The sequence below is a fragment of the Amblyraja radiata genome, chromosome 12, assembly GCF_010909765.2.
Source record: "Amblyraja radiata isolate CabotCenter1 chromosome 12, sAmbRad1.1.pri, whole genome shotgun sequence".
In the NCBI taxonomy this organism is placed as follows: domain Eukaryota; kingdom Metazoa; phylum Chordata; class Chondrichthyes; order Rajiformes; family Rajidae; genus Amblyraja; species Amblyraja radiata.
Genome location: NC_045967.1, coordinates 48044287 through 48116375, shown reverse-complemented (window position 1 = coordinate 48116375; position 72089 = coordinate 48044287). Strand labels below are relative to the sequence as shown.

Genomic DNA, 72089 nt, shown 5'->3' with positions numbered 1-72089 from the left:
GGTGACCAATTTTCCCGACGTTAGTCATAGCTAGTCGTAGCTAGTCGAAGGAGGTCTTCAACATAGTCGAAGGAGGTCTTCAACATGTCATTTTTTCAAACTCTTCTAAATTCGCCAATCAGGACACCCAAGTGGGACAGCCCCTTTACTAATCTTGATTGGGTAGAAACAGGCTGAGTATAGTCATAATAACCTGATGAATCAGCCATTTTAGCCATTTAAAATTTGTTTGTGGATGTAAGCATTTCTCACATCCTCTAGCTGCTTTCTCATGTGTTTCCCCGTCATTTATTGTGCCTTGCTTTGTTAAGAAAGGGAGTTTAGTCACATTTCAAAGTGTTCATCTCCGTGATGCTTATCCAATTCATATTTTCTCCCACCGCGTAACATTTCTAGAGCACCCGAGACCCAAAGCCCTGGGCATGACAGACGCCGAGTTGTCCATGTAATTAATTGAGAAGGTCCTGATGGATCCTTTTTGCCAAGGGTGGGTTCAGGACGATTATTGGCCACAAGCCTAGTTGTGTTGGGGTTGAGGGGAGGGCAGCAGTTAGCAGGAGTGTGAAAAGGAACAGAGAAAACCAGCAAAGGGCTTGCGGGTGATGCCAGGACTGGGCATAAAACGTCAAATTGTCCTGGTGGAAATGAAGAGATGTAGCTCCTCAGATTATATGGAGGTGGGTGATGTAGTTGGAGGAGGGCATTAGTTTAGTTCAGTTGAGTGGTTTAGTGGAACAGTTTAGTTAAGTCTAGTTTAGTTAAGTCTAGTTAAGACTAGTTCAACAAGAGGTTAGTTAAGTTGTCTAGTCTAGTTGAGTTTAGTTGAGTGGACTTGAATCTAGTTTAGTTGACAAAACATGTAGAAAGGAACTGCAGATGCTGGTTTTAATCGAAGATAGACACAAATAGCTGGAGTAACTCAGCGGGACAGGCAGCATCTCTGGAGAAAAGGAATGGGTGATGTTTCAGGTCAAGACCCTTCTTCAGACTGGTTAGGGATAAGGGAGATGTGAGATGTAGTACAGTGAGATGCCGAGGTACAGTGAAAAGCTGTTTTGTTGCGTGATATGCACTCCGCACAGAAAGACTATACATGATTACAATCCAGTCGGCCACAGTGTACAGATACAGGATAAAGGGCATAAGGTTTTGTGCAAGTCCAGTAGAGTCTGATTAAAGATAGTCTGAGGATCTCCAATGAGGTAGATGGTAGCTCAGGACCACTCTTTAGTTGGTAATAGGATGGTTCAGTTGCCTGATAACAGCTGGGAAGAAGCAATCCCTGAATCTGGAGGTCTGCGTTTTCACACTTCTGCACATCTTGCACCGATGGGAGAGGGGAGAAGAGCGAGTGAGACTCATCCTTGATTATGCTGGTTGCCTTGCCGAGGCAGCATGCAGTGTGGGTGGAGTGAAAGGAAGGGAGATTGGTTTGCGTGATGGTAATCTCCTATTGCGTGCTGGGGAAGATAAGCAACCAAAAGGATAGGTGGGAGCCGGGGGGGGGGGGGGGGGGATATTAAAATCAGGACCAACAGCAGAGATTATGGAATCATGCAGGGCATAAATTGCAGAGATGGAGTCTGGTCTTATTTGTGTTATCAGGTCATTTATCAGCCCACAGTTTGGAATCTCAGAAATGCAAGCAAATCATTTACTTACCTTGTATACCTTCCAGTTCACCACCTTGTTGCAACCTTCAAACCCACACGTCTTTGGGATGCGGGAGGAAATAGGAGCACTCGGAGACAACCAACACAGTCACAGGAAGAGTGTGCAAACTCCACACACAGACAGTACCTGAGGTCAGGATCTCCGGCACCGTGAGGCAGAAGCTCCACCAGTTGTGCCACTGGGCCAGCCTTAATGTTAGTTACTTCTCTGGGCGGCACGGTGGCGCAGCGATAGAGTTGCTGCCTTACAGCACCAGAGACCTGGGTTCGATCTTGACTATGGGTGCTGTCCGTATGATGTTTGTACGTTCTCCCCATGACATGCGTGAGTATTCGTCGAGATCTTCGGTTTCCTCCCACACTCCAAAGATGTATAGGTTTGTAAGTTAATTGGCTTGCTTTGGTATAAATGTATATTGTCCCCAGTGTGTGTAGGATAGTATTAGTGTATGGGGATCGTTGGCTGGCATGGACTCGGTGGGCCGAAAGGCCTGTTTCCGCTCTGCATCTCTGAACTCTAAAATCTCTAAACCACGTTGTCTTGGAAGCACCAAACACCAGGCTCTGGAGATCAAGTTCCAAGTGATCAGAACTTGGACCAATTTTTCTACATCCCAGAAATGGAAATCACATTGGTGGAAGCCTACAAGGTCAACAGATGCCTAAATATCCCCGGTCAAACATCTCAGGCATGCAAAACACCCAGTAATGTTTGTTTATCATATTACATTCCAGGTGAAGGGGAAAAGATTTAATAGGAATCTGAGGGGTAACTTTTTCACACAAAGAGCGGTAGGAACAAGCTGCCAGAGGAGGTAGTTGGGGCAGCGACTATTGCAATGTATATGATTGCACATGGATAGGACAGGTTTGGAGGGATATGGACCAAACGCTGGCAGGAGCGATAGTGTAGATGGGGCATGTTGGTCGGCGTGGGCAAGTTGGGCCGATGGGCCTGTTTCCACTGTATGACTCTACGACTCTAAAGGAATTATTCATTTTGTTTATTGCAATGCGCTGAGAAAACAATTGAATTTTCAGGCAAAGTGAAGTAACTTGCGGCATGCTAAGTACAAAGAAAGGAATCAATGCACCTGCACTGATTTCATATGCAGCTCAAGGGATGTGAATCCTGTCTATTGTTATCAAAAGTGCACAGTCCGAACAGTCAGCACTCTAAAAGAGTACATTTTAAATTAGTAGATTGAATGGCGATAGAGGTCTGGAAACCTTTAGTTTCAGGTGGCCTTTTCATAAGCAAATCAATATTGCCTCAACAGGAACAAACACTAAACGATGTAATGCATCAATTTCACACATTATTGTGTTTTAGTTTCAGTTTAGTTTAGTTTAGCGACACAGTGCAGGAACGGGCCCTTCGGCCCTGTGAGTCCGTAACGACCAGCGATCCCCGCACATTAACACTATCCTACACACACCAAGGACAATTTACATTTATACCAAGCCAATTAACCTACAAACCTGTGTGACTTTGGAGTGTGGGAGGAAACCAGAGCACCCGGAGAAAACCAACGCGATCACAGGGAGAATGTACAAACTCCGGACAGATAGCACCTGTAGCCAGGGTCGAACCTGGGTTTATGGCACTGTAAAGCAGCAACTATACCACTGTACCACTCAGCTGGTTATCACATTGTCTTTCTCCATCTCATTATCAAATTTTATTAGTCTTAAATTTCCATAGCATTTTACAAAGGGAGCCAAATATGAAATAAAGAATCCAATTCTAGATGAAAATTATGAAAATAAGCTACAGATATTGAAAGTCTGAAATAAAGATTGAACTTGCTGGAGAGGCTCAATGGGTCAGGCAGCATATGTGGAAAGAGAAATAACTAAGATTAAGGCTGGCACAGTGGCATAACTGGGTAGAGCCCAGAGACGTGGGTTCGATCCTGACCTCGGGTGCTATATATGCGGAGTTTGCACCCTCTCCTTGTGACCACGTGGGTTTTCTCCGGGTGCTCCTATTTCCTCCTACATCCTCAAGATATGCGGGTTTGTAGGTTAATTGCCCTCTGTAAAGTGCCGCTGGTGTGTAAGGAATGAATGAGAAAGTGGGAAAAGATCAAACTCGTGTGAACGGTGATTGATGTTCAATGTGGACTGGATTGGCAGAGGAGCCTGTTTGCATGCTGTATCTCTACATTGTTTTGTTAGTTAAATAGCAGGAAAAAAATCATTGTATACAGTTATTCAATGTACCATGAAACATTGTGCTGTATTAGTATAGTTCATAAGTTAAGAGCAGAATTAGGCCATTCGCCGCCTGAAGTTCCGTCATTCAATGATGGCTGATCTATCTTTCCCACTCAACTCCATTCTCCTGCCTTCTCCCCATAACCCCTGACACCCATACTAATCAATTTCTAATAAAGCATCTCCATCTAGAACCAATGTTTAATTTATTTTTACAAATATCATTAGGTCATGTCATAAGTGACAGGCCATTCGGCCAATCAAGTCTACTCTGCCATTCAATCATGGCTGATCTATCTCTCCCTCCTAACCCCCATTCTCCTGCCTTTTCCCTATAACCTCTGACACCCCGTACTAATCAAAAATCATGTGAAATATCAGTGGACGATGTCTGCATTTTTAATTGAATATTTGCGTTTGTTTCTATTTTCTATAATGTCCATTTCGTAAGTAAAAGGGATATCTAATTCAATATCAGCACCGTTTCAAAGCATTTCACATGATGAGTTGCTCTTTGATGTGCAGTGGTGATTGTAATCTAGCCAAACGTGAAAATATTCTGAAAACACAATGTGACATCGCAAACATGAGATGAATAGCAAAATTGATCTGACTTTGGGGAAAGCACTTATTCATAAAGAAATCAAAACAGATTGCACAGCGGGACCGTACAGGAGTTGGAAAAGAGATGTCAAATGATGGTCCGATGGAGTATTAAATTGTTTTGATTTAGTTGATGATCTAAGGCATTATAACATGTCATCTCCCTAGTAGCTGGAAAATTGTTTACTGATGAGAACTCTGTTCTACCAGCTGTCTTTCCCAGAAATAATAACACTCGAGACATGAGTCAGCTACTAATGCAAATAACTTTGAGGAGTAGAAATGAAAGTTTGATACATTCTGTTTTGCCACCCCATCTAAAAATGCGGGATTATTCTTGAATTGAATTGACCAGTCACAGTGAAATTCTTTGCTTGCGTATCAAAGGTATACAAATAGCCACTACACAAAGGGTGCTGACACATTTATGCTGAGTTGGAGGTAGCCATGATTTTTCATCTGCAACAGAAAGGCCATTAGGAAGATTATGGGCACTGCTATTATCAATCACCACAGTGTCACTACTTTCTTCACAAACTTAATGTTCATAACATGGACGATATCGTGGATTAAGATCTAGAACACAGGTTAGGACTGTACAGCACAGAACAAGCTCATCAGTACACAATGCCCGTAGCAAAAATAATGCTATGTTTGTAGAAACAAGCAACTGCAAATGCTGGTTTATACCAAAGATAGGCACAAAGTGCTGGAGTAATTCAGCAGGGCAGACAGCATCTCTGGCAAAAACGGATGGGTGATGTTTCTGGTCGGGACCCCTCTTCAGATCGATGCCAACCATTGATTACCTATTTACACTAGTTGTATGTTATGGAGTCATAGAGTCATAGAGTGATACAGTGTGCAAACAGGCCCTTCGGCCCAAATCACCCACACCGGCCAACATGTCCCAGCTACACTAGTTCCATTAGCCTACGCTTGTCCAATTCCCTCCAAACCTGCTCTATCCAAGTACCTGTCTAACTGTTTCTTATACAATGGGATAGTCCCAGCCTCAACTGGCAGCTCTGCTCCACATACCCACCACCCTTTGTGTGGAAAAAATTACCCCTCAGATTCCTATTAAATCTTTTCCCCTTCAACTTGAACCTATGTCCCCTGGTCCTCGATTTCCCCAATCTGGGCAAAAGACTGCACATCTACCCGATCTATTCCTCACATGATTTTGTATAACTCTATAAGATCTTCTCTCATCTTCCTGCGCTCCATGGAATAGAGACCCAGCCTACTCAACCTCTACCTATAGCTCGCACCCTCTAATCTTGGCAACATTCTCATAAATCTTTTCTGAACCCATTCAAGCTTGACAATATCTTTCCTATAACATGGTGCCCAGAACTGAACACAATTTTCTAAATGCAGTCTCACCAACATCTTATACAATTGCAACATGACCTCCCAAGTTCTCTACTCAATACTCTGACTGATGAAGGCCAAAGTGCCAAAAGTCTTTTTGACCACCTTATCTATCTGCGACTCGACCTTCAAGGAACCATGCACCTGTACTCCTAGATCCCTCTGCTCTACAACACTACCCAGAGGCCTGACATTTACTGTGTAGGTCCCACCCTTGTTCGAAGTCCCAAAATGCAACACCTCACACTTCTCTATATTAAATTTCATCAACTATTCCTCTGCCCACCTGGCCAATCGATCCAGATCCTGCTGCAATTGTTCACAACCATCTTCACTATCTGCAAAACCACTAACTTTTGTATCATCAGCAAACTTGCTAATCTTGCCCTGTATGTTCTCATCCAAATCATTGATGTAGATGACAAACTGTAACGGGCCCAGCACCGAACCCTGTGGCACACCACTAGTCACAGGTATCCAGTCTGAGAAGCAACCTTCCACCATTACATTCTGCTTCCTTCTATGGAGCCAATTTGCTATTCTTTCAGCTATCTCTCCAAGGATCCCATGCAATCTAACCTTCCAGAGCAGCCTACCATGCAGAACCTTGTCGAACACTTTACTGAAGTGCATGTACAAAACATCTACAGCTCTGCCCTCATCAACCTCTTTGGTGAGTTCTTCAAAAAAATTAATCAGATTTGTGAGATACTACCTCCCACAAAACCATGCTGACCATCCCTAATCAGCCATTGTCCATCCAAATGCCTGTATATCCTATCCCTCAGAATACTCTCCAGTAACTTACCAATGACAGATGTTAAGCTCACCGGCCTGTGGTACCTAGCATTTTCCCTGCAGCCCTTCTTGAAAAGAGGTGCAACATTTGCCACCTTCCGGTCTTTCCGGCACCTCTCCTGTTATCCCACTTTTGCATCCACTCCCTGCACACAAGGGGCAATTCACAGAGGCCAATTGACCTACAATCCCACACGTCTATCGGATGCAGGAGAAAGCCGGTGCACTCAGAGTAAACCCACACGGTCACAAGGAGAACGTGCAAACTCTGCACAGACAGCACCCGAGGTCAGGATCAATCCCGGGTCTCGAGGCAGCAACTGTACTAGCTACACCACCGTGTTACCCAATTTCCCCTCACGAAATTTTTAATTCAGTGCTTGGCATCTTATCTTTCTTAGATACCATTAGCGTCACCTCCCTTCAAAGTGGGAAAAACACTTCTTTCTTTTGCATTAATTCAAAGAAAAATAATGATGCAATCTGTCCAGCTGAGTGCTGCAGCGATGTGTTAGCATCTATATACTGATGACATGGGGGTTTCCTTTTGATCAACAACTATTGAGTTCTCTTCTAATTGTAAAGACACTGCCTTTGTACACAGGAGTAGTAGCGCCATGCAAAAACTACATGTGGTGCAATTTGTATTCTCACACAGTCAGAAAGAAAAATAACATTCAGAATAGCAACTCTTCCAGTGCCATGTTATTATTGTCAACGCAAAAGTAAATAGTTATTTATATCGTGAACAGTGATTTATCTCACTTCAGGGAGACCCGGCATTCCCTCTCTCTCGATCCCTCCCCCACCCAAGTCGCACTAGCTTCTCGATTTCACTCAACAAACAGGAGGAGCAGCACCTCATATTTCGCTTGGGTAGTTTACACCCCTGCAGTATGAACATTGACTTCTCCAATTTCAGATAGTCCTTGCTTTCTCCCTCCTTCCCCCCCCCCCTACCCAGCACTCCCACAAGCCCACTGTCTCCGCCTCTTCCTTTCTTTTTCCCGCCCCCGCACACCCCCCCACCCCCCCCCGACATCAGTCTGAAGAAGGGTCTTGACCCGAAACGTCGCCTATTCCTTTTCTCCATAGATGCTGCCTCACCCGCTGAGTTTCTCCAGCACTTTTGTCCACCCTGTTTCCTTTATGGTCGTTACTTGTTTGCATATCTTGTATTCATTGTTCTTTACCTCTCTACTTCATCTTCTATATCTCTCGTTTCCCTTATCCCCAGCCAGTCTGAAGAGGGTCTCGACCTGAAACGTCACCCACTCCTTCTCTCCAGAGATGCTGCTTGTCCCGCTGAGTTACTCCAGCTTTTTGTGTCTATCTTAGGTGATTTATATAGCTATTAGCAAAGTATATAATCAGTGGAGAGAAACAGATTCAGATTAGTTTATTGTCATGTTCACCAGGGTGCAATGAAGTTCCTAGTTCACATGAAGCTTTTAAACAATAAACACACTAAATACAACGGTTAATGGGTGGAAACAGCAGAATGGCGCTAACATTACAGTGGAATTGCCAAAATATTACCAATGTGCAATAACTAAATAAAGCCGAGTTATGGGACACTGGAGCACCTGTAGACAGGGAGTGTGAAAGAGGCCACAAAGTGCTGGAGTAACACAACAAGTCAGGATCGTCTCTGTGGAATATGGACAGGTAATATTTCGGTTTGCGATCCTTCTTCAGATGGGTCTTGATCCAATATGTCACCTCTCCATGTTCTCCAGAGGTGTTGCCCGACCTGCTGATTTGCTCCAGCACTTTGTGTCTTTTTGTGTATTGACCAGCATCTGCAATTCCTCATTTCAGCAGCGTGAAAGGGGTGACAGGATCGGAGGTCTGATAGACAAGGGGAAGAAGCTATTCTTAAATCTGGATATCCATTGGCTTCATCCAGGGGCGAATCTATAAGAGTGCAAGAAGATGAGTAATTGTAGAAGGATGTAGAGTCAGGGCTCAATCACTAACCTGCTATGGACCTAACCAAAGATCTAAGCTCATGTGCATCTTTGCATTGTTTACTGTAACCCCACTCAGGGTACCTGGTTCCATCTCAACCTTTATCTGCAGTGTAAATAAGGAGTAAAACCAGCTACTCACTCCCTGCTCACACATCAACTGAGTTTATTTCACGCTATGTTTAGCTGCAAATGAAACATCCAGGAATGAAGCGGCATAACTTAGCATTTCTTTGATGCTTCTGCAGTTACGTTCTCTCCTGTATAACGGGCATCTTCAGATTCTTAGACCCAAAGGCTTTGTGCCGAAATAAGTTGTTGAGTCATGGAGCGTGAAAACAGGCCCTTCCGCCCAACTTGCCCACACTGACCAACATGTTCCATCTACACTAGTCCCACCTGGCTGCATTTGGCCCATACCCCTCCAAACCTGTTCTGTTCATGTACCTAATTGCTTCTTAAAAGATGCAATAGTCCCTGCCTCAACTGCCTCCTCCAGCAGCTCATTCCATACACCCACCACCCTTTGTGCAAAAATGTTACCCCCTAAGATTCCTATTATATATTTTCCCCTTCACTTTAAACCTACTGGTATGTCCTCTGGTTCTCGATTCCCCAACTCTGGGCAAGAGACTTGGTGCTTCTATCCAATCTATTCCTCTCATGGTTTATACACCTCTATAAGATCATCCTCCTGCGCTCCAAGGAATAGAGTCCCAACCTGCCCTATAGCTCAGACCCTCGCGTTCGTGCAACATCCTCATAAATCTCCCCTGTACCCTTTCCAAATTGACAACATCTTCCCCATAACATGGTGCCTAGAACAGAACGCAATACTCTAAAATGCAGCCTCACCAACGTCTTATACAACTGCAAAATGACCTCCCAACTTCTATACTCAATCTGAACGTCTGAAGAAGGGTTTCGGCCCGAAACGTTGCCTATTTCCTTCGCTCCATAGATGCTGCTGCACCCGCTGAGTTTCTGCAGCTTTTTTGTGTACCTTCTATACTCAATACTCTGACTGATGAAGACGTTTTATTTCAAGTAGGGTTACAGTATTTTGCATTCGTTCCTGGATTTTACCATGAAGAACTATCAGTCCTGCTTTAAGAAAAACAAATATTTATCAGCACCTGTCACATTAATGCCACTTTGGCCACTAACGGAAACGCTGCCGGGAATTCAGGGTTCAACTCATCCATCTCCTATTGGAATCTTTAATAACTAGACTGCTACACCTTACAAAAGGAGTTGTCTCTTTTAATAACGCTTCACGAGTCAGTCAGATAAAGTATAACCTCGTCTTATTGAAGAGCTGACCCCCAGTATCCTCTAATCAATAAATACCTGGCTCTGCATAAAGTACGCTGTTCAGCTTAAAGGTTAAAAGGTAAGATCGCAATGGTTGTATCGCTGATAGGGTTTTTTTTATAATTCATTGATTGCATCAATATCAGAAGGACACCCTTTACAGACAACAACCTCTTGCAGATAATAAGAGCGTGCACCTTTGGGTTCATATCTGCCTCTATGGCAATGAAAACAAAAATACATTTCTGTTTTAGTTTAGTTTAGTTTATTGTCACGTGTAGTGAGATACAGTGGAAAGCTTTTTGCTGCGTGCTATCCAGTCAGCGGAAAGACAATACATGATTACAATCGAGCCATTTACAGTGAAGCGATTGATGACAAGGGAATAACGTTTAGAGTAAGGTAAAGCCAGCAAAGTCCGATCAAAGATAATCCGAGGGTCACCAAAGAGGTAGGTAGTAGTTCATGACTGCACTCTGATTGTGCTAGGGTGGTTCAATTGCAGATGAAATGATTGCTGCATGTCCAATATAATAGGACATTGAGGTGTGAACAAAAATGAAAAACTAAGCCAGTTTTGCTTCTCCAACTTCAGATATTTTGTACCATTTCCTCTAGTGGCCTCTTTTAGAGTTTAGAGATACAGCCCGTCAGCCCACCGAGTCCATGCCGACCATCGATCACCCGTACGCTGCTTCTATGTTAGACCGCTTTTACATCCTACACACTTGGGGAAATTTACAGAAGCCAATTAACCTACCAACTTGCACGTATTTGAAATGTGGGAGGAAACCAGAACACCTGGAGAAAACCCACGCAGTCACAGGGAGAATGTACAAGATCCATACAGGCAGCACCCATAGTCAGGATGGAACCTGGGTCTCAGGTGTTGTGAGATGGCAACTCTACCACTGCGCTACTGTGCTACCCTTGAGACCAGCTACCACAGAAGTGAATAAAGACAAGAATTTCTCTGGTCTGCATAGAGTTCTTTTACTTAAAGAAATATACTTAATTCAAAACTGTTGAATAAAGATCTCCTTTCAAGCTGAATATTAATAGAAGAAAAGTTATCACAGTTGCAGATAAGCAATGAGCCAGCACTGTGAGTTTAAAGTGATTGGTGAGCCAGTCACTATAATATAATGCTTGTATAATATAATCTGAATATTCAAGGTTATCCATCCTCCAGGAAGGACAGACAGGTGGGCAGAGGAGGTGGGATAGCTCTGTTGGTGTGGGATGAAAATCAGTCCCTTGCTGGGGTGACATAGGGACTGACAATGTAGAGTCACTGTGGATAGAATTGAGGAATTGTAAAGGTAAGAAGACATTAATGGGAGTTATCTACAGACCCCCAAACAGTAGCCTGGAGATAGGATGCAAGTTGCAGCAGGAGTTAAAATTGGCATGTAACAAAGGTAATGCCCCTGTTGTTATGGGAGATTTCAATACGCAGGTAGACTGGGAAAATCAGGTTGGTTCTGGACCCCAAGAAAGGGAGTTTGTAGAGTGCCTTCGAGATGGATTCTTAGAGCAACTTGTACTGGAACCTACCAGAGAAAAGGCAATTCTGGATTTACTGTTGGCTAATGAATCAGATTTAATAAGGGAACTCAAGGTAAAGGAAAAGGCTAGGAGGTAGTGACCATAATATGATAAGTTTTAATCTACAATTTGAGAGGGAGAATGTTAAATCAGAAGTGTCAGTGTTGCAGTTGAACAAAGGGGACTATAAAGGCATGAGAGGGGAGCTGGCCAAGGTCAACTGGAAACGGATCCTAGCAGGAATGATGGTGGAACAGCAATGGCAGGAATTTCTGGGCCTAATCTAGAAGATGCAGGATCATTTCATTCAAAACATATCAAAGGGTAGCAGGAAGCCAGAAGCTTAAAAATAGCGGAGTCAGGGGATATGGGGAGAAGGCAGGAACGGGGTACTGACTGGGGATGTGGGAGGAAACCCCTGCCATCACTTTAAAACTGTATTGTGTGCAGTTTTGGTCCCCTAATTTGAAGAAGGACATTCTTGCTATTGAGGGAGTGCAGCGTAGGTTCACAAGGTTAATTCCCGGGATGGCGGGAATGTCATATGCTGAGGGAATGGAGCGGCTGGGCTTGTATACTCAGGGGATTTGGGGGAGAAGGCAGGAACGGGGTACTGATTGGGGATGATCAGCCATAATTACATTGAATGGCGGTGCTGGCACGAAGGGCCGAATGGCCTACTCCTGCACCTATTGTTTATTGTCATGTGATATCCTCTTTATCCCTTTCACTGCTTCGATGTAAATATTCATGCTTTCATTAATGTTTCCAGGACAATTATCAGTTGCAAATTGTTTAAATGCCTTTCCCCAGGAGGTATTACTCCATTTAAAAATAAACAGGGTTTTAGAATGGCAGGAGGAATTTAACGGGGTTGCATTAACTATTCATAGAATAACATCTCTTACAGTAATTTGCAAACAATAATGATTAATTCATTTTATGTTCTTTTCAGACTTTCAGAAGAAAACCCCTTTGGCTCTTGCCTTACCTCCTGAGCTCAATCCACGTTCTGGTCTTGAAGTCAAACAACACTTTACATCTCATGTTGCTGTGAATTCCCACATGCATTACACTTCAATCTGGATTATGTAAATATCATATTAAAGAGTGCACCTATTAATTCTGATAAATGATTAAAAATTTGTGATAAACAAGCTACTCAATTATCACAAAATGACTGAATGGAAATTTATACATGATTAATTCTGCAATTAGGTGAACATTGGCAAATGTAACATGATAAAAATGTTAAATCCAAAAACACACTCTGCTTTTGAAAGCAACTTGAGATAAATGAAACTAGGAATTTTTAAGAACAAAAGAATACATGTTACTATAGGTAATGCCGGTAGCCCCGGCATTCCCTCTCTCTCTACCCCTCCCCCACCCAAGTCGCACCAGCTTCTTGGTTTCACCCAACAAACAGCTGACAATGGCCTGTTTCCTTTATCATCATTACTTTATTGCATATCTTTCATTCATTGTTCTTTATCCCTCCTCATCATCGTCCATATCTCTCATTTCCCTTATCCCTAACCAGTCTGAAGAAATGTCTTGGCCCGAAACGTCACCCATTCCTTCTCTCCAGAGATGCTACCTGTCCCGCTGAGTTACTCAGATTTTTGTGTCTATCTTTAATGTTACTATAACTAGCTTCCACTTTTTTGAAAGACAACCCACCTCTAACCTTTTCTAACTTTAATTTACCTACATCAGCTACTTTAATTGACTTTCCTTTTAGCTTATTCTTGAACCCCATTATCCAACAAGCGATCAGAAACCCCATTACATTCCTACCTTCTATTGAGTAAGTTTGATTTGCTTCCGGTGAGAGTGATGGTGATGTTAGACACGAAAATGCTGGAGTAACTCAGTGGGTCAGGCAGCATTTCTAGAGAAAGGGAATAGGTGACGTTTCAGGTCGAGACCCTTCTTCAGACTGAGAGTCAGGGGCGAGGGAAACTGATGTGTCTGACTCAACTACATATTCAATTCTGGAAGCTACATTTGGTTGAAAAGAACACATGGGACCCATTCTTCTATTTATCACGAGTTCTGCTTTGTACACCCAATGATAATGTAAGGAGTTGTTTTATCATTCAATGGGAAATTGTCCAAGCAAAATTTTAGACTGTTTTGACTGGACTGGTAACATTTTGTCTGCCGTTTCCCTGAAGTGATAAACCTATGTGTCTCACTTTAATTCATTTTGATGAACTATCAATTCGTACAAGGAAGATGGACACAAAAAGCTCGAGTAACTCAGCGGGTCAGGCAGCATCTCTGGAAAAAAATAATAGGTGACATTTCGGATCGAGACCCTTCTTCAGACTGAGAGTCAGGGGAGATGGAACTGAGAGATATGACAATGTACGTAGAACAAATTAGTGAAAGATAAGCAGAAAGACAGATTAAAGCCAGCAACAATGATCAAGGAAAGGTGGAGCCCACAATGATCCATTGTTGGCTGTGGGGGAAGGTGATAACGAGTTATACAGACAGTGAAACTCAGCAGGACGACAGTGAAACTAGTACGATGACTAGATGACTAGGGTGAGGGAGGGATGGAGAGAGAGAGGAAGCAAGGGTTACTTGGTTAGAAAAATTAATATTCATACTGCAGGGTTGTAAGCTGCCTGTACAAGGAAACAGGGGTACCCTTCAAAAACGAACGAGTAGGATATGACCATGTCTTCACAGGACATTTTGGCAAAGTTTCCTAGAATATTGGCAAATGTTCCTTGTGTTTACCTTTGATACCAAACTCCCTGTCTAGACAGGACAGTAAATATAAACCCTGCAACATTCCCAGGTTTCCATGTGCTTCAATAGTGATTTTATTGTCACATGTACAAATGAAATTATTTTCTTACAAACAGTCCAGTATAGTATTTCCTTATCTAAGCACAATCCCCCGATTAGCAAATGTACAGAAATAGTCTACTGAGCCCGCATGCAAGAGGCGCCATATTTGGGCACCATTTTCAAAGTGCAGTCCGTGTTCGAGTTGTTACGATGTTGTTATGTGCCTGTTCCAGGCAAGCCCCAGGCTGTTGCAGGGCCTCCAGCCATCACCTTCCTTGGACATGTGGATCGACTGCGAACAGACGTTCCTCTCCGAGCCCTTTTGTGCCCCGGGGGCTGCCAACCTTGAAGGCGCGGTAGGCCAGACCCCAGTCCCTCTCCTACCGACCTTGCTCCTCTCCCATTGCCTCCATCTGCATGAGGAAGTGCAGCGTCCCAGGTTAATTCCCGGGATGGCGGGACTGATATATGATGAAAGAATGGACCGGCTGGGCTTGTATTCACTGGAATTTAGAAGGATGAGAGGCTATCTTATAGAAACATATAATTCTTAAGGGATTGGACAGGCTACATGCAGGGAAAATGTTCCCGAAGTTAAGGGAGCACAGAACCAGGGGTCACAGTTTAAGAATAAGGGGTATGTTTAAGAAGGAACTGCAGATGCTGGAAAAATCGAAAGTAGACAGAAAATGCTGGAGAAACTCAGCAGGTGAGGCAGCATCTATGGAGAAAAGTAGGCAACGTTTGGGGTCGAGATCCTTGTTCAGACTGATGAGGGGTATGTCATTTAGGACTGAGATGAGGAAAAACCTTTTCAGCCAGAGAGTTGTGAATCTGAGGAATTCTCTGCCAGTGGAGGCCAATTCACTGAATGTATACAAGAGAGTTTGGTGTAGTTCTAAGGGCCAACAGAATCAAAGGATATGGAGAGAAAGCAGGAACGGGGTACTGATTCTGGATGATCAGCCATGGTCATATTGAATGGCGGTGCTGGCTCGAAGGGCCGAATGGCCTACTCCTGCAACAATTTTCTCTGTTTCTATGTTTCTATCATCTTTGCCGGCTACATCCTTCCCCATTCTCTGATCTTCAGGGAAGAGCAGAACCTGCTTGCTGGCTTGTCCACGACCGTCCCCGGTCGGTTGGGTCTTGCGTCCGGCCACGGGGGACACGAAGGGGCCGCCAACAGGTCATGTTCCCCGCCAGGAGCAACTTTCCCCAAAGTTGGCTTGCTCTTGCAGACGAAGGGTGCACTCTTTCTCAGACTTTCGGTATTGGCAAGGTCATTTGTGAAACGCTTTTATTTAAATCCTCGCAGAAATCCCCTGTGTACTTTTTGATTCTTCTAATGATTTTTCATGGAAACGTTAAGACACATTAAACATTGAAAGCTATTCAGGTTGCAGGTTGTGAACCATGCTGTGTTGAGCATGAATGATGGTTAAATAAAATGAAGCTTTCAGTATTAACATTCAATGTTAAAGCTTCCTGATGTAAATTTGGACTTCCCCTGATTCCATTAATTTCTGCTGAATGGTAGCCCATTTATATCCATCACAAGAATATGTGCATTGCAATGAGGTTGGAAGGATACTTGAAACTGATGTGTTATCAGTCATGGAGTGATAGTCATACAGAAGGGAATCAGGACCCTTGGCTCAACTTGACCATGGCAAACAAGATGCCCCATCTACATTAGTCCCTCCTGCCTATGTTTGCCCCATATCCCTCGAAACCTTTCCAATCTATGTACCTGTCTAGATGTCTTTTAAATGTTGTTCTGGTGCCTGCCTCAACAGCCTTATCTGTCAGCTCGTTTCATATGCCCACTGCCCTCTGTGTGAAGACGTTGCCCCTCAGATTCCTATTAAATCTTCCCTTAAACCTATCTCCACTGATTTTTGATTCCTTTTCTCTGGGTGAAAGAATCTGTGCATTCACCATATCTACCCATATGCTACGACTCTTTGGAGACCTCTCACGACCAAAGGCGTATGGTCGTGAGAGGTCTCCTGCTACATGTCGCCGGGGGTCGCCTGTATGGTCGTGAGAGGTCTCCTATGGTCGTGAGAGGTCTCCAAAGAGTCGTAGCGTCTTTCTGGTCGCCGCTGAATTTTCAACATGTTGAAAATTTTGCCGACCTATGACAGGTGCCGCCAGTCGCCTGTAAAGGTCGCGTAAGTGGGACAGGCCCCTTATTGAGCCCAAAACTGTGTACCCAGCGCCTCCATACATGTGTAAGAAGGAACTGCAGATGCTGGTTTAAACCGAAGATAGACACAAAAAACTCAGTGGGACAGGCAGCATCTCTGGAGAGAAGGAATGGGTGACGTTGCGGGTCGAGACCCTTCTTCAGACTAGTCAGGGAAAAGGGAAAAGAGAGATATAGACAATGATATAGAGCGATAAAGAACAATGAATGAAAGATATGCAAAAAAGTTACGTTGATAAAGGAAACATGTGCTGTTCCATTAATAGTCCTTGCTTGTCATTCCTCCCTTTATTGCCTCAGGATACCAACTGTAAGGATTGGCATTAATATCATGAGGTAATTATTCATTGATCTAGCAAAGAAACCAGATTCACACTTGGTTTCACATTATTTCTTATTTTGATATGAACAGTAAAACGTTAAGTTTTTTAGGCAAAAATAGTTATTTCAACAGGAAAAGAAGAAAGAAAAAATGATAGGAAGGAAGAAGCATTCCAACTTGGGACTTGTTTATTGATGTCAGGATACTTCATTGTTCTTGGTAGCTGTCAAGGTAACTCTTACTTTCCAATGTTCTCTTCAACAGATTCAGAGAATTGAAAATGAAAAAGTCAGAATTTAAGTAATGTGTGAAGATTGTCGTCTGGTGAGTGCGATATTGACAAAGCTTATGTTCTATAATAATATTCTAAAACATAGAACAAAAATAATATATTCTAAAACATAGAACATAGAGCAGTACAGCACAGGAACGGGCCCTTCAGCCCAAAATATCTGTGCTGAACATAAACTAAGATAAGCAAACCTCATCTCGCTGCACCTGATCCATATGCATCCATTCTCTGCATATCTAGGTGTCTATCTACAGGCCTCTTAAACACCACTCTCACTATTCTCCTTAAGGGATGAGACCTTTGCTTATTGTTTTGCACTAATTACCTTGATTTGGTGGTAAGTTACACTTTTCCTAACATTCTTGAAAAAGCCTCGCATCTACTACGGGTATATTCCCAATCTCCCAGTCTGCTTTAGTGCAGTCTTCGCACTTACTCTTCTGCACTTTCTCGGTAACTGTTGCACTATTTTCTCCACTCTGTTTCCTTTCTCTTTTGCACTACCTTTAGTGTAGTTTAGTTTAGGTTTGAGATACATGTGGAAACAGGCCCTTCGGCCCACCGAGTCCGTACCAACCAGCGATCCCCGCACACTAACACTAGCTAACACACCAGGGACAATTTAAAACGTTACCAAGCCAATTAGCACACAAACCTGCACGTCTTTGGAATGTGGGAGGAAACCAAAGTGCCCGTAGAAAACCTAGGCATATCACTGGGAGAACGTGCAAACTCAGCACAGACAACACCCGTAATCAGGATCTAACCCAGGTCTCAGGCGCTGTAAGGCAGCAACTCTACCACTGTGCCACCATGTCACCCATTACCTGTTGTACTTACTTGATTTGATTATACTTATGTCTGGTAAAATTGTAAATTGTCCCTAGTGTGAAGGATAGCACTAGTATACAGTATGGTCGTTGGTCGGTTTGCATTCTGTGGACCAAATGGCCTGTTTCCATGCTGTATCTCTAAAACTAAAACTATAACTTAATGTGCCTTGCGTTGTGCCATGTTTCCATTGAATCATAGCATCTCCGCAGCACAGAAATGGACAATTCAGCCCTTCAGGTGTACACTAGCATTTTGAAAAAATAATTATCCTCACATGAAGAAAGGTCTGAAGAAGGGTCTCAACTCAAAAAGTCACCTGTTCCTTCTCTCCAGAGATGCTGTGTGTCCCGCTGAGTTAATCCAGCATTTTGTCTTTCTTCGGTTTAAACCAGCATCTGCTGTTCCTTCCTACACATTATCCGTACATTAGCCTTGCACTTCAACCTTGCCCTCAAGTTACCATTGAATTCCTTTTCACAAAAACATTTTAGTGCAGAATGATCCAGCTTGTGACGTCTGTGACTGAAAGGACCTGTCCAATGGATCTATGGTTAAAGACTTTATATCAACACCCTTTGGTTATTGAACCATTCCCAAGAAGGAATAGGATTCTCCATTGACCTCTTCCAAAGACTGGTATCTAAGGATCTTCAGTATGTTTTGTTGCGAGATCATAAAATAAACTCCTTTCCGGTATTTTATTTCAGTGTTCATATCCTGCCCTATAACAGTTACATCTTCCCCTTGTTTCGTTGTGTTACACAAAATCTGATGGGTGCAAAAGCTATTGCAGATATTATTTTTAAAATCCAATTAAAAGCTTTGCAAAATTTCATACCAATATATATATATTAATATGCCACTCAGTCACTGAGTGAATTTAGATACTTTTACAGAATGCTTCAGCTCCATAATAACTGGTCCATTAATAATTTTATGTAAGTTCACACGTTCAAGAAGCTTGCATTAAAGTCTATATCCTGTTATCAGCATTTTACTTTTTCAATTTCTTTGAATCTCTGGGTTTCTGACATGTTTCGTGCTACTTCACTGACAACTTTAATCACTACACTCCCATTAGTGAAAAGTTGACAGGAAAAGCCTGAAGGGCTACTTCTGCAACAATACAATTCGATAAAGGTATTGAATATTACAATAAAATTAAAGAACTCACTTCGCAATGTAATTTGCTTATTAGACTGAAATATATTGCATGCAATGGCTTTAGAAAGAGTAAGCTACTTTTGAGAAATCCTTCAAAGGTTTAATGACAAATTAAATGGGACATATCACTAATCATGGCACGTTGATTGTAATGAGACATCCTGCTGTGAATTCTGTGCTCCCCTGTAGTTAGTAGGTAGTAATAAATGGTTCCCCCTCAAGTCTGCATAGTAACAACTCATTGATTGGTAATAACTGAGACATTGATGTGACAGTTATCACCAAGCAAACCATACAATCCAACTAATCTACCCTTCAGGACTGAAACATGAGCACCACAGGTTGGTCAAATACACTCCGATATCCAATTCAGTCCAGCGTAATTTGCTAAATTTGCTGAATATTCCATTCGGTACAATGAATTAACATAATACACTCAATAACAATGTGTGGGAAAGAACTGCAGATGTTAGTTTAAATCGTAGATAGACGCAAAATGCTGGAGTAACTCAGCAGGACTGGCAGCATCTCTGGGGAGAAGTAACGGGTGGCGTTTTGGGCGAGACCCTTCTTGAGACTGATTTGTGTGAAGTTCAGTCTGAAGAAGTATCTCGACACGAAATGTCACCCATTCCTTCGCTCCACAGATGCTGCGTGGCCTGCTGAGTTATTCCAGCTCTTTGTGTCTAACTTAGAGTCATGGTGTCATATTGTCTTAGAGTGTGGAAACAGGCCCTTCGGGCCAACTTGCCCACACCGGACAACATGTCCCACCCACACTAGTCCCATCTGCATGTGTTTGGCCCATATCCTTCTAAACCTGACCGATCTATTTACTTGTCTAAATGTTCCTTAAACTTTGCATTAGTGCCTGCCTTAACTACATCCTCCAGTAGCTCGTTCCACACACCCACCACCCTTTGTGGGAAAATGTTACCCCTCAGGTTCCAATTAAATCTCCCCCTCCCTCACCTTAAACCTATGTCCTCTGGTTCTTGATTCCCATACTCTGGGCATGGGACTCTGTGCGTCTACCTAATCTACTCCTCTCATGATCATGTACACCTCTATAAGATTAATCCTCATCCTCCTGCTCTCCGATTCCCAGCTTGCTCAACTTCTCTCTATAGCTCAGGCCCTCGAGTCCTGGCAGCATCCTCGTAGATCTTCTCTGCACCCTGTCAGCTTGACAACATCTTTCCTATAACATGGTGCCATCTGAAAGAACCTGTCTTCGTCATACTGGTGAAAGTGTCGTGGCTGACATTTAAAATCAAATACAGTGTCTGATGCAACATCATAAATCTCATTCGTTCTACCATTCAGTTTTAATTGGTGGCATTATGCTGATGTTAGCAACCTTGTTGAATTTTCAAACATACATAATTTGTCATCGTGTGTAACTTTGTACTAACAGCACTCTGTAGATAACAAGATTAAAACATCTTGGTCTGTTTGTGGTCTCAAGATTATATCAATGCTCAATGTTCAATATAATATCACAGAAAATTGCACATCTGACAAGAGCACAATGCTAAAAGAAAATTGGAAATCTGAAAAAATCTGAAGGATAAAAGCTAAAGACCTTGATGAATCCTTAAGTTTCACAATTAGCCTGTTTTAATTTGACCCTACTTTGCTTGATATTTTGTTTCCCTTCTTTTTAACCCACGTATTGTTGTACAGTACTGTACAACACTATATAGTGAAAGGCTTGGATAGAGTGGATGTGGAGAGGATGTTTCCACAAGTGGGAGAGTCTCGAACTAGAGGTCATAGCCTCGGAATTAAAGGACACTCCTTTGGGAAGAAGAGAAGGAATTTCTTTAGTCAGTGGGTGGTGAATCTGTGGAATTCTTTGTCACAGTCGGCTGCGGAGGCCAAGTCAGTGGATATTTTTAAGGCAGTGATAGACAGATTTTTGATTAGTGCAGGTGTCAGAGGTTATGGGGAGAAGGCAGGAAAATGTGATTTGGAAGGAAAGATAGATCAGCCATGATTGAATGACAGAGTAGACATGATTGACCAAATGGCCTAATCCTGCTCCTATTACTTATGGCCTTGTGACTTTATAGGCTTCCTCTTGACCCTGCGCTAATAGCATCTCTGAAAAATAACCCATCTTACTCAGCCCCAGCGGCGGTTGGCTCCCACTGACAATCCAACTCTGAAAATCTGTTTTGCCAACTGGTGGTGTTAGTTTTGGTTATTACTAATTTTTAGTTTAGTTTAGTTTAGTTTAGTTTAGTTTAGAGATACAGAGCGGAAACAGGCCCTGGCCCACCAGGTCCACGCTGACCAGCGATCCCTGACACTATCCTACACAGACTAGGGACAATTTACAATTTTACCGAGTCAATTAGCCTATAATCCTGTACGTCCTTGGAGTGCGGGAGGAAACCGGGGCACCCGGAGAAAACCCACGCAAGTCACGGGGAGAACGTACAAGCTACATACAGATAGCACCTGCAGTCAGGATCGAACCCGGGACCCGGGGCTCTGGCGCTATAAGGTAGCAACTCTACCGCTGTGCCACCGCCGCCACCCTGAAGCAGCCAAAATGCTGCCTCACTACAAAAGTGTGTAGACCTGTCAGTGAAACACCTTTGTTTTGCCTGCTATCCAGGTAGATCAACCACACGTGAATATATCAGCTAATGCAAAAGAGAAAAAAACAGAGTGCAGCTACAGAGAAAATACAGACATAAAAAAGTGCAAGGGCCACAACAAGGTAGATAGGAAGATCAGGAGTTCATCATTATCTGATATGAGATCCGTTCATGGGACTGATAACTGCATGGATGCAGCTGTTCCTGGATTTGTTCTTATCACTTACAGTAATGAATCGCTGGCACTTTTGTACAAAGTTCTGGGGAAAACAAAACATTCAAGGGACTTGTGTTGCCATGAGCCACAAAAGCTAACAAAAGCTTTTCACTGTACCTCGGTATACATGACAATAAACTAAACTGAGCTGAACTGAACTGATACACATAGTTGGCAAGAGTGGATTGAGCAGGGTGAGAAGAATGAGCCTGACAGAACCTGGAATAAGAAATGTGCCTAAAATTCTAAAATATTTAACATGATGAACAGGGTGCGATGGTATGAAACATGAAAAATATATATTTTGTAAGTGCATGCCAAATTATAATCTTTTAATGCATAATCGATAAATGATTGTGTCTGATGTTGGCTAATGGAATATAATTCATATAACACTTTGTAGTCTTTGTGCACCAAGTTAATAATTTTAATAACTCATATTCTCTTTGGCTCTGAACATCTACATGCTGAGTAGTGTTGCTATTGTGCAGAGAAGTCTTTTGCCTGCAAGCTCTTTTACGTTTTAGTTTTGATATGCAACGTGGATACAGGCACTTCAGCCCACCGAGTCCATACTAACCAGCGATTCACGCACATTAACACTATCCTACACACACTGGGGACAATTTACACTTACTCCAAGCCAATTAACCTACAAACCTGTACGTCTTTGCAGTGTGGGAGGAAACCGAAGATCCCAGAGAAAACCCACGCAGGTCATGGGGAGAACGTACAAACTCCGTACAGACGAGCACCCGTAGTCAGGATCGAACCCGGGTCTCTGGCGCTGCAAGGCAGCAACTCTACTGCTATGCCACCATGCTGTTGACTTCTAGTTTCTGGAAACAAGATACATGGGGGAACATGGGATCACAGGTAGAGGGAAACAGGTTAGGTGATTCATCCATCAATCTGATCATGACTGAATACTACTTATCCACTTTTTCCCTACATTCCTTGACACCTTAACGAAAATGTAGTGATCACTGTCAAGCTTGTAAATTCCAATTGATCCAGCATCCACAACTCTGTGGGGAAAGAATGGCTGCAGATCACTATACAAACAGCAATAACTTCTTTACTGAGTGCATTCTTCTTGAATAGTTTCTCAGTCTTGTTTCTCAGTCAAGTTCTCTGAGCAATAAATTCTCCGTCACATATCCATGGTCTCCAGAAATGCTGCCAGATTCGCTGAAGTTACTCCAGCACTTTGTGTCTTATTTTGCTAAGCCAGCATCTGTAGTTCCTTGTTTCTACTGCATGTACATTGTTAAGCTGCAGAAATTGTTGGGTAAATCAAGGCTGCTATTAAGGCACATTTAAACACACCCACGCACACACACAACACACACACAAACAGATGCACATACACACACACACTCACACACACACACAGAAGCACACACACACACAGAAGCACACACACACACAGAAGCACACACACACACAGAAGCACACACACACAGAAGCACACAGACACACACACATATTTTGAAAGTAAACTAATTTTAGACTACAGCCAGAATATAATCTGCCAAAGCAATTATTTGGAGCATAATATTTAATGACAAAGCTGATTACAGTAATAATTATTTTATTACAATGCAAAATTCTGAGCGTTACATTTGTGTAAAAAGATTTTCATCTTGCATCATTTCTGTCTTTTTTCCTAATTCAATTAGTTAATACTTTGTGTGCGGTGGGTTCATTGATATACTCATGACAGGGGGTTGCCCTTTGACGTTTGAGCAGAGGGAACGATGTTCTCTGTTCGGACTAGCTGAGGAAGGTTAGCTCAGTCATCAATTCTGTACAAACGAGCAACTTCAGTCCCCTTCTGTGAAACGGAGCACTGTGAGCCGTGGCTTAGCACTGAGTTACTGTCAGGTCTGGCCATTAGCTGCATCTGACATTGTGCCCTGAAATGAGACTTGCCACTTGAAGCTAGCATGACGTCTAATTTTCATCACCTCATTTGATTTTTCACATACTGTCTTGCAGAAACCTCAAATATGTGTGAGCCTGAGGGCCTTTGTGGTAAGACAATGAAAATACTTATTGAAATATGCTAACAATGCTTTTAAAATTAGCGTATCAAGATTCAGCAGAATTAAAGGCAGCCTTTAATAACAAGACAATTTCCATTTTTCTCACTACATTGCTTATGTATAATAAGCATGTGATAGTGAAAGATGCCAGAGTGAAAAGCTGGAGCTAATAATTAGGTACAGATCATTTGTTCACAATCGGTTTAGTTTAATTTAGTTTAGAGATAAAGTGCAGAAACAGTCCCTTCGGCCCACCAAGTCCATGCCGACCACCAAACGCCGCACATGAATGTATCCACACTCACATAGAAACTTGGAAAATAGGCCATTCGAGTCAGCACTGCCATTCAATATGATCATGGCTGATCATCCAAAATCAGTACCTCGATCCTGCTTTTCCCCCCATATCCCTTGATTCCGATAGCCCCAAGAGCTAAATCTAACTCTCTCTTAAAAACATCCAGTGAATTGGCCTCCACTGCCTTCTGTGGCACAAAATTCCACAGATTCACAACTCTCGGGCTGAAAAGGTTTTTCCTCATCTCCGTTCTAAATGGCCTACCCTTTATTCTTAAACTGTGACCCCTGGTTCTGGACTCCCCCAATATCAGGAACATTAAGAATGTTATATGTTTGTATAAGATATCCTCTCATCCTTCTAAATTCCAGTGAATACAAGCTCAGTCGACCCATTCTTTAAGAATAACACTAAGGACAATTTACAATTATACCAAAGCCAATTAACCTACAAACCTGAATATCTTTGGAATGTGGGAGGAAACCGGAGCACCCTGAGGAAACCCAGACTGAAGACAGGGTCTCAACTGTAAATGTCACCTATTCGTTTTGTCCATACAAGGTATAAATTTGTTTTACTTTTTAAATTTAGGATTTGCTGACCCCATCCTGCTCTGTATTAAATTGAGTTTACTTTGACGTTATAAGTGGAGGAACAGAAGATAATAGATGCAATGAGTTGGGATATGCACTTTGTTTGTTAGCTACTTTATAGTTGATTGTATATAACTTTAGCACTTACCTGATGGTTTCTTCAGAAACAAGGAACTGCAGATATTGGTTTACATAATATGACATGGAGTGCTAGAGTAGCTCTGATTGGGTGCTATGGTGGCGCAGCAGTAGAGTTGATGCCTTGCAGCGCCAGAGACCCGGGTTTGATCCTGACTACGGGCGCTGTCTGTAAGTAGTTTGCACCTTCTCCCTGTGACCGCGTGGGTTTCCTCTGAGATCTTCGGGTTTCCTCCCTCACTCCAAAGACGTACAGGTTTGTAGGTTAATGGGCTTGGTATAAATGTAAATTTTCCCTAGTGTGTGTGTAGGATAGTGTTGGTGTGCGGGGATCGCTGGTCGGCTGGTCGGGCCGAAGGGCCTGTTTCCGTGCTGCATCTCTAATCTAAACTAAACTAAATTGTATGGAATGGATTAAACTTTATTTTCAAAATTAGATTCTCTCTGCTCTGCTCCAATAACGAAGCACACCACATGAAACCCCATTCTTCAGTGATATATCGCTCTTCATCAGGCAGGAGACACAAGAGACGGCAGGTGCTGGAATCTTAAGCAAAAATAACACGCTGGAAGAACTCTATTTCTTTGTCAGTTATACTAAGGTTTCTGAGTAAGTCAGCTGAATTAAAAGTAGATTTTTGTTTCTTTTAGGCCAGGCCCCCTCATGGGTGGAAATCCCGGGGGAGTGAAGGACACACGTCCCTCCCATGTTTCAAGAGGTGGGGGACAATCCCCCCCCCCCCCCATGTTTTGTAATCTGGATTTTAAAATTCGGTGAGAAAAAATATTTTAAAATCTCTGCTTTCCGCGAAACAGTAGGGGGTGTCACTGTTAAGCGCTTGTTAAATGTTTCTATTAACATCGTATTAACACGATGTGTCACCAATTGTGTTTTGACCTTCAAGTATTACTGAAGGTATTCATGGAGAATTTCTTAAAGCTGTCTGATGCGGGTACAATTACCATTTGAACTAATTGGATGTAATGGCGGATGGGAACGATTTAAACGGGTATCAGATTTAAATGGGTCAGGCCATTAAGGGCTCCAGTCAAGCAGGTTTCCTGGCTGGCTTGCAGGTAAGTCCCTCATTCACGGTCACTCATGTTATTTGGGGGTTTTTCCCATCTCTCTCGCTCTCTCTCTCTTCCCCTCCAAGGTTAGTTGTTCTGTTTGCCTTTATTTCCTTCAGTTTTATTTGTTTAGGTGTTATATATCACATGGTAGCTTTTGAAAGATTCAAGCGGGTGTCAGACGCTGTCTAAGGGCTGAATCAACACGTTCACGGGGCCTTTCATCGCGTGGCATGGCTTAAAATCAAACTGCTGCGTCGAAGCGTTCGAGGCTCCTGATGTTGAAGCCCCAACCGGCCGATTTTAAGCTGCGCCGGGCATTGAAAGGCCCCGCGAAAGGGCCAATTTAAGCCCCACGATTCGGGGCGGATGATGCTGCTGTTGCTGGAGTTTGGAGTCGGTCACCAACCAGGTCAGCTCCTGATGTTACCGTTCACAGGGCCCACGGCCAAAGCCTCCGAAGCCTTGTGTGTGTGTTCGCGTGCGCGCAGCCACCAAGAAATCGCGCCCCCAAATTGTGTCCCCTCCATGTTTTTATAGCGATTTCCACCCCCTCCCCCTCCCGACACTGTTATTGACTGACCTCATTTTATACAGAGGTTTCAGATTCTGCCTAATGAAAACACACAAAGTGCTGGAATAACTCAGTGGGTCAGGCAGCACCTCTATTTCAGGTCAGGAGCCTTCTTCATATATCAGTCAGTCGACAGAAAGGTCCCTAACCCGAAACATTGCCTATCAATATCCTCCACTGAGTTACTCCAGCACTCCAGCACTTGTGTCTTAAACAAGATTCCAGCATCTGCAGTTCCTTGTTTAGTTTAGAGATATATCATAGAAACAGGCCCTTCGGCCCACTGATTCCACACCGACCAGCAATCCCAGCACATTAACGCTACCCTACATTCACTAGGGACAAACCTGTACGTCTTTGGAGTGTGGGAGGAAACCGAAGATCTCGGAGAAAACCCACGGGGTCACAGGGAAAATGTACAAACTCTGTACAGACAGCACCCGTAGGCGGGATCGAACCCGGGTCTCCGGCGCCCAAGCGCTGTAAGGCAGCAACTCTACCGCTGCGCCACCGTGCTGCCCTCTGAAAGATTAAAGATCCTGTCAAAGGATGTCTGCCAACAGAAACTGCAATCTCTTTGCAGTCAAAGGTTCAAAGGTTCAAATTTATTTGTCACATAAGGTGCAGTGAAATGAATTTACCATGCAGCGTTACAATTACAAGTCACATTACTGCAAGCCAGATACTCAGGGGAATCCGCTTTATGGTGAAAGTAGGCACCAAAACTCCACATGTCATTGAAATTATCACCATGCTTTGTTTTATATTGCCTCTGACTTTGCGTTGTGGAATAAATCCGGAATTTGGTTTGTTGCTTTCCACTTGATGAAACGGGGATCACCGATATCTCACAAATCTTTCTCCCCTTTGCCTCCTGAACCGACCATCCTTTGTTTTCCCTATATGGCCTCCTGTACATTGGCGAGACCAAGCATACACTCGGCGACCATTTTGCCGAACACTTGCGCTCGTTCTGCCAAGTTCCTGGTGTGTCTCCTGGTTGCTCACTACATGAACTCCCCTTTCCATTCCCACACTGAACGTTTGCCCTGGGCCTCCTCCATTGCCAGAGAGAGGCCACACGCAAACCGGAGGAACTCCACCTCAGATTCCGCTTGTGTAGCTCACAACACATTTTCTATAAACATCTCTAATTTTAGGTAGCCTTTATAAATTCCTCCCCCCCTCCACTTTGTCTTCAACACCCCGCTCTCTTCCACACCTGCCCAACCCCCCCACCACATGCCCCACCTGCACACACCTATTTCTACCCTTTTCTTCCCTCTCCCATATTCCTTCCTCTGGCTTCACAATTCGCAACTCTTCAATCCTTTTATCTCACACCTTCTGTTTTTATCTTTGCCCCATTTCAAGATTTTTACTGCCGAATATATTCCAATTTCATTCTATTTTTTGCCAAAGGTTTCCTTTCCCCATCCGATAGGTTGTTTAGTTTTAGTGTAGTATAGTTTAGCTCAGAGATACAGCATGGAAGCAGGCCCTTCGGCCCATCGAGTCGACGACAGCCATCGCCCATTCACACTATGTTCTATGTTATCCCACTTATGCGCCCATTCCCTACACACCAGGGGCAATTCACAGAGGCCAATTCACCTACAAACCTGCACGTCTTTGGAATGTTGGAGGAAACCAGGGCACCCGGAGGAAACCCACCTGGTCACTGGAAGAACACGCAAACTGTGCACAGACAGCACCCGAGGTCAGGAACGAACCCGGGTCACTGGCGCTGTGAGGCAGCAGCTCTCCCAGCTGCGTCTCCGTGCTTCCCTGCATGTGGTATTTTGATCATTTATTTCACTTCCAGCAACAGCCAAATTATCTTTTGATTCCTTCCGCTGGATTCTGAGCGGTCATTTTTTAACCTTGGACCCACGCCATTATTATGTACTGTTAATCAGTCAATACTAATACTAGTCAGATTAATAAATCCCTTCCGTGAGGATGCAGTAGCCCCGACAGCAAGAAGAGATGTTTTTTGACCGCAGCAACCAAGAACCAATTAGTCTGCCCAGTTGCTGGAAACATTCATCACACCCTGCCTCCAATGTCAGGCCAATGGACAAGACGGGTCGTGAAGTGGCACAAGGGCCAGGAGCAGTAATTGTCGTGAAAGTCGCCCCTCAACTTTCAAGCCTTCTACAGCACCAAAGAGGCTCAGGTTAAACCAATATCCGAACTTGAACTTTGCTTTTGACACAGCGGCCTGCGATTCCACATCCCCCAGCACAGCGTTCATGGCAAGACGATTCAATAGATGTCAAATATCTTGCTAAGGCACAACACAGCTGTCAGAGCGGCCACTCCAATTAAAAGCACGAAGAAAGAAGGAATTCCAGAGCACGCCTTGACAGAACAAGTTCAGAATTTGTTGTCAAGAATGAAGCAACGACACTTATCCCAGTTTGCGGAAAACACCCCACCGAGACCTAGGAATCTCCTCTGCAATATTTTACTGTGCCTGCTGCTGTCAAATGTCAGCTTAAAGGAGATGTCTGGTGCCCAGCAGTCGTGATATCATTAAACTAACCAACTAGTCAATCGCATTGAAGAATGCTTCCCAATCAACAGATCAGAGAGCAAAAATACGCTGATTTTAATTATCATTTAAAATATCATACAATGCCAACTACAGTTTGGAATATGCACAGATGATCAAGGTGAAAGCTGAAATATGAAATTTTAAAAACTGAGAAATATTTTTAAATATCAGGTCTTTTGAACTGATGTGAAGGATTGCAGTTATGAGCGCAGAATCAGGCCCCTCCGCCCATCGAGTCCGCACTGACCAATAATCCCCGCGCACTAACACTAACACTATCCTTCACACTAGGGACAATTTACAACTATACCAATTAGCCAACTAACCTGTCCATTTTTGGAGTGTGGGAGGAAACCGAAACTCCCAGGGAAAACCCACGCGGTCACGGGGAGAACGTCCAGACTCCGTACAGACTGCACCCAGAGTCAGGATCGGAACAGGGTCTTTGGTGCAGTAAGGCAGCATCTCTACTGCTGCACAACCGTGGCACCTACAAATACTGATACTGTACTGATACTATGGCTGGAAGCGAGATAACTAGAGAAGAGGAATCAAGAACCACAGTGCATAGATAGACATAAAAAGCAGGAGTAACTCAGCTTCTTCCAAAGAAGGGTTCCGACCCGAAACGTCGCCTATCTCTTTTCTCCAGTGAAGCTGCCTGACCTGCTGAGTTACTCCAACATTTTGGGCCTTCGGCACAAACCGGCATCTGCAGTTCTTTCCCACACTGGTGGACATAGGTTTAAGGTGACAGGGAAACAATGTTGTAGGAACCTGAGGGACAATGTTTTCACACTCACCCATGAGGTGGGTATATACAACGCGCTGTCAGAGAACTTAGTTGAACCAGATACTAGAACATATTTAAAAGACACTTGGGCAGGTACGTGGATAGGAAAGATTTAGAGGAATACTAGACTACGTGGGACCCATAAGGTCCCAGCATCACACAGGAGGGCTGGTCACCAACACAATATTCCACCTCTCCACCAATTCCAATATTGCTCGCCAGTTGGGGGGTGGGGGGCTTTCTGTTGCGCTAGTATGGGCGTTGCAGGCTGAAGGTACTGGTTTCCAGAGGGCTAGTATTGACATTGTGGGCCGAATGGATTCTTGGGCTGGCAGCCAACTGTTGCAACGATTTTAAAAGCCAAACCAAGGCAAACAATTTGGCAGCAGCCACCTGACAACCAAAATTTATGTTGTGAACACAAACTTTTTAAAAAGGCGAGGCAAACAATTGGGCAGCAGCCACCTGACAACCAAAATTCATTTTGTGAACACAAACTTTTTAAAAAGGCAAGGCAAACAATTGGGCAGTAGCCACCTTACAGCCGCATCGAGGGGATTCACCGTGGGGTAGACGTGCGTTCAGTGTTATTCGCAGCTCAGCGAGCCGTGGCCCTCTCGCTTCCTGGGTCTGGCAGGTTTTATAATCCCTCCCCCCTGCTGCCAGCGGGGGTAGCAGAGAGAATGGGGAATTTAAAAAAAACATTAATATCTTTCTGATTTTTCATCGATGGGAAAATTCCTCCGGTCCCAGAAGGCGGAGGGGGGCTCTGAGCGAGGTGGCCAAAAATGATGGCCGTAGGTAGTGGCGGTCTCTCGGAAATCGCAGCACAGCGGGCCAAATGCGAATCAAGATCAGACTTTTAGTAATATAGATACACGGGCAAGTGGGACTAGTGTAGATGGGGTATCTTGGTCAGCATGGGCAGGGTTGGGCGAAGGTCCTGTTTCTATGCTGTATGATTCCATGAAATGTTTTCATTATACCAACACTTTCTTTGGGCTCATTCACAAAATATAACAATATGTTGAAGGAAGAGAATAAACAATGAGGAAGCTATTTGTTATCAATTACCACCTTCTGCAATTCATTACCCACTTGGATTACTCAAATTAGTTTAACATTTTGGTTCTTCAGAGACTTTGCACTTAAGTACTGTACTAATTGCTGTAAAAAAACTATCACATGGATGAAAATTAATTTTTAGCTTGAAGTATTTCCTTTGCTGTTTTAATTGTGTACCTTCATCGGAGTGCCAAATTATCTATGACACCTTTAAATTAATCTGTCCACTGAGAACATTGAAGTAATTGCTTGCAACCCTGCTTTTTTAGGGAAACATTGTGTTGGATTAATATCAATTCCATTTGATTTTGTTTGGAATAAACTTTTCAATAAAACACTGCAGCAACTTTGAAAATCTTAAACCCCTGTCTCACAGTGGGAGTTGACCCACGAGGTACCCCGAGTTTAAAACAAATTTAATATGTGGTTACTACGTACAATTAACGTAGCGGGAACGTCGGAACTCGTGGACGCAACTTAGCGACTCGTGGCGCTAACGGCAGGTAGCCGTGAAACTTGTTAACTCTTGGAAAAATTCAAACATGTTTAAAGTTTTCCATGAGTAAAATGTACTGCTGAAGTTAAAAATTGAAACATTTAAACTCGTTTTAAGAATGTAGTGGCCCGTGTGTTTACCTTAGTGTCTCATGAGTCTGCCGTGGGAACTCTTTAACTCAGCGGGCAGGCAGCACTATATATATTCTGCACATTAATAGACCTCTTTTTTTCTCGGATGGTTTTCACAAGGTGTATTTAGTGGGTAGGAGATTGTCGCTATACCTGCTCTATCCCCCTCTCCATGCAGACACACACACACATATCAACTTCAAATTAACATGAGCGGCTTTCCGCCGCTAAATTTAAACAGGCCATAAGATGGCTCACTCACAGCAACATAAACACCAAGAACAAACACATATTGCGAAGTCTGTACAGAAAGGGGACAGTTGTTTACAGTTCGTGTCTCTTCCACTCTTCCCCCGAGGGGGTTAGGAGGATGGGAGAGGGAGGAGGCGGGGGACAGGCTTGATTTAAGGAGGACAGGTCTGGAGTTTATCAGACTGCTGGCTATTTTTTTCGGCGTTCGAATAAGATCCCTTACTTCAAAAAGCGGAGCAGGGATTGTCAAAGGCTGAGAATTTAAAATCTCATGGTGGAATCAAGGGATGCCTCCAGTAACAGCAAGCTCAGTCTGGAATGTTTCAACTTCAGTACTAATGCTGCACATTTATACTGCATTCATGCAGTGCCTTCCATCTACTGCTGAAGCTGATCACCTCGATTGAGGACTTGCTGAAATGCCACAAGGTCTCTTCGTGAGCCACCTTCGTGTTGCAATGTTGCATGGAGAGGCGTTTAAAATGGCACATGCCAAGCCTTGAAGAAGTGCTGGCTTTGTTTTAGACCCTAATGAAGCAGAGTGCTTGATGTTCACGCCTGGGTCTGTAGCTTCTACTGCCTTCTATCCTTGGTGTGTGCACAGTACGAGTTTGAAGTCTTAAAGCTCTGGTTGTCAAGAGTTTTTTATTGTCAAATGTGTAGGGAGGAACTGCAAAATCTGGAGATGGACACAAAATGCTGGAGTAACTCAGCGGAACAGGCAGCATCTCTGGAAAAGAATGGGTGACGTTTCGGGTTGAGACCCTGTCTCAGCCCTTAATGTCATATGTCTCAAACAGAACAACAACATTCTTCTATATACATATAAACACATACACACATACTAGTCCGGTACCAGGTGTTACGAGTGTAGAGAATTAAAGGAGTTTTATTGTAAAACAGCAGCCTGGAAGCAAGAGTGAACAGGTAAGACTCCTTTAATTCGAAGCAGGATCATTTACGATTTGCCATTCTATAACAACCAGCGTTGCTGGACCAACGGGTGTTTTAAATTAGTGCTCCATTACATATTGAATTCACTATTCTTTCTTTAAATGTTGCACAGAAGAATAACACATTTTGTGGTTAGAAGGAGCGTCGGACACAGACGCGGGAGAATTTAGCTGAGCGGGAGGTTCACTCCTCGGCTTCATGGAGCCCAGGTTCGGCTGCAGAGAGCAGGAATCTCGGCTGACCCAAGCAGAATGTGGCAAAAGACAGACTCAAGTCTGCATTTCCTTCCAATAGTAGTTTCCCAATTTGATAAGGAAGCAGAAGAGCCGAAACCCTGACTATTCCTCTTTCTCCATACGCTGCCTGACCTACTGAATTCACCCCGTTTGTCCTATTTCGTAATACAATTATTAATACTTGTTTTACAATTCCACTAATACGGGAGGAAGGCCGTATGAAACAATGAGTTTGGGTCCGAAGTGGTAACTTATTTGAAACAAGAGTTAACTCGGGAGAGGAACTTGGTAACTCGGGAGTGGAACTTGACACATCACGGAAATGAGAAGTAAACGGCAAACACGTGGGAACTCGGTTAAAATCTTGATCATACACTTGGAATCTCGTACACAACCACGAGTCTTTCACTCGGGGTACCTCGTGGGTCAGCTCGCACCGTGAGACAGGGCTATAAGGACATAAGGTCATAAGTGATAGGAGCAGAATTAGGCCATTCGGCCCATCAAGTCCACTCCATCATTCAATCATAGCTGATCTATCTCTCCGTCCCAGCCTCATTCTTCTCCCTTCTCCCCATAATCCCTTCTTCTTCTGTTCGTGTCCATCTTGTTACAAATGCTGACCTCGCTGGAATCGCGAACTTCCGGCGACAATCAGTTGAAGCCATCACTTGTCTCAACAGATGATGGTGGTAGCAGAATTAGCTCAGGATACTTCCAGTTTCCTGCCCCGCGACGTGGATGCTTCTGCTATGGGGCGCCCATAATCCCTGACAACCGTACTAATCAAGAATCCATCTATCTCTGCCTTAAAAATATCAATTGATTTGACCTCCACAGCCTTCTGTGGCAAAGAATTCCACAGATTCACCTTGGGATGTGAATCTAAATTGTGCGCTTTTAGCCGAAGTTAGGCCTGCCATAAGGCTCTATCTATATTTTGCTGCTCCACATGTTGTTGGGCAAGGATGATTTTGTTTTGTGTATGAATCACAAACAATTTTGGTGCGGTGCAGTGGCGCAGTGGTAAAGTTGCTGCCTTGCACAGCCAGAGGCCCCGGTTCAATCCTGACTAGGGGAGCTTCCAGTTCAGAGTATGTACGTTCTCCCTGTCACCGCATGGGTTTTCTCCTGGAAGCCAGGTCTCCTCCCACGTTCCAAAGACGTGCTGGTTTGTCGGCTAATAGGCTTCTGAAAAATGTCCCTAGTGTGTAGGATAGAACCAGTATGTGGGTGGTTGTTGGTCGGCATGGACTCTGTGCACTGAAGGTCCTGATTCCATGCTGTATCTCTAAAAATGAATCATCTTACCGAGAACCTCTGGCTATAGACTAGCCCTTTAAGCAATTCCCACATTTCAATTTTCATTTTTAAATGATTTTGCAAAGCACCACATCCATGAACATATTATCAAGAGAGATGTTGAATTCCTTGCAAAAGGAAGCTTTAAATCATATTAGCAATTGAGGGCAAGGTTTTTATGTTGACAATGTCCTTTTACAATTATTAGTCATACATCAATTTATTATTGATGAGAATTCCTTCAAGGCACCTTTTGCCTTGCTGAATCGATTGGCATTTAAAGGGGAAAATATCCCTTCAGGTCTATCTAGTTTCAAGCATTTGCATTTTATGTTGCAGATAAAGTTTTTTTTTATTCAGAAATGCATGAGAATGTTGAAAATCTCTACGGAAATGTAGAATGATTTTGATGCCACATAATGCTTAGATATAACTATCAAATATGCTTCATGTGTTGCAGAACTTCCCATTTAATCTACAATGATGCTCTAAAGGAAGTTTTAGAGCTTTGTGAGAATAAGTGAATGTAAACTTGGCAAAGGATGAATTTTCAAATGTTTTGTTTAATTTAGCTTTGTTTAGTTTATTGTCACCGAGGTACAGTGAAAAGCTTTTGTTGCATGCTAACCAGTCAGCGGAAAGACAATACATGATTACAATTGGCCCGTCCACAGTATACAGATACATGGTAAAGGGAATAATGTGAATAACGGTTAGTGCTAGATAAAGCCAGTAAAGTCCGATCAAAGATAATAATAATAATAATACATTTTATTTATTGGGCGCCTTTCAGACATCTCAAGGACACCTTACATAGGTTAACAGGAATATAAACATATAATCAGAAAATAAATAATAAAGACATCACAGAAACATCAAAGACATCACAGAAATCCAAGGGTCCCCAATGGAGTAGATAGTAGTTCAGGACTGCTCTCTAGTTGTGGTGGGATGGTTCAGTAGCCTGATAGCAGCTGGGAAGAAACTATCCCTGAATCTGGAGGTGTGTGTGTTTTCACACTTCTATACCTTTTGCCTGATGGGAGCGGGGAGAAGAGGGAGTGGCCAGGGTGCGAGTCGTCCTTGATTATGCTACCGGCCTTGCCGAGGGAGCGTGTGGTATAAATGGAGTCAATGGAAGGGAGGTTGGTTTGTATGATGGTCTGGGCTGCGTCTACAATTCTCTGCAATTTCATGCGGTCTTGGATGGAGCTGCTCCCAAACCAGGCTGTGATGCATCCAGATAAAATGCTTTCTATGGTACATCGTAGAGGTTGGTGAAAGTTGTTGGGGGCATGCCGAACTTCCTAAACTTTCTAAGGGAGTTAGAGGTGTTGGTGTGCTTTCTTAGCCGTTGCATCATAATGGGTGGTCCAGGAGAAGTTGGTGATATTGACTCCGAGCCGAGAAAATGCAATATCCCAATGTGTTATGCTGTGTGGAATCCATGAAAAGGATCATGAAGTCCATGATTTTCACTCCTTGTCTTCCATGTATTTGATGGATCAAAGCGCAGAGGACCAAAACCACATAATGCATATCTCACTGCCACTTCCATAATGTTCAGCCATGCACGTGACTGTCTGTGGGCCACTCAACCAGAAGTACACATTCACATCACTGGTGACATCTAATTAAAGATGGCCTGCTGGAGAAGAGACCGGGACAGTGCTGGGAAACTGACCAAATGAGGTCTCCTTTAAGTAATTATCTAGTTTCCCTTTAGGGTCGCATATCTTCCTTGCTGCACTCATCCTCAGCCTCTCATTGAAGTCTGACTTTCCTCTTTTTCAAGTTGCCGTCGTCATGGGAGAACAGCAAGCACTGCGACACTAGAGAAAACTCAATCAGCACCAGATTCAGGTTCAAGATTAGTTTAATGCCTTCAACAACAGGGTGCGATGGAATTCCTTGAGTACAAAGCAGCAATATGGTGCAAGATTGTAGTGCAATCCGCAGTCCTGCAATCAATTACAAAGGAGTCAAGGTTGGGAAATGAAGAGAGATCACAACTAAGGTAGACACAACATGTTGGAGTAACTCAACGGGTCAGGCAACATCTCTGGAGATCATATGATCATCAGTGATAGAAGAAGAATGAGGCTATTCGGCCCATCAAGTCTACTCCGCCATTCAATCATGGCTGATCTATCTCTCCATCCAAGCCCCATTTTCCTGCCTACTGCCCATAACTTCTGATACGCATACTTATCAAGAATCTATCTTCCTCTGCCTTAAATATATCCACTGACTGCCTCCACAGCCTTCTGGGGCAAATAATTCCACACCCATGGAGAAAAAGAATATATGGCATTTCAGGTCCCTTCTTTGGAAAATAATTGGAATTTGGTATGGTATGGTATAGACAATAGACAATAGGTGCAGGAATAGGCCATTCAGCCCTTCGAGCCAGCACCGCCATTCAATGTGATCATGGCTGATCATTCCCAATCAGTACCCTGTTCCTGCCTTCTCCCCATACCCCCTGACTCCACTATTTATAAGAGCCCTATCTAGCTCTCTCTTGAAAGCATCCAGAGAACCCGCCTCCATCGCCCTCTGAGGCAGAGAATTCCACATACTCGCCTCTCTCTGTGAGAAAAAGTGTTTCCTCGTCTCCGTTCTAAATGGCTTACTCTTTATTCTTAAACTGTGGCCCCTGGTTCTGGACTCCCCCAACATCGGGAACATGTTTATTTCCTCTAACGGGTCCAAACCCTTAACAATCTTATATGTTTCAATGAGAACCCCTCTCATCCAGTGTACAAGCCCAGTTGCTCCAGCTGGGCTTGTATGGTATGGTATGGACTGGTACCAAAGTACAATGAAATTACTTTTTGTATACAGTTCAGTACAAGTATCACTATACATAAGCACTTAGATACATATTGGGTAAACAACCCAGATGCAGTTGAAATGCAGAGCAGTGGTACATTGAGACAGTATACAACGTCGCCAGTTTGGCGCCATTTTCAAATATCAGTTGTTGTAAGTGCAGGGATCTTGACCTGACCATGAAGAACTGTTACAAAAAGCTAGCAGGAATTTGATGGCCTGAATGGACTCTGACCGGTTTATTTCCTTGTCGTCGGGCCTCCTACCCATTTAACAATGTTCGAGCACAAACCTGACGTGACTCCTCAGTATTCCACCTGTACTATATAGTGAGCCACTTCGCTAATCATATTTAAAAGCAGGTCACTGCAGAAATACGCTGAAATGTTTTTTGGGGAAAGATTTCTTCTGGTCAGCAGATCTTGCAAGAATATATTGAGTTGCCATCATCCACTAAATGGGACTCCCCTGTGAGCTTTCTCCCCTAATTACCATTGATTTCCGGCTTAGCTCAGTCCAGGAACAGTTAGTCTCTGGTACAATGAGCTAATGAGACACACTTGCCAGCCTCAACATGTATCTCCTGTCTTTAGCATAATCTGCATTGCGTCCAAAAATGTCCATTCTAAAATAATTCTTATTGACTTCCGATTCAATTTCAGAGACACTGCAGCATAGAGTTACAGAGCCTTACAGGCCCTTCAGGCCAACTCGTCCATGCCAACCTAGATATCCTATCTATGCCAATCCCACCTGCCGCCATTTGGCCCATATCCCTCTAAACCTTCCCTGCCCATGTACCCGTCCAAGTGTTTTTTTAATCGCTGTTTTAGCACCTGTCTGGTGGGTTGGCATGGTGGCATGGTGGCATGGTGGCATGGTGGCATGGTGGCATGGTGGCATGGTGGCATGGTGGCACGGTGAGTTGGCGGCGCGACCGACGTCGCAGCGGCCTCTGCAGTCCGTCTGTCTTTTGTTATTTTATTGTCCTGTAGAGTGTAAAGTTTGTGGTGGGTTTTTGACTGTGTATGTGTGGGGGGCGGGGGGTGGGTGGGGGAAACTTTTAAATCTTTTCCCTGCACGGGGACCCGACCTTTTCCCTGTCGGGTCTCCATTGCCGTTGGGGCCTAGCACCGTGGAGCGGCCTCCAACCGGAACGACAGCTCAAGTCACGGAGCCTGCGGAGCTGCGGAGCTGCGGAGCTGCAGACCTACCATCGTGGAGCTGGCCAGCTTCGGAGCATGGACAGCTGCGGTGGCGCGCTGCTGCGACCCGACTCCGGTGGATGGTGACACCGGGAGCTCGCGGGTCCCCGGTGGGAGACCGCTTTGCGGGGCACCGGCAACGGCGACTTCTCCCGCTCGAATTGCGGGGTTGAGAGGTGACCTGGAGCGGGGCCTTACATAGCCCGGCGCGGTTTAAATGGCCGCGGACTTGCTAACGCCCGCCGGGGGCTCCAACATCAAGACCCGGGGCAGGACCTTACATCGCCCGGCGCGGCTATAAATGGCCACAGACTTGCTAGCGCCCGCTGGAGGCTTTGACTTTGACATCGGGAGAGGAATGGAGAGCAGGGTAGAGACAAGACTTTGCCTTCCATTACAGTGAGGAGGAGATTCACTGTGATGGATGTTTGTGTAAATTGTGTTGGTGTGTGTCTTGGTTCTTTTCTTGTATGGCTGCAGAAACCAAATTTCGTTTGAACTTCATGTGAGGTTCAAATGACAAATAAACGGTATTGTATTATTGTATTGTATTGTCTCAACTACCTCCTCTAGCAGCTCGTTCCATATACCCACCACCCTCTCAGAGAAAAAAATTGCCCCTCTCACATAAAACATGCCTTCCCTTGTTTTTGATGCCCTCCCCTGGGTAGAACTCTGTGCATTCACCCTATCTATTCCCCTCATGATTATATACAACACTGTGAAATCACCCCTCAGCCTCCTGCACAGCAATAAAGTTCAAGATGCTCTAAAGTTTAGTTTAGTTTAGTTTAGTTTAGAGATACAGTGCTGAAGAAAGGTCTTTCGGCCCACTCAGTCCGAGCCGATCAGTGACCCACTACAATTTTCACCAAAGCCAATTAACCTACAAACCCATACATCTTTAGAGCGTGGGAGGATACCGGAACACCCGTAGAAAACCCACTCAGTCACGGAGAGAACATACAAACTCCGTATAGACAGCACCCATGGTTAGGATGGGACTCGGGTCTCTGGCAGTAACTCTACCACTGTGCCACCATGTCGCAGTAAGAGATAAGAGGGGCAATGTTTAAAGGAGATGTGCGGGGCGTTTTTCCACAGAGATTGGTGGGTGCCTAGAATGCGCTGTCAAGAGGCAGATACAATAGTGGAATTTAATTCAGATAGGCACATGGATATATAGGGAGTGGAGGGATATGGATCACATGCCAGTAGCTGAGATTATTTTAACCCATCAGCAGGGAGATCATGCACTTTGTAGACTGAAGAACCTGTTGCTGTGTACTGTTGTATGTCCATGATGACAAAGCAATAAAAAATATACTTAGACAATAGACAATAAACAATAGGTGCAGGAATATAAGGATAAGAAGTAAAGTGGATGAGCTTGAGGCTCAGTTAGAGAGTGATAGATATGACATTGTGGGGATTACAGAGACATGGCTGCAGGAGGATTTGGACTGGGAACTGAATATTCAGGGTTATACATCCTATAGAAAGGACAGGCAGGTGGACAGAGGAGGTGGGTAGCTCTGTTGGTGAAAGATGAAATTCAGACCCTTGCAAAGGGTGACATAAGGATTGACGATGTAGAGTCGCTGTGGATAGAATTGAGGAATTGTAAAGGTAAGAAGACACTAATGGGAGTTATCTACAGGCCCCCAAATAATAGCCTGGATATAGGATGCAAGTTGCAGCAGGAGTTAAAATTGGCATGTAACGAAGGTAATGCCACTGTGGTTATGGGAGATTTCAATATGCAGGTAGACTGGGAAAATGTCCCCAACATGGGGATACCATAATCGCGATCATCTTCAAGATGTCAGGCAGCACGATGGCATAGCGGTAGAGCTACTGCCTTAAAGCGCCTGAGACCCAGGTTCGATTCTGACTACGGGTGCTTGTCTGTACAGAGTTTGTACGTTCTCCCCATGACCTGTGTGAGTTTTCTCCGAGACGTTGGGTTTCCTCCCACACTCCAAACACATGCAGGTTTGTGGATTAATTGGCTTGGTAATAATGTAAAATTGTCCCTTGTGGGTGTAGGATAATGTGTTAGTGTACGTGGATCGCTGGGCATTGTGGACTCGGTTGGCCGAAGGGCCTGTTTCCATGCTTTATCTCTAAACTAAACTCAACTAAGATAAACTATTCAATTGTTCAATTGTAATGGTCTGTGTTCTCCATCAGAGGGATAGTCATCGTAATACTCCTCTTCAAACTCCTCCTCTCAATGGTTGACCACACTGTGGATTTCCCCATGAAGAGACACAATGGAGTGATTTTTGATGCATCACAAATCCAAGAAAGTTATAGGGAGCCAAGACAACCTACTGAACATCCCTATCTCTACTTTGCATCCTCTCATCTGAAGCAGATCATAGAAGTTCTCATATGTCCATAAGTTCTCGGAGCAGCAGTAGGCCATTTGGTCCATCAAGTCTACTCTGCCATTCAATCATGGCTGATCTATCTTACTCTCTCAACCCCATTCTCCTGTCTTCGGCCTGTAACCCCTGACACCCTATCAGATCAATCTCAAATATGCGCAGTGGTAGAGATGTTGCCTTACAGTGCCGGAGACGTGGGTACGATCCTGACCATGGGTGCTATCTGCACAGGGTTTGTACGTTCTCCCTATGTCCACGTGGGTTTTCTCCAGGTGCTCCCGTTTCTTAATTTATACCAAGCCAATTAACCTATAAACCTGTACGTCTTTGGAGTGTGGGAGGAAATCAAAGTTCTCCCCATGACATCCATGCAGGTTAAGGGGAGAACTTACAAACTCCATACCGACAGCACCTGCAGCCAGGATCGATCCCGGGTCTCTGGCACAGTAAGCGCTGTTAAAGGCAGTAAATCTACCACTGCGTCATCATGCTGCCCCTGTTATGTGTAGATTAACCTTCACTTTAAAGCAGCAAACACAGCAGAACTTCATGCCAAGACATCCTGAATGAAATTAATACCTCAACCTACATGTGACAATGTTAAATCTTTAACACTTACATATTATGTTATTTTACCTGCCATTTTGACTGTTGTGTAAATCTATTTGGTCTTCATTATTTTAATTGACTTAATTCATCCATTAAAGTAATGAAGCAATCTCATATGGATGTGCTAAGAATTAAAAAGTCCTTATTACAAGTTAATGCAAACGCTTATAACATTAATACAAAAGAGTGTTGATAATCTGATGTTTTGTAGACGGTGAATTTTATGGCACTGTTCTTAACTTTTAATCTGAGAAAAGGTTGCATTGCGGTGCGAGACAAACTCAAACTTCTGCCTGGTTCTCACAGGATAAGGTCTACATGGCCTTGGAATTAAATGCAAAACTTCTGTTCATTTTCCCACATTAGAGTTAGTGAGTTAGATAGAGCTCTTAAAGATAGCGGAGTCAATGGATACGGGGAGAAGGTAGGAACGGGGTACTGATTGTGGATGATCAGCCATGATCACAATGAATGGCGGTGCTGGCTTGAAGGGCCGAATGGCCTACTCCTGCGCCTATTTTCCATTATCTATTTCTTTCACCTCTCCTTGTATCCTGGAGTGAGACTGTGTTTCAAATATCTGTTCTCTTTGGGTCAATGGCAAGGGACTGCAAAATCTTTCCTATTCATTGCAGAGTTTCTGAACCAAAACTGTTTGGATGTCAAAGCTTATTCATTTTCGATTAGAAGCAGTAGTAATACATCTCCAATCACATCATATAGAACTTATATAAAATCACTGAAAATGTATGATGCATGAAGAAGCCCTTCAGTACGCTGTGTCGATCCTAGTTGAGAAAGCGGAAACATAGAAACATAGAAACATAGAAAATAGGTGCAGGAGTAGGCCATTTGGCCCTTCGAGCCTGCACCGCCATTCAATATGATCATGGCTGATCATCCAACTCAGTATCCTGTACCTGCCTTCTCTCCATACTCCCTGATCCCTTTAGCCACAAGGGCCACATCTAACTCCCTCTTAAATATAGCCAATGAACTGGCCTCAACTACCTTCTGTGGCAGAGAATTCCAGAGATTCACCACTCTCTGTGTGAAAAATGTTCTTCACATCTCGGTCCTAAAAGATTTCCCCCTTATCCTTAAACTGTGACCCTTTGTTCTGGACTTCCCCAACATCGGGAACAATCTTCCTGCATCTAGCCTGTCCAACCCCTTAAGAATTTTATAAGTTTCTATAAGATCCCCCCTCAATCTTCTAAATTCTAGCGAGTACAAGCCGAGTCTATCCAGTCTTTCTTCATATGAAAGTCCTGACATCCTAGGAATCAGTCTGGTGAACCTTCTCTGAGCCTTCTCCTTTGGAAAGCCAAAGGAACTGCAGATGCTGGAATCTTGAGTAAAAGTCAAAGTGCTGGAGTAACTCAGCGAGTCTGGCAGTGTCAGTGGAGGACATGGATCGGCGTTGTTTGGGTCAGGACCCTCAAAATAATTACCTTTAGACTTTAGAGATATAGTGCATAAACAGGCCCTTTGCCCACCGAGTCCACGCTGACCACTGATCGTCCTGTACAGTCGTACTATCCTATTCATTATGAACAATTTTACAATTTTACCAAAGCCAATTAACCTACAAACCTGTACGCCTTTGGAGTGTGGAAGGAAACCCGAGCACCCGGAGAAGACCCACACAGGTCACGGGAAGAATGTACAAACTCCGAACAGCCAGCACCCATAGTCAGGATCAAACCCGGGTCTCTGGTGCTGTGAGGCAGCAACTGTACCGCTGCGCCACTTACTTAAAATGTATATGATTTTCCGTAACGCGATCAACTTATTTTCCCATTGAATCCCATGTTATGTTGGGATGCATTCCTACGGGAGCTGTGTCTCTCAACACTAATGCCTCCGTGGATCTGTGATCTAAAGGCAAGAGAAGTCTGATTGCACTGTAGGCTGAAGAGAAAGATATGGTACAATTGGTGATACAGTATCATTTTACCAATGTCAATAAATACCAATGCCTTGTCAGTGTCCAAAGCAAATCTCTCAAGTGGTATCCTGCTGTGAACTAGCAGCTTGTGATTATTGAACAATTATCAGTGGAAGAGATTGCCTTGTCATTTTCCAAAGCAAACTCCTTAAGTGGCCTCCGTTGAGAATTGGCATCCTTTGTTTGGTGTTTTTGGTAAACTAATTCAATTGCCTGTACATATTTTGCTTTTCTTTTCCAGGTAAGTTCCCAAAGAATTATTTTTATTTCTGTATCGCAAATCTATGGGTAGTGATTTGGGAATGCTGTAATGGTGAATTTCAGTTACTGCCATTATACCGAGGTATAGAATAGAATAGAATAGAATAGAATAGAATAGAATGCCATTTTATTGTCACTATACACATGTACAATGAGATTAAAAGCAGCTCCTACTCAGTGCAGACATGTAATTAGTGCAAAATACAAAAAACAAAACAAAGGGGGGGGGGGGGATAAGGTGCACAGTTCTGCGGCGCTATATACATATCTATAAAAAGACAATGAATGAATAGAGTGAATAAATAGGATTCCTATATACAGTATGGGTTATTGCACATATAAAAAAAAATAAAAATAAAAAAAAATAAAAAATAAAAAAATTAAATAAAAAGGTATCCTACAAATAACAGTTTTTTATTGTAAAATTGGAACCTAACAGCACAGAGATAACATATGATACTGTGGATATCATTAAAGATAGATTAGAGATAGATAGATTCTTGATTAGTACGGGTGTCAAGGATTATGGGGAGAAAGCAGGAGAATGGGGTTGAGAGAGAATGATAGATCAGCCATGATTCAATGGCAAAGTAGACTTGATGGGCCGAATGGCCTAATTCTGTTCCTAACACATAAACATATTATCCTGATAGGGTATGATGTGATCCCCGAGAAGATATCCTTCCTGACAAATGTAAAATACTGCAGATATTTGTAACCTGAAATAAAAAGATAAAATATCCTGCAGATAAAATGCAAGCAACTGAATTGAATTGAAATACACGGAAACAGACCCTTTGGCCCATCGAGTCCATGTAGACCATCGATCACCTGTTCACACTAGTTCAAAGTTATCCTGCTTTCAGGTTCACTCCCTATGCAATAGGGACAATTTCACAGAGAACATTTAGCCTGCAAACCCACGTCTTTGGAGCGCAGAAGGAACGGAAGTTCTCCCCGTGACATCCACACAGATCAAGGGTGAAACGTACATACTCCATACTGTCAACACCCACAGCCAGGATCGAACCCCGGTCTCTGGCACTATAAGCACCCTGGATCAGAATTGAATTGAAAGACACGGCAGGGAAACAGACTCTTTGGCCCGTCGAGTCCATGTAGACCATCGATCACCCGTTCACACTTGTTCAAAATGATCCTGCTTTTGGGTTCACTCCCTACGCAATAGGGACCATTTCACAGAGACCATTTAGCCTGCAAACCCACGTGTCTTTCGGATGTGGGGGGAAATGGGAGCGTCTGGAGGAAAACTACGCCGTCACGGACAGAACGTGCAAACTATGTGCTTGGACAGAGCCCGAGGTCAGGATCGAACCTGGGTATCTGGCGCTGTGGGGCAGCAATTTTACCAGCTGCGCCACTGCGCCACTGTCACCGCCCTTGCCGGTAGACGAAGCTTACAAAAACTTCACATTGTGTTTCAAAGTATTACAGTGAAGCAGATAAAATGACGAGTACAAAGTAACTAATTCTGGAGAGATAATTAAATAAACATCCAGGTCAATAGAGGACAAGAAGATAAATCCTCATGGTTCCTCGAATTGAAATGGTTGCTCAGGGAATTCCATATAGATTCTGCAGATAATCTTAATATAAACACAACTTGCCCTTTATATATTGAGTGGGTTGTAGGAAAAATCCAGAGGATATACGAGCATATTTTATGGATTACTGTGAAATCTCATAATTATCCCACAAATATCCGTAGCTTCAGCACCAATGAATTATTCATTCACAGATGTTTCTTCAGAATTTAATTTAAAGCCAATGGTTTAGACATGAATTAACCCATCACACGATCAAAACCATTGTCATAATTACCAACCAGCAAGAAATTGTTGGTTGTGTTTAATTACTTCCATCAGCAATTGATAAAGACACAGACATTTTGCTTTTCAAATGTGATTGAAAATTGCACAGAATCAGGCAGAGCAATCTGTAAAATAGAACTAAGAACCTCTGGTTACTCTTTGACGGAAGCAGGATTGACTTATTCAGACACAGTGAATCGGAAATCATAATAAAAAGAACATTGCTTGGAAATTCAATCATGTAGTGCATGTGTTTTTATGAAATATGTGATTGAAGTGCAAAACCGATTGGTAAATGTGATCAATGTTTCCTTGCTTGCCTTATGCACAACTGCAATTTGAATTACGTGTTTCTATCAAACAGGAAGATCGCAGGCCATGCAGCAGTGTGATGAGACCATAAGACATTTTTAATTTAGTTTAGTTTAGAGATACAGCACGGAAACAGGCCTTTCGGCCTACCGAGTCCTCGCCGGCCAGTCATCCCTGCACACTAACACTATCCTACACACAGTAGGGGCAATTTACATCAATACCAAGCCAATTAACATACAAGCCTGGAGGTCTTTGGAGTGTGGGAGGAAACCGAAGATCTCGGAGAAAACCCAGGCACATCTAGGGGAGAACGTACAAATTCAGACAGCATCCGTAGTCAGGATCGAACCTGAGTCCCTGGTGCTGGAAGGCAGCAACTCTACTGCTGCAACATTGGAGCAGAATTAGGCCGTTTGGCCCTTCAAGACTACTCCATCATTTGATCACGGCTGATCTACTTTTCGCTCTCAGCCCCATTCTTTTGCCTTGTCCCTGTAACCTTTGACACCCTTACTGATCAAGAACTGATCAAACTCCACTTTAAAAATACCCAATGACAGCATTTCCATAACTATAGGGAGAAGTTGAGCAGGCTGGGATTCTATTCCTTGGAGTGCAGGAGGTTGTGGATTCATCTAATCGAGGTGTACAAAATCATGAGAGGAATAGGTCAGGAAGATGCTCAGATTCTCTTGCCCAGAGGAGAGGAACCTAGAACCAGAGGACATAGGTTTCAGATGTGGGGGGAAAGATTTAAGAGGTAACTGAGCGGAAACTTTTTCACACAAAAGGTGGTGGGTGTATGAAATGAGCTGCCGGAGGAGGTTATTGAGGCAAGTATGTTTGATGCAATGTTTAAGAAATGTTTAGACAGATACCTGGATAGGACAGGTTTAGAGGGATATGGGCCAAACACAGGCGGGTGGGACTAGTGTAGATGGGACATGATGGCTGGTGTGGGCACATTAGATTGAAGGGCCTGTTTCCACGCTGTAAGACTCTATGATTTTATAACTAGGAACCAAAGTGAAAACCGTGCTATGTCGAGAACTCCCTTTGCCTACATTTTTTATCAGAGGTATGAATCATTTAAAAGCAAGTCCCTTTTAAATAGTGGGCTAAGGATGTTTATATCAGGCATAAGAGACTCTGATATTAAGATGATGTAATAATCCTCACTCACTTATGCTCAATACATAATTAATAGAAATCAGCATATTAAATATGTTTACATAATTACAAAAAAGCAATACAGCCCAGGACAAAACATGGTAATGTTTATGGAACTGCATACTAACAGGTGGTAGTGAGGCACTTGATAATTAGCAGTAAACGAGGACACAATTAAGATAATTCATTAAATATTATTAATATGACATTGAAAAGCATTTGCAAGCATGTCTTTGTAATTACAGGTTTTTTTCACGTTGGTTTCGACTTGAATCAACGCTCGATCTACACGAGGGGAGTATCTGACATCAGGAAATTCAAAAGCAAGAGGAAATATAGGTAAAATGAGATGGGTTTCAGAAGTTATTAATTTCCTATTTTGGTCAAGTTTAACCTGAGCCCAGATGAGTTGTTTTGCTTTTAATCCTCCACATAAATTCCCTCTGTGATTTCTGGAATTAGAAATACAGACCCTGATTTTTGGTCTTACGTTCAGTTAATTATTGTCACGTGCACTGGAGTACAGGGCAATGTTTCATTACCAATACCAGCCATTGGCTCTGAAATTTTTTAGTATGAAACAGAAGATTGGTTAATGCTGACAAACAGAAAATAGAGTAAATAAACCAGATCCTTCCAAAAATATAAGAAATGGAAAACTGTAAACTTGTTACATTATTGGCAGTGTTACTGAATTGTAAATAAGGTATTTATATATGACAAAGATTGTACCTGCCAAAGTAATGAGTTAACTATTTTAAATCATAAGAAGGAACTGCAGATGTTGGTTTACACCGAAGACAGACACAAAATGATGGAGTAAATCAGCAGGACAGGTAGCATCTCTGGAGAGATGGAATGGATGAGGTTTCGGGTCGAAAACCTTCTTCGGGTCTGACATTCAGGTCTGAAGAAGGGTCTCGACACGAAACATCATTCCTTCAATCCAGAGATGCTGCCTGTCCCGCTGAGTTACTCTAGCATTTTGTGTCTATCTATCTATATAATTAAAACTCTCATCTTGACCACTTCCTATTTGCACTGTGCTTTGATTTTAGAAAATACGCTACCATATATGGCTGTGATTTTTTTGCCAATTTACTCAGAGTCCTCCTCCGCTGCGCAGGCCCTGAGGATTTTTCCCATCGATGAAAAATAAAAGACTAATCAGTGTTTAAAAAATCTTGAGATTCTCTCTCCTGTCAATCACCGCCATGAAGGCCACGCCCCTTCCGGTGGGAGGGGGAGGGACTATAAAACCCGGAAGTGTGGCCGTGGCTCAGTCTGTCTGCAAGATGGCGAGGGAGAGGTCACGACTCTCTGTCTGAGCTGGGAAACTACAGAACACTGTGAGTATGCAATGTACCTGAATAAATTATTTGTTAGCCATTAATTAAAATGAAATGATTGTTTGGCCTGCCCTGTGCTTGAAACTGCAATGGCAATGGAAATGTAGTGAAATTGCAATGAGCTGATTGGCTTGAGCCTGCCATATGCTTGAAACTGCAATGGCAATGGAAATGTAGTGAAAATGCAATGAGCTGTTTGGTTTGAGCCTGCCCTGTGCCTGAAAGTGCAATGGCAATGGAAATGAAGTGAAAATGCAATCAGCTGTTTGGCTTGAGCCGGCCCTGTGCTTGAAAGTCCAATGGCAATGGAAGTGAAGTGAAAATGCAATGAGCTGTGTGGCCTGCCCTTTGCTCGAAACTGCAATGCAATTGGAAATTAAATGAAATGAGTTGTTCTGCCTGCCTGAATCCACTAATTTCAGCCCACAAGGCCCCTATTAGCTGAGAAACCAGTCCCTTTTGCCCAAAATGCCTTATCTGAAAATTGTATGCGTTGTTTCTAGCGTTATTTATGAAAATGTTCACAATTGTGCAGAAACTTGGAAAAAATAACTTATTTTCCCCTGTGCTTAGCCCAGTGCTTAGCCCTGTTCACAACATTGTTGCTATCCAAGTACACTGACTTCTGCTAGCTAGCACGTGCACATTTTTTAAAAGTTTAAAAATGACAGAGGCTGAATAGGGCGAAATGAGCAGCCCCTGCGCAGTTGTCGGCTATAGGTGAGTGCTAGAATATTGTGTGGGGGAACGGGTTGTGTTGGAGAAAGGGGAACGGATTGCATTGGGGGACCAGGCCTCCTGCAGGAGCTATGGGTGAGTGGTGGAATATTGCGTTGGGTAACGGTTTCGGGTCGAGACCCTTGTTCAGACTGGATCTCAATAACTCATTAATTCTGTGATGAAGCGATTAGTTTCAAAAGGGCAACATTCTTAGAGTGAGCTCAGTATGTATTTCGCATTGGTTCATAAAGTGGTAGAATAATGCCAGAAAATGTATAATTACAAACTCATTTTCTGACTTTTTTTAATGAATAATTTCCATAAATCACTCATTCACCACTATGACTAAAATATCAGCTCTTTTAAAATCACTTTCAGCTGAAATTTGACTAACTGAAGTACAAAAATCTTCTGCACTCCATAATGTATGAAAGCAATTATTTTGAAAAGGATAATGTCACATTTGTATTATTCCATTGCAACACAGGGGGGTTTGCCATGGGGTAATGGAACCTTTCATCCCATTTACTTTTCTCCCCTCTAAAATGGTTGACTCCATCCTAAGGTATGATGTCACCAGCACCAAAAACATGTGATAAGTTTTTTAAATGATTGCATGCAGGCATGGAACTCGCTATCAAAATATGGAGGGGACCGGGGGACAGGGGGGACACAATTTCTTAGCGGCTGCGCCGCATGCGCACACTCACACACGCACACGTGCGAGGCTTCGGAAGCTCAATCCAGCGCTACATGCAGCTCAACTCGGCCTGTCTCGCCGGGTTAACCTACAGCCCTGCCTGGACTGACAGGATACCAGCGCTGCTTCTCCGCGCTGGCCATATTTCCCGCAAGTCCAGGCAGGTTAACCTGGCGGGACAGGCAGAGTTGAGCTGGGTTTAGCGCTGCTTCTCTGCGCTGGCTGTGGGGGTGGGGGGGGGGGGGGGGGGCACTCGGGTGGGGACGGGACAGCGCCGGTGAGTCTGGATCGATCCTGGCTGAGGATGAGGCGCAGGTCTGTGCCACGTCTCCCTCCTCCAATCACCACGCTCTATCCTCAGTCCCACCCCCCTCCCACTCCCCCCTCCTCCAATCATCGCGTTGAATCATCATGTCCCGCCCCCATTGCCTGCTGACAGACGTCTCTCTCGTCCAATCGGCGCCCTCGATCAGCAGTCCCACCTTCACTGTCTCGCTGAAAGCGGAGATTTTAAAATCCGGATTACAAAAACTTGGGGGGGATGCCCCCCACCTCTCAAAACGTGGGGGGGACATGTCCCCTCTGCCCCCCCCCCCCCCGGGTTTTCCGCCCCTGATTGCATGGGAGCAATGCGTCTGATGTGTAAAGCATTCTGACCTGCTCCTCACCAAATGCAAAGCAAGTCTGCATTTTCAACTGAATTGGAGTAAAGAATAGAAACCTTAGCTGCTGTGATGCTGAGCATGTTCAGGGTAGACAGTCAATGGGATAGACGGTCAGAATCCTTTAGTTCACAGATAGGGTAGACAGTCAGAACCTTTTTTCCCCAGGGTGGAAATGTCCAACACTTGAGGGGACAGTTATAAGAAGAGAGGAAGAAAGTTTGATGGAAATGTGCGGGACAAGTTTTTTTACACAGAAAGTAGTGGGTGCATTACTAGGGGTAGTGGTGAGGGCAGATCCGATAGTGCTTTTAGATAGACACATGGAAGTGCAGGTAGTAGAGGGATATGGATCATGTAGAGGCAAATGAGATCAGTTTAACGAGGCATCACGTTCAGTACAAACAATGTGGGCCGAAGGGCCTGTTCCTGTGTGGTTCAGTTCTATGTTCCTTGTTCTATGTTTTCATGCTCTTCTACAGCACCCAGTTGAGTTAATTGCATCACAGGCCTGGATTAAACCAGCTACCACAGTTTAGTCTAGTTTAATTTAGAGATATAGCCCATAAACAGGCCCTCAGCTCACCGAGTCCGCACCGACCAGCGATCCCCGCACACCAACACTATCCTACAGACACTAGGGACAATTTGCATTTATCCCAAGCCAATTAACCTACAAACCTGCACGTCTTTGTAGTGTGGGAGGAAAGTGAAGATCTCGGAGAAAACCCATGCAGGCAGGGGGAGAACGTACAAACTCCATACAGGCAGCACCCGTAGATGGGATCAAACCCGCGTCTCAGGCGCTGTGAGACAGCAACTCTACCGTTCTGCCACCATGCTCCCCCTGCACAAACAGTTGATGCTTTGCTTTGTACGGCATGGCTACCAGTAGCAGTAATCAGTTGAATCATCGAGTAAGCTTTGATGACTCGTAATTATAATTATCACAAAATTAAAAACACCTTTCCTGACCCATAATTAAAATTAATTTTGTGCATGTAAAAATATATCAATCTAGGTTTGCAATCCTTCATAAACGTAACAGCTTAATTCTGATTGCATATTCATTAATGCAAATACGAATTTAACTGAAACTCATGAAAATTGACAATACATTGATTATTTCAAGCGACGTGGGACAGTGACATTCTTTAATTTGATTTTCGCCAACGTTTATTTTAGTAAAAGTAATTGTAAATGTAGAAAGACTTTTAATGACGGGCATGACATAGTCATTGTGGAAGTTTAGTTTAGTTTAGTTCAGTTCATTTATTGTCACGTGTAATGAAGTACAGTGTAAAGCTTTTGTTGCCTGATATCTAGTCAGCGGAAAGACAATACATGATTACAATCGGGCCATAAGCAGATATATGATAGGGGAATAACGTTTAGTGCAAGGTAAAGCCAGCAAAGTCCGATCAAGGATAGTCCGAGGGTCACCAATGAGCAGGCACGTGCCGCCAGGGTAGGCAAGGTAGGCAGTGCCTACTCTGACTAAAATTATAAAATGGTCATTATTTTATATATTTAGAATATATATATAAAACATATATAAAATGGTCAAAAATAGTAAAGGCACGGGAGAATTATGTATCCCTAAGAGATTGATCTCTTCGGGAGACATAATTCTCCCGTGCCTTTCATCCGCAGTACATTTAAAACGCGGAAGTATGTGCTACTCACGTGCCCTCGACGATGCTTCAAGCCATCAGTGGGAATGGTCGGTAAGCGCAGCTGAAGTTCTGCCTTTACACCGTGGACTGTGTGCATGTGCTGCGCTGTGCACTGCACAAGCGCACCAGCCTACTGCGAATGCGAACACGTGTAAGTTTCTTGGCGGGTTTTTCAAAGATGGATAGTGATTACCTGAAGAGTTTCTCGAAGCAAACGTACGAGGAAAAGATCAAAATAATTAAAAATGGCAGACCAACGCCGGAACTTAAAGAACATCAACAGCGCAAAGGAACACAAATAATTAGAACATTTAAAACAGCTTGGTACAACAGGAAACAAAGAGAGAAGAATGGATTTTGTGTACAAATAGTATGGTAAGTATATTTCTTTGAGCTAAATGTTTTAAAATAATGTATTAAGAGATAGGACCTATTGAGACAAATTACTTGACAAAAGTCGAGAGAACAATCTGCGCATGTGGCGGTTTCCAAGATTTTTTTAAGCCGACTGACAGCTCGCCGGGGAGAGAATAATCTGCGCATGCGCTGTTTTTAAGATTTTTAAAAGCCACTGCCTACCCTGTCTAATTACTCACGGCACGTGCCTGCCAATGAGGTAGATTGGAGTTCAGGACTGTCTCTGGTTGTGGTAGAATGATTCGGTTGCCTGACAACAGCTGGGAAGAAACTGTCCCTGAATCTGGAGGTGTGCATTTTCACACGTATACTTTTTGCCTGATGGAAGAGGGGAGAAGAGGGAGTGGCCAGGGTTGCGACTCACCCTTGATACTCCATTTCGTTGTCTCTGCACTGCATTTCGTTGTCTCTAAAGTTTGAATCTGAATCTAAATCTGAATCTGATTATGCTGCTGGCCTTGCCGAGTGAGTGGCATGAGGTATAAATGGTCTTGTTTAACGGACAATACAATACAATATTTTATTCCATGTCATTTGAACCTCAGCGAGGCTCAAATGAAACTCAGTTTCCACAGCCATACAAACAAAGACAATTCCTACAAGACATACAAACAATTCAATTTACACAAACATCCATCACAGTGAATCTCCTCCTCACTGTGATGGAAGGTAAAGTCTTTTCTCACCCCTGCACCAATTTTCAAATATAAACCTGTATAAAAACAATACAATCCAATGCTATCTGGTAACTCCAATGCTGGTAAGTTTTCACGTTCTAAGATGCAAGCGATTTCACAGTGAACCACTGTGAAAAACTAAGTAAGTATTCCCTAGTAACTTGCAGCTTGACAAGAATAATGGGCGATCTAACATTTCCGGGCCCTTTGGGAGAAAAGTCATCACTGCTTCAAATGACACCAGTCAGAGGCTCCACTAACAATTGTCCCAAACTACTCTCACATCTTGTAAAAGATGACATATTCAACGACTGAACTTTTCAAAATAAAATGGAGTGGCCATGGAGAAAGATTTCCAATGGAACCGTTAAGCTGACACCCATTTCTGATGGGTTGACAGGTTTTAGACACTAAAGATGGCAACTCCTCCACACTTAGATTCTAACATTCAAAATCGTCTTCATCATACGCAATATTATATTGTCTCGCCCTACTCCTATTTCTATCACGGGAATAGCTGTCATTGTAATAAGTCCTTAGCACTGAATAGGGTATATTAGGTAGTTACAGTGTTAGTGGGCCAACCAGACTTGCTTGCATGCAAAGGCAGCAAGTTTAACTCCATATACAGACACAAAATGCTGGAGTAACTCAGCGGGACAGGCAGCATCTCTGGAGAGAAGGAATGGGTGATGTTTCAGGTCGAGACCCTGCTTCAGACCCTCGACCCAAAGTCTCCACCCGAAACGCCACCCATTCCTTCTCTTCAGAGATGCTGCCTGTCCCGCTGATTTACTCCAGCATTTTGTTTCTATCTTCGGTTTAAAATAGCATCTGTAGTTCCTTCCTACACAAGCTTTATTCCATATTGTGCCTGGAGGTTTGTAACAGTCTGAGCATAAACAAATGTGTGGCATGAGACACTCATTTGCCTTACATGAATTTTCATCACATCCCACACTTTTTCCCCCTTTTTTTCCCAATTAATTTAATTTTGTGATACAGCATAGAAAGAGGCCCTTCAGCCCACTGAGTCCACACCGACCCACTTGTTCATCCACTCCCTACACACCAGGGGCAGTTTACTGGGCAAAGTTTTCAACATTTTCAAAACCTCTCATGAATAAATTTAACACTTTTAAACAAATATGTTTTTAGATCCAAATAACAGGAAGATGGGAGATTTGTTTGAGTATGGGTGCTTCTTTCCTAATGCCAATGATGGAGGAAGAAAGGAATGTCCTGAAGCAAAACGGCACCTTGTTTACCCCCCCCCCCCCCCCCCACCCCCGAATCCAGGCAAACCCTCCATTGCTCACCAGCTACTATGAATAGGCATAGTGGAAAAAGGGTGGTGGGGTGGGGTGGGTTTGGGGCTTTTACATTGGCACATGGATATGCAAGGAATGGAGAGATATACTTTTCTATGTGTAGGAAGGAGTTGCAGATGCCGGTTTAAAACCAAAGATAGACACAAAATGCCAGAGTAAATCAGCCGAACAAGCAGCATTACTGGAGAAAAGGAATAGGCAACGTTTCGTGTCTGAAGAAGGGTTCCGACCCGAAACGTCACCTATTACTTTTCTCCAGATATGTTGACTGACCAGCATTACTCCAGCATTTTGTGTCTGTCTTTGGCATAAACCAGCATCTGCAATTCCTTCCTACATGCCTCCCATTATAATCTACTTGGCAACAACCAACTAAAATGTGTTCTTGATCCTTGGCCCCACTTTCCCTGCTTCTTTCAGTCAGTTTTATCTCTTTTTTTCTCCAAGTTGATTGATTGATTTAGAGATACAGCATCGAAACAGGCCCTTCTGCTCACTGAGTCCAGGGCGACCATTGGTCACCCATTCACATTAGTTCTATGTTATCTTGCTTTCACTTCCTCTTCCTACACACTAGAAGCATTTTTTTAACACAGGCCAATTAACCTACAAACCCCCCACCTCTTTGGGATGTGGGAGGAAACTGAAGCATCTGGGAAAAACCCATGCTGTCAGAAGGAGAGCATGCTAACTCCACACAGACAGCACCCGAGGTCAGGATCGAACCAGCATCTCTGATAGGGAGTCATAGTCACACAGCATGAAAACAAGCCCTTTGGCCCAACTTGCCCACACCAACCAACATGCCCCATCTGCACTGCTCCCACCTGCCTGCGTTAGACCCATATCCCTCTAAATCTATCCTATCTGTGTACCTGTGTAAATGTTTATTCAGCATTGCAATAGTACGTGCCTCAGCCACCTCCTCCGGCAGCTTGTTCCATACACCCACCACCCTTTGTGTAAAAAAGTTACCCCTCGCGTCCCATTAAATCTTTCCTCCCTCACCTGATGCGGTGAGGCAGCAGCTCTACCAGCTGCACCACTCTGCTGCTTTTAGAAATCAATTGGAAAGGTTATAGTGAAAGGTCGCTGACCCAAAACATTACTGACGATGCTGCCTTGTGGAGTATTTCCAGCATGTTCTGTTTCTATTTCTGTTTTGCAGCATCTGCTGTAGGCTCTAAGGATTGCCAAACTATTTAAATGGGTGTTATTCTCGTCAAATTTCTATGCTTGTTCAGTAAAGACAGAAACAAGACACAACCATCAAGGTCATCTTATATATCCTCATCTACTGAGAACATGAAAAGGATTTTGACATTTCTGGATAAATGCTGGCAATATTTATGATCCTGTTAACAACAATTCCTCAACATTAAAGGCATTTCACCCTAACATCTATTGAAAGTATTTGCATGGCATATCAAACTTCTAGTTATATGTAAGATGTGATCTTATAAAATTGTGCGGAATATTGATAGAGCAAATTGTCAGACTCGTTTTCCAAGGATAGGAGAGTCATAAACTAGAGGGTATAGCTGTAAGATGAGAGCAAGAAATTGAAAAGAGCAAATCTTTTCACACATATATCAAATATATGGTTATATCAAAGAAGCTGCCAAAAGATGTGATAAATGCAGATACATTTACAATATTTACCATGTTTAAAAGGCATTTGGACAAGTATTAAGACAAAAGATGGATAGTGGTCTTATGAGGCCTAATGAGGCCAAATGGGATCAGAGTAATAAGCGTCGGGGTCAGCATGGAAGAGTTGGGCCGAAGGGCCCATTTCAATGCTGTCACATGAACAGGGTGCAGCCTACAGCGGTGGATCAGTGGCGGAGGACACCACGGCTACGCTTGGCCAGGCCGACCCTGCAACATCGCCATGACAACGGGCCTTCATGGTCAGGTTAAGATCCCAGCACTTACAACAACTGGGACTGGAAAATGGCGCCAAACTGGTGACGCTGTATACTGTATTAGTTTACCACTGCTACACACTTGTACTGCATCTGAGATGCTTATCTGATATGTATCTAAGTGCTTATGTATAGTGATACTTGTACTGAACAGTGTACAAAAATGAATTTCACTGTACCTCTGTACATGTGAGAAATAAACTTCCAAACCATACAAATCAATGACTATGATTCTATGTATATGCACTCTTGATGAACTATTAACATCTAAATTAATGCTCTATAATTTCCATAGGGATTTTGTTGTTTTTTTACCCTAGGATATGATTTCAACCAGCAGTCAGCGGCCAAGCACTGGTTTGGCTTGTTCATTTTCAGAGTTAAGCTAATTCAAGACAGGTGCACACATTATAATTATGACCCTGAACTGGTGCATTGAACCTCAGTAAGGTTGTGTAGAATAAAATAACAATACATGATTTTTCTGGAATATTCAACAGAAGAGGTAGTTAAATTTAGCTCTTCGGGCTAACGGAATCAAGGGATATGGGGAAAAAGCAGGAACAGGGTACTGATTCTGGATGATCAGCCATGACCATATTGAATGGCGGTGCTAGCTCGAAGGGCTATGACCTACTCCTGAACCTGTTTTCTATGTTTCTATAATTACCACCACATGGATAAACTTTTCTCAACTGTCAGCACTTCACACTAATTTAAACTAGATATACACTCCACTACTTTAAAAACTTGATCAATAGACAATAGACAATAGACAATAATTGACAATAGACAATAGGCGCAGGAGTAGGCTATCCGGCCCTTCGAGCCAGCACCGCCATTGACTGTGATCATGGCTGATCGTGAATGTAAATGCACAGATTTCACTTTTAGTTTCTCGTTGGCTAATGTAATTATAAACTTAGAAAGACTTTATTCCAGGTGTCAAACATGGCTGGGTGCATCCATTAGTTATGATATCATTATAACCCCATTTTACCTTTTCTTCAATGTATATCCAGACTCAGTTTATGAACACATCCTCGTTAGTTTTTTCCATATCGTGAACAGCAAAGGTTTTGGATTGATCTGAGCTAACAATCTCCAATTAGAAGTTCAGTAACTGATCAAGGCCTTCCCGAGGTGCTGGGCGGCAGAAGCCTTCTCGAGGTGCTGTGGCTGGAAGACCCGTAGGCTCAGTGGACCGCGGACTGGGAACCCACCCGAAGTACCTGAAGTCTAGATGGACCAAGGTACTGGGAGGGAGCCGCTGGATTCTCTTCTGAATTTTCTGGGGTGGAACCCTCTCCAAGACAGACGTGAAGCTCACCGTTTGACCTGTTTTTACAATATGTTAAATGGTCAGCTCGACATAGATTACAAGACCTACACCAAACCCAAACCAATTAGGAGCAGACGAGGGCATTCGATCCAATTTGTGATCCCAGCTACAAAGACAGATGTGTACAGCAATTCGTTCTTCCCCCGTACAATTAAAGCATGGAATAATCTCCACCCTACTATAGTTACCTAACCAGATGCAACTAAATTTAAAGTAGCTCTTTCTTCCCAATAACCCTTTCTGGCTTAATCCCTCCCTTCACCACCTCCAGTTTAAATTCCATTTGGAATATTTTGGAGGACCAAGAAACCAAGAACAACCAAGCTGGAGACATCGGCCGAGAGGAGCAAGGACCGGTAGGAGGGTGAACTGGGGTAATGCCTCCAGCACCTTCAAAGTCAGCTGCAGGAGGCGCCCCCGGGACACAACGATGGCCGGACGAGGAGAGGAGAGGGACATCGGTTTGCAGGCCAATCCAGTCGTAGGCGACGGAGGAAGAGCCTTGATCGGGAACTGCTCCAGTAGACTGAGTGTAGAGGTGGGCCGGACTGTAGACTTTGGAAATGGTACCAAAACACGGCAGGGCCTGCATGTGTAAATTTGCAAAAATAATTTCACTGTGCAGTTGTACATGTGACAAATGAAGCACCATGATACCATTTTAAACCATTGATCAGTGCCAGGGGTGGTGGTAGTGGTGGCAGAATAGATAGTGGCATTTAAGATGCACATGGATGTGCAGGAAATGCAGTGAAAGGGTTCACGTGTTGGCAGATGAGATTAATTTATCTTGGCTTCATGTTCAGCATGGACATTGTGGACCAAAGGGCTTGCTCCTTTGCTGTACGATTTCTAAGTTCTATATTCTATGATCTGTAACTATTATATAATATAGGTTGTAGAAAAATCAATTTTGCAGCATTTTCAAAGAATTGCAATAACATTTGTAAAATATAATGTATGTTGGAATAAACAATATTTCTGGGTATATTTGGTTGAACTGCCTCTTCCTTAATAGATGCCATTTTTGTTCCTATTACAAACCTAACTGGCATATAATTCCTTGGATCATGATGCCGACTTTCTAAAAAGAAGAGGAGGTGTGATTTGTAATTGCTTTAGCAACAGAATTGTTGGTTCTGTGCTTCATGGCTTCTGTTTGCATTGCTTAAAACAATTAATTTGATTGTTTATACAGCTAATCGCACATTATGCTTGTTTACAACTGTTTCCAGTTTTAAATCATTCTGAGATATATCAGCACTAAGTATTTATACAAGTCTGTAAGAAGTTCCCTTTTCCCCTCATTCTCAACATAAAGAGGAATTCTTCCTTAAAATTAGAGAGCAATTTTACAAGATGTATTTATAATTGGCACCATATGGTCCCATGTAGGAAGGTTCGGCGGGATCAGGAACGTGCCTGAAGGCTTGTCGGACGGAGTAACCGAGAGGGAGCTGGAGACGTCGGCGCGAGGAGCAAGGGCCGTTAGGAGCAAAGATCCTATAGCGAGCAAGATGGACCACTCGACGAAAAGGACGTAGTACGGTCATGGGCAGATTCATGGGTAATTTAAGGCCCCATTTCCGTAACCGGCTTCCGTCTCCGCACCAAAGATCCCATTGGATAACAGTGCGGAGACGGAAGCTGGTTTCGGAAACATCCTCGTAAAAATAAAAGTTATTTGGTAAAAATCTTCTCATTTTCAGAATTTTAATTTATTAACACAAACTGTTCCCCCGCAACGTTGATTACACTGCGAGTCGGGTCGGGTCCGGTTACGGAAATGGATGAAAAAAAAGCCCACGTTCCGTTCCGTTGCGTACTACACGTCAGCCCATTGCATTTAGCAGGAGCGGTCTATCTTGCTCCGCTATAGGATCTTTGGTTAGGAGGGTGAACCAGGGTAATGCCTCCAGCACCATCCAGGTCGACTGCAGGAGGAGCCCCCGGGACACAAAGAATGCAGGGGGAGGAGAGGAGAAAGGCATCTGTTTGCGGGACCTGCTCCAGTACATCGAGCACACGGGCTTTGTACTTTGAATAATGGCACCTAAAATGGCGACGCCTGCATGTGTAATATATGCAAAAAGAATTTCAGTGTGCAGTTGCATATGTGACAAATACAGCACTATTGAACCATGGAATGTCACAAGCACCTATCTCTATTACTTTTCAATATCTGGAAGTGTCTTCAAGTGCCTATAATTAATTTTGAATCATATCTAATTGGCATCCGATTATTTTCTCTTCTATTATGTTATCACAGTCATAGGGTTACGAACAACTTGATTGGTTTTACCTCTGTCACCTCAAAATTGGGATGAAATGCCAGACAATTTAGTCCATAAAAAACAATGTTTCTTCATTTTTACAACTATAATCATAAACATACATGATCATACAAATGTTTGAGGTACAGCGTTTACAGTTTAAAGATACATCGTGGAAACAGGTCCTTCAGCCCACCGAGCCCGTACCAACCAGCAATCCCCGCATATTAACACTATCCTACACAGACTAGGAATGATTTTACATTTTTACCAAGCCAATTAACCGACAAACCTGTACTTCTTTGGAGTGTTGGAGGAAACCGAAGATCTCGGCGAAAACCCACGCAGTGACGGGGAGAACGTACAAACTCAGTACAGACAGCACCCATAGTTGGGATCGAACCCGGAACTCCGGCGCTGTAAACTCTTTAAGGCAGCAGCTCTAGCGCTGTGCCACCGTGCCACCCTAAAGGTTGAATATATGTCGGTGGCGGAAAAATGTCAGATGCCATGCAAACACCCATTAGGACCGATAGTTGATTGCTAGTGTTACGATTGTTTCTTATGCATAAGGAAATGTATGAAAAGTTTACACTAGTTCCAGCATACATACACAGAATTCTGAATTCTTGTTTAAAAGTATGGATTTATAGTCTTTGCTTCCCAACAGGAAACATTATAGTTGTTCCACGTTGCCACAGAGGGAAGTGATTTTCAAGGGAGCCTATAACAAATCCTACAATTTTTATATTTACTGCGTGGAGCACAATTTACTCCACAGGCAGTATAATTTTACGCAAACAAATCCTCGAGGTAATAAAATTGCCAATTTCCATTCTCTCAACCTGAAAGAGAAGTGGATACTTTCATGTGTAGAAAAGAACTGCAGATGCCGGTTTAAATCGAAGGTAGACACAAAATGCTGGAGTAACTCAGTGGGACAGGCAGCATCGCTGGAGAGAAGGAATGGGTGACGTTTCGGGTCCAGACCCTTCTTCAGACTTCAGGATACTATTGTCTTAAGGCTGCAAGCAGCAATAATAAAAATGAAGAAATGGAACCAAAGAAGCACTTACAAGGCCCGCACGATATGAGTGAGAGGAAAGACATTTTGGCTCAGATAATGCTAGAAGAAGATAGACGTACACAGGCATGCTACAACGTCTGGAACAGTTCACTTGAACTAAGGGAAGATAGAGAGTGTTCAGAGATTGAAATTTTCACCCGCAGTTCAAGAAGAAATTGTAAAGGAGTTTGTTTTAACTGGGTCTGGGAGTCATCGATTTACTGCGGGCTTATTTTAAATCGCTACCGATGGCAATTTCTTCCCCCTAACGCTCTGGTCGGCCTTCCAACAACAAACACTGAAATGGTAGGAATGAGAGGAATAAATCGGGTAGATGCACAGAATCTCTTGCTCAGAGTGGGGGGAATCGAGGATCAGATGACATAGGTTTAAGGTGAAGGTGAAAATATTTGATAGGCATCTGAGGGGTATCCTTTTCACACAGTGTATGGAACAAGCTGCCAGAGGAGGTAGTTGAGGCAGGGAGTATCCCAACATTTAAGAAACAGTTAGACAGGTACATGGATAGGAAAGGTTTGGTGGGATATGGGCAAAACGCAGGCAGGTGGGACTAGTATAGCTGGGACATGTTGGCCGGTGTGGGCAAGTTCGGCCAAAGGGCCGTTTTTCACACTGTATCATTCCATAACTCTCTATGACTCTGTGACAAAACTCACAAAAGAAATATGAGGAAAGTGATAAAAAGAATGTCTAAGGAATGGTTTTTAAGGGGGATGTTAATGCTAGGTAGGTGGAGGAGGAATGTTGGAGGTGTTTAATCTAGTGCCCAGGACACCAAAGCATAGGCGTCAATGGTATACCAAAAAGATTTGGATCAATAAGAGTCTGGACACAGAGACTCAGCATTTGGTCTAGTCCCATTTGCCTTATAGCCATCTAACCCACCCCCCACCCCCCCCCTCCCCCTTCCATGCATGTCCAAATGCCTGTTAAAAGTCATTTTGCTTCTGCAGCATCCTCTGGTAGCTCATTACAGATACAGAGTGAAAACATTGCTCCTGAGGTCCTTCTTAAATCCATCTTAAATCTCTTTCCTTTCACCTTAAGCCAATACCCTCTAAGTTTAGAATGCTCCACCCTGGGGAAAGAAGCGTGAAGATTCACTTCATCCATGCCCCTATGATTTGTACATCTCAATAAGGTCACCCCTCAGACACCCCTACACTCCAAAGCAAATAGTCCCAGCCTATCCAACCTCTGCCTATCACTCAAGCCCACAAGCCCAGGTACCATCCTGGTGAATCTATTTTGTACCCATTATAACTTAATGATATCCTTCCTACTGCTGGGCAACCAGGAATGCATACAGGTTATTCCAAGTGTGGTCTCCCCAGTGACGTGCACATTTGGTGGTTGGCTTGGTGGTAGTCGCTGCCCTTCTTAAATAATAGTACAACATTAGCCACCCTCCAGTCTTCTGGAACTTCACCTGTGGCCAAAGATGATGAAATATCTCTGCAAAGGCCACCACTAACTTCCCACATGGTTCGAGAATGCATTTGGTCAGGCCCTGGAATTTTACCCACATCAATATCTTCAAATGATTAATTGGATGTGAAAAGCTTTAAGGTCAATAAGAGATGTGCTGAAGTGTGATATACAGGGATGTAATGCTTAAGGTGCTGAGCAGACCACATTTGGAGTATTGTGAGCAATTTTGGGCACCTTATCTGAGGAAGGATGTGCTGGCGCTGGAGAGGGTCCTGAGGAGGCTTACGAGAAAGATCCAAGGAGTGATTAGGTTTACATATGATGAGAGTTTGACGGCCTTGGACCTGTAAGGGCCTGTCCCACAAGCATGCTACCTGCATGCGGCAAGCACGACCTAAAGAGCCGGTCCAACCAGCATGCGCCTGCATGCGGCAAGCGCGACCTAACGTGGTCGCTTGAGACGTACGGCATGCGTCAAGCGCGACCAAACCAGAAGCGGGAGCTGCGCGGAGGTCGAGTGAGTGACACGGCGTCGAGGCCTGGATAGAGTGGATGTGGGGGGGATGTTTCCTCTAGTGGGAGAGTCTGAGACCAGAGGCCATAGCCTCAGAATGAAAGAATGAAAGGACGGACTTTCAGGAAAGAAATGAGGAGGAATTTCTTTAGTGGTGAATCTCTGATGGGCCGATTGGCCTAATTCTGCTCCTGTCACTTATGAAATGTATCTCTCCTAAAAATGGCACCACTCATAAGTGATGGAAGGCAGCAGATCTCTGGCACCTTGTGTAGTTAGTCATTTTTCATGTGCAGCAGTGAATAAACTCTGCCAGGGAAACAATTCACTTTGTCTCAAGATTACGCTTCACTGGGTTCAGAAGAAACACAATAGCAGTAGATTTTTAATGCTTACATTCATTTGGAAGTGAGCATACATGTTGAGTTATGAAATAATAAATATTTTTAGTCATTTCTAAATATTTTATATGCAAACTTTATGATCTGTGGAGTTTGGAGTCATTTTGAGATTCTATTGAATAAAATGAATTCAGACTAAAGTTAATCAGGCTAAAATGTACGATATCAGTCAGGATGGTCCTTTATATTGTCAAGCAGATTAATGAAAAAATACATAGAAAATAATGACGTGAAGTACAATTCACTTCTCTTCCAATGTCACCTTATTGGGACGCAGTAATACTTTGAGGGTGTTTAGTTTAGTTTAGAGATACAGCGTGGAAACAGGCTCTTCGGCCCATCGAGTCCACACCGACCAGCGATCCCCGCACGCTAACACCATCCTACACAAACTAGGGACAATTTACATCCATACCAAGCCAATTAACCTGCAAACCTGTACATCTTTGGAGTGTGGGAAGAAACCAAAGATCTCGGAGAAAACCCACGTAGGTCATGGGGATAATGTAATAACTCCGTACGGACAGCACCTGTAGACGGGATCAAACCCGGGTGGCTGGCGCTGTATGGCAGTAACCCTACCGCTGCTCCACTGTTCATTAATTCATAAAATGACAAAACATGAATGAACATAGCAGAAGATTTTGAACGCCAAGCTTGAACTTTCAAACACAGCATGCACCCTAGATTGTTAGCTTCGATGTCTGAAATGGTTCTCTAGGGATGTAGGTGCCAACTAGCAATTCAATATATCTGTCAAAAATGCAGTATATTTATTGCTTTTCTTCCCATTTTGATTTAGAGCTTTGCTGTGAGAAAAGCCATATCTTTAAACATACCATTATGGTATATGGAACAAGCTGCCAGAGGAGGTAGTTGAGGCAGGGACTATCCCAACATTTAAGAAACAGTTAGACAGATACATGGATAGGACAGGTTTGGAAGGATATGGACCAAACGCAGGCGGGTGGGACTAGTGTAGCTGGGACATGTTGGCCGGTGTCGGCAAGTTGGGCCGAAGGGCCTGTTTCCACACTGCATCACTCTATGACTGCATGACTCTATAAGCTTGCATTATGCTGCAGTCATATATCCAATTCTTCACATTTCTTGGATGCTAATGAATAGGGCACCAATCATTATCTTTATTTGCAAGAACAATTTATTTTTAACTGACATGTTAAATGCTAAAGGTAGACAAAAAAGCTGGAGGAACTCAGCGGGTGAGGCAGCATCTATGGAGAGAAGGTATAGGCGACGTTTCGGGTTGAGACCCTTCTTCAGACTGATTGAAATGTTGATATGCTCTTAGCATGATGTTTATCAAAGATAGTTTACATTTGAGCCGTATGAAATTTGAATATGTGGTCAAAGATTTGATTATTAGTGTAGGATTTGAAGACAACAACATACCCAAGATATAGTTTAGTTTATTTTAGAGTTACAGCACAGAAACAGGCCAGCCCACCAAGTCCATGCCGACCAGCGATCCCCGCACACTAACACTATCCTACACAAACCAGGGACAATTTTCAATTGTACCAAGTTAATTAACCTACAAACCTGTACGTCTTTAGAGTGTGGGAGGAAACCAAAGCACCTGGAGAAAACCCACGCAGGTCACGGGAAGAACGTACAAACTCCGTACAGACAGCACCCATCAGGATCGAACATGGGACTTTGGCGCTGTAAAGCAGTGACTCTACCACTGCGCCACCATGCTGCCCACAAGGTAATGGGGTAGAAACCCTTTTGGAAGTGAATTCCAGAGCTTTATATTTTGGCAGTTGAAGAACCAGCTTTCAGCGATGCTTAAGAGGACCAGAATGGGAGAGGGTGGATACCTCATTTGGTTGCATATCTGGAGAAGAGAAACCAAGATCATTGGGTATTGGATAACAAAATATTTTACTATCAAGTATTTGCTAATCAAGGAGCCCATGAGCAAATGCTCATTGACACTGATTTGTCTTTGCACCCTTCTGGACATTATCAAAAACATTTGTATGAGAGAGAACTAAATTAATGTGAGTTTAACAAGAGTGGTTTCCAAGTAGCTTTCCACTATTAATGGTTTTATGAGTGCTTCAGAATGATTTCCTTCCAACCAATTGACAGTTTAGTTGGCCTGTTATAGGGAGAGGTTGTGCAGGCTCGGACTCTATTCCTTGGAGTGCAGGAGGATAAGGGGTGATCTTATAAAGGTGTACAAGGTCATAAGAGCAATAGATTGAGTAAGTGCACAGGCCTTTTACCCCTTTTTCACACAAAGGAGTCAAGTCAAGAGTCAAGAGTGTGTTATTGTCATACGTCCCGGATGGGACAATGAAATTCTTACTTCCTGCAGCACGACAGAACATGTGACTATGTAAACATTGTACATGACGGGGGAAGAGAAAAAAAGAAAAAGTTCAATAAATAACAAATATAGTACAATAATAATATAGACTTTTGCAGTTCAAAGCTCAGAGCTTATTCGTTGTAGCTGGATGGCTGGAGGGAAGAAGCTGTTCCTGTACCTGGACGTTACAGATTTAAGGCTCCTGTACCTTCTTCCTGATGGCAATGGTGAAATTAGTGCGTGGCCAGGATGGTGTTGGTCCTTGATGATTTTGGCTGCCTTTTTGAGGCAGTGACTACGATAGATCCATTCGACGGTGGGGAGGTCGAAGTCGGTGGTGGACTGGGCAGTGGTCACAACTTTTTGTAGTCTTTTTCGCTCCTGGACGTTCAAGTTGCCAAACCAGGCCACGATGCAACCAGTCAGAATGCTCTCTACCGTGCACCTGTAGATGTTTAGGAGAATCCTCTTCGACATGCTGAATCTCCGCAATCTTCTCAGGAAGTAGAGTCGCTGATGTGCCTTCTTTAGAATTGCATCTGTCTGCCGTGTCCAAGAAAGATCTTTGGAGATATGCACCCCCAGGAACTTGAAGTTATTTACCCTCTCCACTACTGCCCCATTGATGTGAACAGGATCTTTCCCCTAACAAAGTCCACAATCAGTTCCTTGGCCTTACTGATGTTGAGAGCCAGGTTGTTGTGCTGCCACCATTTGGTCAGTCGGTCGATCTCACTTCTATACTCTGGCTCATTCCCATCTGTGATTCGTCCGACAGCAGTGGTGTCATCAGCGAACTTGATGATGGAGTTCGCACGATGTCCGGCTACACAGTCATGAGTATAGAGTGAGTAGAGCAGGGGGCTGAGCATACAGCTTTGAGGTGCTCCCATACAGATTATCACTGAGAATGAAGTTTTTCTGCCAATTCGAACAGACTGTGGTCTGTGGGGGAGGAAGTCGATGGTGGATAAATGGAAATAAGCCGCTGGAGGAGGTAGTTGCGGTAGGCACTATCATAAAATTTAAGAAACAGTTGAACAGGTACATGGATAGGATCAGTTTAGAAGGTAATGGGCCAAAAACGGGAAGGTAGGACAAGCGTAGATGGGGCATGTTGGCAAGTTGTGTCGAAGGTCCTGCTTCCACGCTATATGACTCTCTGACTATATAACTTATTATTTTATCCAGCAACTTTAGAACATAGTATATGGAACATAAAACAGTACAGCACAGAAATAGGCCCTTCAGCCCACAATATCCATGACGCACATGATGCCAGATTAGGCTAATGTCCTCTGCCTGCATGTGGTCGATACCCCTCCATTCCCTGCATATCCATGTGCCGATCTAAAGGCCTCTTAAATGCAAATAGTACATCTGCTTCCACCACCACCTCTGGCAGCAAATTATAGGCACCCACTGCCCTCTGTATAAAACTTGTCACGCACAGCTCCTTTATACTTTGTCCCGCTTATCTTAAACGATGAGCTGGTGATTTTGATGAGAGACTATTGAAATGAAGTGAAGAGTTCAGAATTGATGGATAAGGGGGGAATAGATAGAGTGGGTGCACAGTTTTTTACCTAGAGTAGGGGAATCAAGGACCAGAGGACATTGGCCAACCTTTGCCCAGAGGGCAAATTATATGGACGAGCTTCCAAAGAGGTTGAGGCAGGTACTATAACAGCATTTGGAGAGGTACACGGATAGAAAAGAGGGATATGGGTCAAACATGGGCAGGTGGGATTAGCATAGATGGGGCATGTTGGTTGGCATGGCCAAGTTGGGCTCAAGGGCCTGTTTCCATGCTGTGTGACTCTATGACTCTGTGACCCAAGGATGGCTGCCCATTGTTTGAAGTCACTACATTACAAGCATAGACAATTAATTTATGGATTATGGCCTAGCAGTTTACTAATTGTGAAATCCCTCAACAGAATTAGTATTTTTTTAGTATGACAATAAGCATTATACTGCGAAAGGGCAGCTTAGAGTGAAAGAGTGATACAGTGTGGAAACAAGCCCTTCGGCCCAACTTGCCCACACCGGCCAATATGCCCAGCTACAATAGTCCCACCTACCCACATTTGGGCCATAACCCCCTAAACCTGTCCTATCCATGTACTTATCTAGCCGTTTCTTAAATGTTGGGAAAGTCCCTGCTTCAACTACCTCCTCTGGCAGCTTGTTCCATGCACCCACTAGCCTTTGTGTGAAAAAGTTACCCTTCAGATTCCTATTATTCCCTTCATGATCTACATTATGATCTATAAAAAATGATGGGTTCCTAGTGTGGATTTGTTTCATCGACATGTGATTTGTTTCTGATACAATTCCAGATGGCTGTATGGTGAAATTCAGAAGTAATCAAAGTCTAAAATGTTAATGCATGTCTTTGTATTGTGGATACAGTTTGGTTCTGGGGGCACACCATAGGTTTCTCAACGTGGCCACAATTGCTTTATATGCAGCTCAGATTGTTCTTAACTGGAAAACAATGTGGTGTCGGTTGTCGTGTTTCTGCTTTGTAAAGGAAAAGACGTGTATTCAAGAGATATGGGGAGAAAGCCGGAACAGGGTACTGATTCAGGATGGTCAGCCATGATCATATTGAATGGTGGTGCTGGCTCGAAGGGCCGAATGGCCTACTCCTGCACCTATTTTCTATGTTTCTTTGTTTATTTCATGCTCGACTGCACATCTAATTTTACTTCGGAGTCACGTGAGTGACTACGTGAAGAACCCGCTCAGTGCGCAGGCGCGGCATTACGCCAGCAGTGCAACAGCGGCTGCAACGGGATTTAGGCGCTCCCACTACAGAATGAAACGGACCGTCAGGTGAGTATCCTGAGGTCGGGTTTTCTTTTACAGGTGAGCCTTTTTTCTGCTTGTGTTTTTTACAGGCAGAGAAAAAGGCTGTGGAACAAAACTGTCCCCCGTTCAAGGAGGAACGTTTTCCCGTTGGGGAGGGGGGCAGCAACAGGCGGTAGGAGCGTTACCCGGTGTTCCGCTATTCCCCGACACCGTGCCGAGGCCAGCCCGCTAGTACCTGAGCAGCGGGCTGGATGCATAGCCACCCGAAGAGGCATCCGGCAGGTGTTCCCGATTTGGGACGGGACGCCTCTCCACCCGCACGGGGGGAGAGAGAGCCGCCTGAGCCGCTGGAGCGGCTCACGGAGCAGGTGCCTGCGAGACGCGCTGCTTGAGGGGCGCTCTCGCATCTACAAGGCAAAAGCTCCAGAAGAAGGCGGTAGGAACAATTACCGGGCGCTCCGCTATCCCCATCACCGAGCCGAGCCCAGTCCCGCTAGTGCCTGAACTGCGGGCTGGATGTCTAGCCATCCGAACAGGCATCCGGCCGGTGGCGTCCGATTCGTCGGACGGGGACATGTCTCCACCTAAATGGAGGAGAGACAGCCGCCTGAGCTGCATCCAACAGCTATTGGAGCAGCTCCAGCGAGAAGCGCAGAAAGAGCGCTCTCACGAAAAGGAAAAACAAGACTTTCGAAGAAATCTGCCCCCGTCCAACTCCGCAAGAGGAGAAGGGGGGGCAGCAACAGGCGGTAGGAGCGCTATCCGGGCGCTCCGCTATCCCCGACACCGAGCCGAGTCCAGCTCCGCTAACGCCTGAACAGCGGGCTGGAGGCAAAGCCAAACGGAAGAGCAACCGGCCGGTGGCATCCGACTCGTCGGACGGGGACGTCTCTCCACCCAGGAGGGGGAGGGACAGCCACCTGAGCCGCATGGAGTGGCTCTTGGAGCAGGTGCTCCAGCAAGGTGCACCCCGGGAGGGGAGCTCTTGCAGAGGGAGGTCAGGCACTCCCTCTACAGTGCCTCCTGCACTGTCCATTGCATCCTCCTTTCCAGAGGATAGCTTTGGGGACCAGGACTGGGCTGGTCCAGAACAAGGGGTTATGGCTGAAGATTTCGGGAGTATGCAGGGGGTGCAGGAGCAGGAACAGCTGCTTGGTGCAGTGGGCCGCTACGTGTCAAAACCCCGTGCAGGGGAACCGCTAGAGGCCAAACTAGCGGCAAGTATCAATCACCTTTCCAACAGAGCTCTGCAGGAGCAGGTGATTAATGAAGCTTTAGATACCTATACGGCGCCGGAGAACTGTGAATCTCTAAAAGTACCAGCGGTGAACAGCCAAATCTGGGGACACATTGGGGCAACCATCCGGCACCACGAGCTAAAGCTGCAGCGGATACTCCGACTATTGACAGCAGGCATCACTTCGTTTGCTCGTTCTATAAACAACACCGAGATGACCACCAATCAACAGGATACACTCGCGTTGTTGTGTAACACGCAGTTTGAAATTAATAATCTGCGGAAAGAAATCATCAAACCTGCCATCAGTCCTCGATTTGCCAGGCTGTGTAAAACACCAGCCGATAAGCCAGACAGGCTGCTCTTCGGGAAGGCAGGGTATAAAACGAGCAAACTGAAAACACACACCACCAAGTGGCAGCACCCCGCCGCATCCACCAGTAAACATCCGCCATTCAACACTGGTGAAAGCTCGGGGTCCGCTTACTTTCACCGTAAGTCTTTTTTTAGACCAGGGCCCAGAGCGGACCCCATGGAAAATGCGCCAACCCCCAACAAACACGCCACATCAGGCACCTCGCAAGCCTCGTCCAACCAAAGGGAATCAGAGGAAATACCCGTAACCATGGAGGTAGGTGGGTCTGGTTCCTATCACCTTTTGGGAGGTGGAGGCTTAATACTAACAGGAGGTAGATTGCACCGGTTTGAAGCATAGTGGATATAAAATACAATTCATGTCAGAAAAAACGCCGCCAGTTCAACAATGGCCCCAAAGGGTATTTCTCCCTCCGTCAAAGAGAAACGTGAGGGACAAGCTGAACTGGTGAGACTTATCACAAAGGGGGTCATCGAAAAGACCAAACATGAACCTTTGGAATTTGTATCGAATATATTCACTAAAAACCAAAAAAGATGGTGGCTGTCGCATCATCATTGACTTAACATCACTAAACAAATTTGTTAAGTATATACATTTCAAAATGGAGACATAAGTTACTGCCAAACAACTGAATTCCAAAGGATATTCGACAAGTAGCAAGAGTAATTGGGAAAATGGTAGCAGCATTTCCGGCTACACAATTCGGACCTTTGCACTATATAAAAAAATAAAATAAAAAAATAAATAAAAATTTACAGAGAGCAAAGGTACAGGCAATAAAACGACATACAGGTCACTATGATCGTGTCATGAACTTACCCACTGAAGCAATATCAGAGCTACAGTGGTGGGCAGAAAACGTTTGGCATAGTATCAGCCCTATCTTTATCACTAACCCTACTTTAGTTACTAAAACAGATGCCAGTGCTCAAGGCTGGGGAGCGACTAACTCCATATCCAGCACAGGTGGTAGATGGACTAACCTAGAGTCATCATTACTACTTACACTGGGCATTAACTATCTAGAGATGTTGGGCGCCTTTTATGGTTTAAAAGCATATGTATCTAATATGCAGCACTTGCATGTTCGGTTACAAATTGATAAATACTACGGTGATGGCTTATATTAACCATATGGGTGGCATAAAATCATTGTCATGCGACAAATTGGTCAACATGATTTGGCAATGGTGTGTCGAAAGACATATTTGGCAATCAGCTACTTACCTACCAGGTAAGCTAAACACCCATGCCATGAGAAAATTAAACGCCTGGGTTGCAAGTTTGAACAGACCTTACCTGGAACTGGGATTGTCCAAACAAACCATCACCATGTCGGCATCCCTTCGAACATCCACCAGAGGCAGTACTTAACCAGCATCAAAAAAGGGAGAAGTACTGCCAGGAAACAGGGACGACATACGCAACAGCTACAGCCACCAACATACTGGAGTTCCTGGCCTATCTATACCACGATGTAGGGATCAGCTACAGTGCCATCAACACAGCGCTGAGTACTCTTTCTGCTTATCTCAAACCAGCGCCAGGACAACAGGCGATGGGATCCCATCCACTGGTGGTAAAACTGATGAAGGGCATTTACAATATCAAGCCCTAAGCCCAGGTATACCCATATTTGGGATATCAGTGTGGTCCTGACATATCTCAGGGAATGGCCACCAGCCAGATCTCCCGGCCTCGAGCAAGCTACACTAAAGACGCTCATGTTGATGGCACTTGTATCCGCTCAGAGGGTCCAGTCAC

The 72089-nt window shown here is 43.8% G+C and overlaps 2 long non-coding RNA genes across 2 annotated transcripts; one reads left to right on the top strand and one right to left on the bottom strand.

Moving 5' to 3' along the window:
- Positions 1-31657: 31657 nt before the first annotated feature.
- LOC116979405 lies at positions 31658-41765 on the bottom strand. Its single transcript, XR_004413714.1, has 3 exons — positions 41755-41765; positions 35786-35788; positions 31658-31768 (listed from the first exon to the last, which is right to left on the bottom strand). It is a non-coding gene; the product is annotated as an uncharacterized LOC116979405 (long non-coding RNA).
- On the top strand, positions 36333-52761 carry LOC116979404. The gene is made up of 3 exons (XR_004413713.1): positions 36333-36346; positions 37072-37076; positions 52655-52761. It is a non-coding gene; the product is annotated as an uncharacterized LOC116979404 (long non-coding RNA).
- Positions 52762-72089: the final 19328 nt, after the last annotated feature.